This window comes from Papaver somniferum, unplaced genomic scaffold, assembly GCF_003573695.1.
Source record: "Papaver somniferum cultivar HN1 unplaced genomic scaffold, ASM357369v1 unplaced-scaffold_117, whole genome shotgun sequence".
Lineage (NCBI taxonomy): Eukaryota > Viridiplantae > Streptophyta > Magnoliopsida > Ranunculales > Papaveraceae > Papaver > Papaver somniferum.
In genome coordinates, this window is record NW_020620714.1 from 11,522,522 (window position 1) to 11,594,610 (window position 72,089).

The window sequence follows — 72,089 nt, forward strand, 5'->3', positions numbered from 1 at the left end:
GAGTCCAACTGCAAATGATGATGGGTGTTCACGGTCTACCGACTCCACCAGGAGCAACAGATCATTGCACGATGGTGATAATACACTGTTGGGAAAAACACAAGTACGATAGAGTTATTCAACACAGATACGACACAATACTTCACTACAAACTGTGCTTGTATCTCAACCTCAAGTTTTTCAGCTAGAAACACATGAATGTGAGTCTGGGTGTTATACTACTATTTTCGAAAAGGTTCATCATATTTAATCTAGGGTTTAGGCTGGGTGACGAGAAATATCGGGACCAAAGCCTAAGGGTACACGTGCGAGAAAGCAAAAAATCAGAGCGTTTGACAAAAGTTTAAGCGCTAGATCAAATTATATACAAAAATATGTTAATGAATTTGACAATGATGATAAACGATTTCACCACAATGGGTTCAACTCGCCCCGTTAGTGATGAACATTATAAACTTATTTTTCATTACCATCATTAAAGTTAAGATCATACCTTTCCGCATCATAACTAATATTCATTCGTTCGCGGTTATTCTTTATGTTGTCGTTGCAATAACTTCCGACCTTTCGTACGAACGTTTTCCACTTTGGTCCGGCTAACAACTCTATACTTCTCTTAGTTTTTTACCTCTCTTCAAAAATCCAATTACTCTCTGTGTTATTGGAATATTGATCATCTTCTTCGATTTGTTGTATCATACCATAGTTGCTAGTACATTTTCGATTGGACACGATAAATTTCGAGAACCCAACAACGACATGGACCAAACTTTTCGAAATCATCATCAGTATCTATGTATTCCTTTAAACAGTTTCTACCAACATCTTCAATTCCTTCCTATGTAGCTTGATATTAACTTGAGGCATTTTTTTTCAATTCTCAAACAAATCTATAAACGAAGTAGAAGATAGATTATAATAGAGATTTTATATGTAGAGAAAGAAAAGCATCACATAATATGTGTGAACCCATATTAATATAATCATGAAAAACTTCACCACCACATATCAAGTGTATACTAAATATAGTAAAAAGGAAACAAAAAGAATAGAAATCGTGTGTAACATACATTATGATGTATTTAGTGAAGCACTTTTCTTTCTTTTCTTTTCCTCGGTTGAATGCATGTACATTGAACTCCTTATGTATCCTCTTAGCTTGCTACATTAGGTGCGCAACTCTTGGCCATGAACTGAAAATTTAAACAACTCATGTTGAACCGTTGTTGTTTTTTTTTACAGTTTTGCTTCATTTATATTTGTATGCCTATATGATTGCCAGATTCTTACTTAATCTTGAAATTTGCCGCATGAGAACTTTGTTTCTTCAATTTGAAGGATCTCATGGTCTTGTAAAAAGAGTAGGACAATGATAATGTAAAGCAGTATCCAAGAAAATGATACAGACACTCTTCATTTCCGCACTCAATCAGGTGCTGCAATTCCGTTCCAATTTTATGAAGACTTGGATTCTGTGCAGGACAGTGTCGAGAGAAAACCTATGAATCTTATTTAAGGCTTGTGACGTATGGATACAAACTTATAAAACACGAAATAACGGCGATAAAACTAAAATTGTAAGCTTGAATTTTCTTAGCCAAAAATGAATATATAAACTATTAAAAGTCATTACTGACCACAAATGACAGTTTTATCCGGTTTAGTATCCTTCAGGTACAATCACCTATGGTAATTAATAAAAAAGGAAAAAAAAATGACAGAAAGAGTACTTTGCATTCCATTGATCAGGATTTAATACAATAGCCTAGACTGCAACCTTATTTTCCACCCATCTCTATTTTATTTTTGTATTTATCCGAACATATTAATCAACCAATCTTGCGGGATTACATGAATGTTTATGACGCAAGAGCTAAGAGTTCGTTTGTTTATTCACGCGATAAAATGATACAACGCGATAAAATGATACAACGTTAAGCTCTTCGGGCTTTCAGATTTCAAACAGTTTCCACCAACATCCCAACAAGAGCGGCTTGATGTCTGATACATGACTTTGTTTAATTCTCAAATTTATCTCTAAGTCGAAGCTAAAGCTAAAATAGATTCTAACAGAAGATTACATATACTTTCTTGTCTCGGAGAAGAAGAACTGAACAAAATAGCGGAATTTGTATGAACCTAATTACTAGTCATGAAAACTCCACTTCAACGTACCAAGTGTGTGTGCGCCATAATTCCCAAAAATAAAAAGTGTGCATAATCTAATTTTCATTACCTAAATATCTCGCTAAGTAAAGGGGGATTTGAATAAGGGCATGAATGAATCATTTGCAGAAAGCACGACTTGCATGACAAAGGTAATAAACGTAATGACAACCAAAAATAGTGCAAGTAAAACCCTATGGTACCAGACTCAATCAATCTGATTCCTGATCTGACAGAACAATATTGATTGCTAAAACCATTTTGCTATTTTGAATTTACCTTGTGAGACCATTCCCATGTAACTAGTGACATTCATGTAGTTTACTGCTAGTTAAACTTTTTAAATGAAATATCGGTTATGTTTTGTTTTTTTCGTGTAGTTTTAGTACGATCCTGTGGTGCAACAGTGTCCAACAAGGTTAGTTACCTACCCAGTACCACTGTCCACTACTAGATTTTTCTGATAATGTATAGTGGTGTCCCGGAATCAGCAGCGGGTCCGTCCCACAGGGTTTTATCTCCCGGTATTTTTTTGGGGAGATTTTTATGGTGTAGATAGAATTATTGTCATTTTTCCGAAAATGATCTAACGGTCAAAGGGATAAACTGTTATTTAACCCACAACATATGACAAGATATCTTAAAAAGAAACCAAAAAAAAAGGAACAACAAATTTCCCAGTGCTTATAGCGCGTTTGGATGTATATTTAGAAGTTGTTTTTTGACTTCTGGAGGTCGAAAAGTCAGAAATAAGTTTGCCAATAATTCTTCAGAACGACAAAATCAATTTTTTGTGAAGCAAAATAGTTCTGCTTCGGACTTCTACTTCGAGAAAAGTAGAAGTTAGAAGCATATTTGTGTCCAAATCGCTTTTAGTATATTGTCAGCCTAGCTTTAGGTTGTTGAGTAATGTTATTAGAGTACTTCCATAAGGTCGTGTTCCTGAACAACCTTTTAATGTCTTACTCCCTTACCCATCTAGTCTTTAGTTTAAGTTTTTCTTACTTAGTTTGTATTTTCAGCACTTAGAACATTGAAGATGTAAGGGGTCAAGGTCTTAAAATAGCATGAAGATCTAAGATCTTTTCGCCCAGTTTTTATCCCAAATACAACTGTCAAGGTTATAGAAAAAGATGACATGGTTAAATGAGGGTAAAGGAGAAAGTCCAAATAAGACTTTCTTCATGACTTTGGGTCTTAAGTCCACATTGCCTTTTGTCTTTGTATTTAAATAAAAAAATGCTAAATAAGACCTTTGGGATTTATTTTAATTTTATCATCTAGTAAATGACCCACAACCAAAAGATGTAAATAAAACCTCCGCATAGGATGACCTTGACCTCTAGCATTATAGATGCTCTTATTTTTTGGGATTTGGTACTTAAGATTTATATCTTGTTTGTTGTTATTTTTAAAATATTGCAAGGGTTCGTTGATTAAAGTGATTTCTGGTCAAAAGGTTGAGATTCTTCATCAATTTCTTATGCAAGTTCTTGTCAGTATTTTTTCAATCCCATAGCACAATCTCTTCCCATCAAAGGAGTCTATGTCAAGTTCAGTAAATTTTCAGTTAGCAACAAAATCACTCAGCAGCAGCATTGAAATCCCCGATGACTCCGGCACCGGTTCACATACAACAACAACAACAAGATACTCAGAAACACGGATACAAGTAGTTACAATGACAACAAAGTTACCAAGATCGATCTCGAAGATGTTCCAGTATCCAGATCTATTCATCCAAATAATAACCGATTTAGATTATACTTGTCACCTGTGCTATTATTACTTTGGGAAAATCATTAACAAATGGATGGATCTTTGGATCCTATTATACCTATGTCACCATCACTATAATTTTTTAAATAAAAAAACTTAAGAAATGATATTATTCCTAACATCTCTATTGTATGTAAATTTGTTATATGTTTTGAGTGTGTTACTTGTGATCCAATTAAAACCGTCTAAGCTTTCCTTGTTATCTTGTAATTACTAATTGGTTAGGAATTGTAGGAATTGTTACCCAGAATAGGAATGAGACTATGATATTAAGTGGTTTGAAGGTTCTTGTTGTCTGTTTGAATTCTATGAAATGTCTGTAATTGTTGAAAATTTCCGAGTAAGTCATGTAATTACTCCAAATTATGAATTAGATGTTATAATCAATATATTTGAGTCTTACTTCTGTTTTGAAAGAAAAAAGAATCTTGTTGACTAATAATTTGACCTAGAATGAGTTATTTATTGATCAAAAGAAATTAAAAGAAAAAGAAGGAAAAAATAAGCACCTAACCTCCCATGAGAAAAAAAAAATATAAAAGACATGAAAAAACTTGTGACAAAACCCATAAACATTTTCCATTTTTCAATTGTGTTCTGCTTTAGCAACTGAACTTGAGGCACTTGTTGTATGTACTCCATCGATGTATTACCATTTTATATTATTCATTCAATGAAAAGTTTCCAGGAATGAGTTTACATGATGAATTTCTTTCTCCAACCACCTAAACGATAATTAGGACAATATCATGATTGTTTTGCTTAAGGATTTTAATTAAACAGTTTCCACCAACATCTGACTACTATAAACTCCCTATAGCTTGAGTTCATATATTGTTTTTAAATTCTGAAAGAAAATCTGTAACTGAAGTTAGATTGTATATAAACTTAGGAAGAAAAACTTTACGTGATGCGTGAAGCTAACTGATAATCATGAAAACTTCACCGCCACATATTTTGTGTGTAACATACATTTTCCAACTAATCTAGCTGAAAGAGCTAGCTAGTTTTTTCTTATGTACAACTTGGCATAACATTTCTTGCATCTATTTTCTTCTTGCATGCATTCCTTAATTCTCAGTGCACTTGTTTAACAAATCGGTCAAGCATGTTTTGTGATGTATTCAGTGCGTGCATGTTGATTCAGTGAACTCCTTCCATGTCCTAGCTTACTTCTTAGGTGTGCATGTCTTGGCCATGCATGAATTGAAAATTTAAAGAACCCATGTCACAGAAATCAAACCTGTGTTGTTTACTTATACAGTTCTACTTTATTTTATATTTGTCAATCTAAATGATCGGCAAACTCTCTGAATCTTAAAATTTGCCCCATGAGAACTTTGCTGCTTAAATTTGAACTCCCATGGTATTGTAAAAAGAGTAGGATGATAGCAAAATTGAAAAGTAGTATCCTGGAAATGAAGAAAGGTACAATTAATACCATTTATTTCCAGACTCGATCTGGTTTTGCGATTTCATTCCAATTCTATAAACGCGTGCATTTTATTTTGAAAATGAAACATACTGTAATATATTTAAAATCAATAGTTTGAGCAGAGTTTTCTAATACGTAACTGAACCGCTTGTATTTGAGTTTTCTAAAACCTACTTTGTTGAGGCCTTTCTACCAAGTTTTATTTCCTTTGCTTCGTCCAAAATCCTCTCCTCTCGTTTTCTTTCCTCCCTCCTATAGAGAAATTTGTTAAGGCTTCCATAAAGAAACCTGTTAAGGCCTTCTCCTAGGCTTCCATATAGAAACCTGTTAAGGCCTTCTCTTTAGCCGATTTTATCCCCAGTAACCATGCTTACCATGCGATATTCCACCATTGGTATTACTAGAGATCCAAGATGCAATGCCATTAACTCTTGATGATTCCCTTAAAGGATTAAATCTGTTTGTTTATTCGCTTAATGAAATGATACTATGTTAAGCTCTTTGGGATTATAGCCTTTAAACAGTTTCCACCATCATCCTAACTTCCGAACAAGACCATCCTATGTTCAATTCAAGACTTTTTTTCTTATTCAATTTAACTGAAGTTCAAATAAATCTTATGTAACACCCCACTTCGAATTCTACGTCGGCCGCCCTAAAAGTCCAAGTGTGGCATACTCATGGACCACTTTACACACTCAAACCGTCAAGCCAACAAATAGAGATCGGGTTATTGTATGGAGCACGATGACAACAAACCATAAATAAATGAATTTTATTTAAATGAAGTTGATAAGGAAAATTGTAAATTAAAATGAATCTTTTAGTAACAAAAATAATCTTCGACTCGCAGGTCGGTCTCCCAAATAAATGTGAAGAATTTATTTAAAAGAAACAAAGTTTGATCTTTAAAAGAATTCAACAAAACATTAATCTAATTAAACACCTTAAAATAATGACAAAGTAGCTTTTCAGAACAAAAACAAAATCTACAAGCTAGGTTGCTCCACGGTCATGGTTTCCTGAAAAAATTGTAAGTTGGGTGAGACACCAACTATAACAGTAGGCTTTCACACCCTTACATTCTTTATGGATAATCTAACAAGTCTGAATATTTCTTGTAAAAAAATATAGCGAAGGACAATTTATGAGCTAAATAATAATTTTTAGAAAATGTAGTACTATCTGCAACTCATAGGTTTAAACAATAAAAGAGAGTCCGTTGTTTAAAACAAAACAAATCAAGACTTCCCCCAAACTGATCTAAACGGCAATGAACAATCGATTTCCCCTCTCTTTACCCCTTTACTCTTAACTGTAGCATGAACCGAAACAACTCCTAATAGTCCAAATAATTCCTCTACCCTGCGTCGGAAAAATTAAATGTTGTCGATCCCAATAAAAGATAATAGATCCATATCTGACGATTCCTCGATCATCGCCTAATAATTCATGGCAGTCGAGCCAACTACAGACGCCAAACCACAAACATCATTCCTCCTACATAATATTCTTATATGTCGACGACACTCGAACATTTTATATCACCAAAAATAGCAGACACCAATAACCACACACGCCGTTAAACTGTTAGACTGAAATATTTAAACCCCATACAGGCACCCCAACTTTCCTACCCATGACTTGGGAGACCAAGCCAGGCCTATCAAACTACAAACGAAAAAATAATTGCAAGTACGGTACACTGTATATCTCTGGCACTCAAAAATAGTGACAAATATTGCAATCATAACAGACATGTCACAACCCACCCACTGCTACAAATATATTCCTACCAATAGGATCCTATTATCACTGGCCAATCGGTAATCTTGTAGGTATTAAATCCATCTTACATCGTGAATTAAATATCCATTTAGATGTGTACAGTTCGTATAGAAAATGAACTTCAATAGTGTCTACCAAATCTCGCACAATGGTCAAAGATAACATCATTTAGGCAAGCGTAATCAAATACAAAGCTATTGGCTACCAACACCTATGTATACCAGCATAGCTAATGGGGAACACTTATGTACACCAGCATCTAAATACACTAGAAGTAACTAAGTCTAGCTATTTAGCTCAACCGATCCTGGATCCAGCAGGATTGAAACATCACCAACATGTTGATTGGTACACAGCAAAAATACTACATCAAAAGTTGCGACTAAAAACTCCTAGCTTTAAATCCTTCTTCTTTCTCTTTTAACAGGGAAGCTAGGGTTCCATAAAACTTTTAGGACTTACTAGACTAGACAAAAAAGAGCATAAGAGTTAGAAAACCTACCTGTTTTGCAGCGGAATCCCCATCTAGTATCAATCTATCGCATCAAACAATCTTCCTTCTTCTTGCAACTCTCTCTTTCACATAGCTAGGGTTCCCAAAAACGGCAGCTATTTTTATTTTAAGCTTAAAGAATAAAAACGAAAACCCTAATCTTTATTTTGTGTCCAAAAAAAATATATGCGTTTCTTTCCAAGTCATACTATACAAAATCACCATTTTGCTAAATTATGGATCCAGCTGCTAAGGAGATGGGATGAATACGCCCAAAAATAGATTGACTACTTATTTACGCTTATTTAGGGTCAGGGGTTTTACATCTTAATAGACAAATATATATATATATATATATACTCCATAATATCGGGTAAGAGCAAGATAACATACTTATGTGAACCTAACTATAAATCATGAAACATCCAATCAAACAAAAATGTGCAATGCATGATCCAATTTTTTTGTTCTTTTACCATCTACTTCCTACTAAGAGCTAAGTAAGGATGTTCAGTCATTCCATAACCGGTAAAATCTGAAGTAACCAAAATTTCCTCACACCCAACAAAATGTGGTATGTGGTTCACGAACACAAACTTAACGTTTGAATACAACTTATATATAATCATATATAAATGTATAAATAATACATGTACAAGACCCAACTAAGCTTCTTTTTATTTTTTTTGAAGCATTAACTAAGCTATTTTACATTGAACTATTTATATTCCATCTTAACATGCTAAGATAACTTGTCCATGTACTGAAGATATGAATACCTCTCATCAGGGGGCGGAGCCAAAAATTGTGGGATGCGGGTGCAAAGTTTGCTATGGGTGCAAAAAAATTTCTTAGGGGCGTGAAAAATGCAAAAATAGGCTCACATGTAATAAAAATGAATTCTAATTGGGCCTAAAATAGGTTTTGGAGCTAGCTGGGCAGGGGTGCAAGTGCACACCCTTACACTGGGCTGGCTCTGCCCATGCCTCTCATTGATCCTTATTTGTTTTCGTATGCCGTTCTACTCCATTTCATGGTTTTCTTTCGTCTTTGTTGGTTTGAAAGATTGCAAATAAGGGTACTCAAGGTGTAACCTTCAAAAAAATATTAGTTGTCAAAGACCAATTGAAAAGAGTTCATTTAATCGCCATTATTAGCTGATTGAAATTTCTTTTCTTGTTGTTATACAGCATGTTATTGCGCTCCCTCTGGATAGTCCGCCGAATTGCAAGCAGCAAAGTTCCCCATATTTTGTGTATCATATTGTTATATTCTTCTTGTTTGACCATTCCAAGATATCATATTTTATGCTTTATGTAATCATCCATATAACTCAAAAACTATCTAAGACATATTACAATATTTCTCTAGCCTCCAAGCAACATAAAAAAAGAATGATCTTGCGTCTCATGTTCAACATTACAAAATAAGCAAAGTACTAGAATTGATCTTACATGTTTTTAGGAGGAAATCTAAAGTTGGAGCTCCTCTGTGACACAAACATCAAACCAGGAGAGATACTTTCACATGTATTTTAGGATTCCAGGTCTGTTTATAAGGAAAAGCCAAGAAGTCATCTGCATCTAGTGAAGCGTAACAGTTAGCCAAATGGAAATTCGTTGCGGGATTCCACTTCCTCGCGTCACCAACCAGTAACAAAACCTTCCAGTAACTGAAGCAAAATAACCACATCACCTATTTCTTGTTCACTTTGATTTCGTTTAAAGTTAAAATCCCAAGCTCCTTGATCGGATATCATATCTTTAACATATGAATTTTTGAAGCTAGACGACTCTAAGTGGATCCAGAGGTACGGTAGTGAGAAGGGTGTTCTATGGAGACAAATCATACATGAGAAATTTGGAGGCAATTTCATTTCCTTTTTCCCAAATAATTTTTCTGAAGTAATTGGTCATAATTTGTGGGATGAAATTCTTAAATCTGGAACTTATTTTAAGGATAATACTTTTATAATCCTAAATAAAGGCACTAATATCCTCTTCTGGCATGACAAATGTGCTTCCTCCCAAGTTAAGGATGAACAAGATAACGGAATTTGTGTGCACCCAACTAACAATCATGGTAACTCCACCTTGATGTATAGAGTGTCTGGCAAATGTGGCATAATTCCTACTCTAATTAGCCTTCATTTATTTATTTTTAATGTTAAAGTAGATTTTGGATTATCAATTTCCACACAAAAAGATAATGGCAAATTTAAAGTATATATTTATCAAAATTTCATGACAAAGGTAATGGCAGATAAAAATAGTGCAAGTACAACCCTCTGGTACAAGACTCGATCAATCTAGTACGTGCACAGAACTATGTTGATTACCAAAATCTTTTTGCCATTTTTTTTTATCTTCCTTTTGTGTGTGAGGCCATTTCCATGTGACTAATGAAATCCGTGTAATTTAGATCTGATTAATTGTTCATAATGGAAATTTTCAGGGATTTGGTGGAACTTTTGTTGTGGGTGTTTGTCTTGAATGCCTCTTACGGTGTGATATTCCATTGCTCGGGAACTAATAAGCCTTTGGTGCAAAAATGATGCTTCCCAACCAAATTTTTCTCATATGTACATACACCTCGTGCAAGAATGATCCGGACTGTCAAACGGATAACTTACTTTCTTACCCACATCATTCAGCGGATGGTCTTCATCTTGCATTGTATTTAAATTGTTGCATTTTTGTTTAAGGCATAATAGCAATAAATTTTGCAGAGCCAAGTAAATTGTGAAACAGTTTTCCTTCCTTGTCGACTAATATAACACAGTGAGTCACTTACTGGTCAACTAAAAATCTCACCAAAAAACAAGGAGGACAAGCACCTGACCTCCGAATAGGAAAAAAAAAATTAAGTAAAAACAAGAAAGATCTTAAAGAAAATTAAGTAAAAACAAGAAAGATTTTATCACCAACTGATCTAGACGGGCTTGTTGTACGTCGAGTTATGTGTTCCCTCGGTATATTACTATTTAGTGTCATCCATACCATTAAAAACGGCCAAGAGATGGTTTACATAATGAATTTCTTCCTCCGACCACCTTTATTAAATTTACGATGATAAAATGATTGTTAAGCTCAAGTATTTTAAACAGTTTCCACCAACATCTCCAAATTCCCTAGGTTAACTTGGCGCATTTTTTTAATTCTCAAAGAAATCCGTAACCGAAGCAGAAGACAGATTATAACAGAGGTTTTATATATGAACTTGGGGAAGAAAAAAAATCGTAGTGTGTGTAAACCTAACTAATGATCATGCAAACTTTATCACCACATATCAATTGTGTGCATAGAAAACAAACACAAAGACTAGGAATTGCGTGTGACGTGCGTGCATTATCCAGTTAAAAGAGCTACTCCTTGTTTGTTGGATCTGACTAGGTGTCTGACTCAAGACTTTAGATTGTTTTCATTTTATGAACCGCCATGGTCTTGCAAAAAGTATAGGATAGTAATATCAATACTGAATAGCAGTATCCAGCAAAATGGATAAAGACACTCTTCATTTTCAGACTCTATCAGTGTTGTAATTCCGTTCCAATTCTGTAAAGGCTTGGACTCTCCATGAGACATAGTCTGAGAGAGAAACCTCTGAATTTTGTTCAAGGCTTGAATTTTCTTAGACAAATGCATGCATAGAGTATTAAAAGTCGCTACCAACTTTTTATCAGGTTTAGTATCCTTCAAACATGTTAGCAGAAAGGAAAAAAAAAAAAAAGAATCTCACGAGCTAGAGTGCTTAGTGGAGCTTGAATGAAGATTCAAATAGGATTAATCTGCATTTTTGGAATTAGAATTCCATTGATCAGGATTTAATACAATACCTCTTTCAACCGCCTTTTTCATTTCTTTGTATTATATTTCTGTATTCTGTATTCATCTGAAGACATTCATCAACCAATCTAGCAAGATCAAGTGAATGTTTAGGACGTAAGAACTGAGAGTTTGTTTCTGTGCTCAATGATATGATACCATGTTAAGCTTTTCGGGCATACAGATCCAAACAGTTTCCACCAACATCCCAACAAGCGCAACTTGATGTTTAACTCTGTCTTTTTTGCATACTCAAATTTGAACCTTTCTTGTTTTCTTCAGCAGTTCTGCTTCATTTCGTGGTTCTCTGTCGATTTTGTTGATCTGAAAAGATTGACAGGTCAAACCTAACTGAACTTGGAAAATTTTACCCTTTGGAAACTTTTGTGTTCAGATTTGAACTCCCATGGTCTTGTAAAATGCATAAGCCAATAGTAACGGAACTGAAAAGCAATATACAGGGAAATGAAGAAATGGGTTCATTTCATAGGCCTTTGACATAGCTCTACAGCTCTGCAAGAAACATCGGATTAAAAAAGTGATGGTTAGCCTAAAGTAAAAGCAATTTTATGTGTTTCTTCATAATCATCAGCATAAATTTGGTGCCACAAATATTTAGTTAATGCTAATTTTATCAAGGAGAGTACACAAGGGGAAGAAAAGACATAAAGCGAAAAAGCAATAGTAAAGATGAGAAGTTTTACCTTCCAATGCTTCCAGCAAATAATCAAGCAAAATATGACCAGAAGTATTCTCACCCAGGTCCTACCGCGGAGCAGCTTCAATCTTTTACCGTTCTGGTAATCATTCTTTACATGTCTCTTTGGCGCTCTAACATAATCATCTTCTTTCTTAGCTGATTGAGACAAGTAATGCTCCCGATATACTGTTCTTTCAGTAGCCAATGCCCATATGACAAAAACAGTGGGGAAAACTACGAAAACCAGATGAGGAATCACAATCACCATAACATCCGGAAAACCAATATGTACTTGTTTATCAACTGTCCAACCTTTGTAGGTCATGGATCCCTTATCCCCATCAACAGTTAAAACTTCTCCAAAAAACCATGGGAAGAACACCAAATAGATCACATAAACCAACATGCTACACCATACAGATGAGATCCTAGAAAACTCTGTTAGAAGCCATAAAAGGCCACTTGCGAATCCTTTCTCTACACTAAAATTCTTAAACGAGTAATTTTTCTTCGAGAATCTCAGGAGAGCTCTTGAAAAAAGAAGTATGGAAAAGAGAGAGAAAAGAATTGACCAAAGAATTGGATAATAAAGGGAAGCCCATTGGCAACCCATCACAAGAAACTCCTTCCACGTCCACCTGATCTTCAAAGTAACTCCATTAATCGAAAATGGTCTTATATCACTAAGAACTGATCTACCCATTGTGTCAACTGCTTCTATCTGCAACCAGTATCGATCAGGAGAATCATCCTCAAAGGCTCTCCAATTCCATGGAACAGCATAGAGATTTCCTGTAGTGGAGTTCTCCTCAAGCTTTCTCATTGTTGCATCCAACACCATATCAAGTTCTCCAGGACTTGAATCATAAATTTTTGCGGTAACTGAAACAATCGCAGATCTTGAGAATACTAAAGCTCTTATGGATTCGTAAAACAACAGATCCTTAGTCTGACAGTAGTAATCGTGGAGAGACGAAGTTGTTAGCATGTAGCGCGAATCAAGAGGAAAAGTAGGAAGTACGATTGTCTTCTCAGATTCTGACTTATTCAACTTGATGTCTACAAATGAGACGAGACCTGAATCAATAGCTAAGATCCGCATGACTCTGCTCTTTCTCCAATCTCCCATTTCCCACTCCCAGAATTCTTTAACAGATGGATCTCCATTAGAACAATTAACATTGTCTGTGTTACTTTCATAAGTATTCTGGTGGACATTTGGTTGAAAATACTTCTCCAGTGATAAAAAATTATGTCCAGATTGATGATGCCGCTTCAAATTACCAAACCTTGTATGAAGATGCCCACATAGGTAGGCTGATAAAGAATGCTTCAGGAATACGTCTTTCAATGTCTTCCCGGAATCTGTGGCAGCTGAGAATGAGAGTGGAAAGTGACCGAAGGAAACTTTAGTAACTGGTGTAGCATGTTGAGAATCCCATTGCGCAAGCTCGCCATCCAAGTCAGTTAGCAGTTTATCAGTTGGATGTCCAAATAGATTTGTTGGGCCACGTAGACCAACGTTCATTGTGGTATCAAGTCCAACAAATAGATGCCTCCGTCCCCCGCTCTACATATTGCAGGACATGCTATCAAGTTGAAGTGAAATAACAATAGTTCTATAAGAGGCAAGCAATTCAAGGAAGCAATCTAATAAGTTAAAGTTACAAACTCTACAAAGAAAAAACACATCTTTATAACCACAGGTGATCTGAAGTATAATTCTAAAGAAGCATCTCAATGAGTTGCATATTTAATCTAACTATAGCCATATTTGGTGTTTAATGTACAAGGTCACTTGCAAAATTCAAAGTATCTCAAGTTCACAATGATTTCTTTTTTAAGACATTTTAATTAGTTTCCTCAAAAACTTTGAGACTCTAGTCTACCATTTTCTCCATCAGAGTTTTACCAAAAACATATCTTAACTCCAAAGAGAAGCGAGCCCATTCAGTTTATAATAGAAATATAAAGTTTCTATGGTTTTCCCGTCAGATTGGAATTTTGTTGAACTTAGATGAAAAATATATTCGAGGGCATCAAAATAACATGATAACTGTGAAATATATTAGAGAAGCTATTCCTTAGATATACCATGATGCAAATGTGACAAACTGCGAACCATTATTGGATTTTAATTGCAATCCAGCTGCACAAATAACTAGTATGCGAAAGGGCTATCGTTATTGTCCACCAGGGCCGCAATTTCAAATGCTCCATAGAAACTATAACCAGTACTCTACCATTACAACCTTAAGCATTCTCTACATATGCTAATATTCACAGTATACTCTAAGGACAACATAACATGCAAATTCAACCAACATTAAGCAATAAGCAGCAGAATGACACTCACCTGTAGTGTAACACTATGAACATGTCCTTTCCTTCCCAATCTCCCATTAATACTATACTTTGAAAAGTAATCCAATTCCCCACCAACTTCTGGCACACCAAAATTATCATGGTTACCTCTTAAATCATAAAACCTTTCCCTGTCAATCCCACTCCTTTTAATAACTTCCTCAGTCACTTGTTCATATTCTTTCCACTCTTCTTCAATTTGATTCATTGTTAGTAAATCTTTGCTCTTCCCATCTATTCAAACAAAAGGGTCAAATTTTCACCAAAAATAGGTAAATTTTGCACCAAAAATCAAAAAAAATCACCAGAAAAATCAATATGACACTGAAATTAGATTGCTATTATTACCTGTGAGATCACCAGTGATGAGAACTAGAGATGGGTGGATGATAGAAAGAGCTGGACCAATTAATTCTTTGAAATCAATAGCTCTTTCAGGATTATGGATACTGAAGTGAAGATCAGATAGCTGAACAACCCAGATTACTGAATCTGCTGCTCCTCCTCCTTTTAAATCAATAAAACTTGTTCTTGAATTGGGTTCTGAGAATACTGTAACAATGGGTATTGAGAATAATAAGATGCAATGGAGAAGGAGATAGAGAAGACCCATTCTGTGTTTGTTTGATTTCTTCGTCATGGAGACATTTTTGGGAGTTTTAGGGAGAGAAATAGAGAGAGGGTTGGTTTAAGACTTTAAAACAAGGCTGAATTGGGGCCATGGAAACTAATGAGGGGCCAGGAGACATTTTATACCACATCAAAAGATATATGGGGTTTCTAAAATGATGGTGAAATAACTATTTTATCCTTCTCTAATAACTTCTTCTTCTCCCATTCTTCTTCTCCTCCGCTCCCTCTCTTCCACTGTTTTCCATTCCATTAACGATTTCTGAGAAAAAAAAAATCACTGATTCATCGTCGTAAGTGAACTAAAAAAAATTAGGTTTTCAACTGCAAAATTGCAGTTACAGTTCCAGGATCGTTAACCACGGTTTTTTATTGCTTAACGATTTTTTATATGCATGTTGAATTGATAAAAAATCGTTAACCATTAGAGTGTAGTAGATAACGACCCTAAACCTGGTATTCTGCCCTAGAATAGTGTCTTCTAGGGATTTCTAAATCGCTAACGACTCTATATGGCTCGCTAGGGTCGTCAGTATATAGGAATGCCTAATTAACGACCCTAAGAGTAACATTTTCAGAGAGTAAAAAGTTTTAGAGTCTTTGGGTTCAAAACATATTAAATTAACGACTCTATATGACCTAACTAGGTGGAATCGTCAATTATATCACACTTGGTTGACGATTTTTCATAACCTGCAAAAGTTGCAGGTTTGAGTCGTCAAAGGTTATGTCAAGTAATTGACGACTCCTTAGAGTCGTTCGTTTATTACCCTCTAAACTTAACGACCCTCACTCTGAGTAGTTGCATAGTGTACATGAATCGACAACTTGGGGCATCATTCATACAATTTGAAGAGTATAGGAAGTTTACCTGATTTTTTTGTGCTTCGGGTTCTTCATTTTGAGGATTGGTTCCTTCATTTTGAGCAATATGATTCCTCTACTGGAATCCCCCCAAAACTCAACTTCTTCCTCTCCACAACACAAAAACACAATTTTTCTTTTATCAAAATTTTATCACTAAATCTGATTTTAGTCTAATTAAACTAATTAACAATTAATTAACTTAATTACCACTAATGATTTGGGGTAGTTTAGCCATTTAAAAAAGTTGGGGATAAGGGATAACTCCCAATTACTATTTCATGATCCTTTTTGTCCTGTAGCTAGAGTCCCCAATTATTTTTCCAGGACCCCCAATTTAGCCTTGCTTTAAAAGTCTCTTTCAATTTGCGTACTCAACTAGTCTTTTGGATTCGTTATAGACCGTCGAACTCATCGACGTGTAGTTAGTTAATCGGACGATGATTGACCAAGGGTTGACCATATACCACCAACCGTTGACCGGTCTCGCTTCTGTAGCCACTAGCCATCGTGCTAAAGGTGAATGAGTATTAATCAATAAGGGGGAAAAAATATTAAAGAGTATAAAGTATAAACTTTATCAAGGAATTTAACTTTGCATCATAAAAAGTTTTCTTATTTCAAAAGGATTGAAGGATAACCAAGATAGATATTAACACATTTGTTTCTTGATTAACGAAGATTTTTTATGATTTTGAAAATAGTTCTTCTCTTAAAAGGAACGAAGAATAAACAAAAAAGATATTAACACATTTATTTTCTGATGAATATTCTTTAATATTTTGAAGAAAAAAATGAAGAGAAAATAGGAGAACTTATGAAATACGCAGACATGTATGATTAATAAACTCATATATTTCGATAAAAGTAATTTTACATTCGATCTTTTAAAAGAGAACAACATAAAAATAATAAATCATAAATGTAATTATAAAAGTATTTTGATTATATGAAAATTCTACATTCAACAATTTCAATTTAATCAATATTCAACATTCAAAAAATAGGATCTTTGTTATCCATTTATTTCATTCCTTAACATACGATAGAGATTTGGACAGGCATAAGTCAAAAACTATAAGCGAAATGGATACTTGGATAGGAGAACTTGATACTGATTAATTAGTGAAATAAAATCGGGAATCAAGTGTTTCTTGCTTCAAATGAACGAAATTGAGACTTGGTTTCTTGCTTCAAATGAACGAAATTGAGACTTGGATAGGAGAAATTGAGACCTGAATACGCTTGCAATATTGTTGGAAAACAGTAATAATCTAAGAAATGTGATATCTTTGAGAAGGGAAATCATTATGTTGTGATTTTCTGAAGATGATGAAAAACAAGAGACAAAGAAAAATATTTGCAGATGATGAAGAACATTTGGGACAAATAAAAATATTGTTACTAAGAATTGAATCAAACCCTACATAAAGCATAGAGATGATGAAGAACAAGATATTTGAGTCAATGTCAACCTCTACATAAATATTATTTGTCATAGCTTGGTTTAGCCTTTCAAGAGATTCTTTCTCATTATGGAGAAACATATCAGCATCAGAAGACAGACTTTCAAGTTTCTTTTCAATTTCAGAAAAGATTTCAACGGATTTTGTACCTTGTGGAGGTATAGATAAAATTTCTTCTACAGATTTTAAAATATCAGACATGGAAGAGAATTCTGAAATCCCTGGATCTGGTGGTGCATTTATTGAGATAGCACTACTGTCCATAGATTCAGATCGCTACAAACACAGACTTGTAAGGTCTTAAACGTGTTTGCCTGCTCTGATACCAATTGAAAAAGCGGGGGTCTAACAACACCACCCAATATTTCGATTAGCAATATGTGTGTACTAACTCCGAAATACTTTCTAGAGAATCAACTAGATAGTCAAACTCAATCTAGGTAAAAGTATCTCAAGGAGTTAATATCTCTCTCTTGTTTTGATTTACTCAAGCTAATAGAAACCAGCGAGTCTTTAATCAAACACAAGGAATAACTTGGACTGTACCAATGGCCAATATCCAAGGATCAATCAATGACAATCAACAACCAAAGGTTGGATTACTCTAATTGATGATCTAACGCACAACCTGTATTATTTCAATTATAAAGATAAAACAATATAATGCGGAAATAAAAATAACACATACACCAGAAATTTTGTTAACGAGGAAACCGCAAATGCAGAAAAACCCCGGGACCTAGTCCATATTGAACACACATTGTATTAAGCCGCTACAGACATTAGCTTACTCCAAGCTAACTTCGGACTGGACTGTAGTTGAACCCCAATCAATCTCCCACTGATCCAAGGTACAGTTATGCTCCTACGCCTCTGATCCCACCAGGATACTACGCACTTGATTCCCTTAGCTGATCTCACCCACAACTAAGAGTTGCTACTACCCAAAATCGCAGGCTTTGACAATAAACAAATCTGTCTCACACAGACAAGTCTATCAAAGGATCAATTTGTCTCCCACAGATTAACCATAAAGGTTTTGTTCTGTCTTTTGATAATAATCAAGGTGAACAGGAACCAATTGATAATCCGGTCTTATATTCCCGAAGAACAGCCTAGAGTTATCAATCACCTCACAACAACCTTAATCGTATGGTAGCGAAACAAGATGTTGCGGAATCACAAACAATGAGACGAAGATGTTTGTGATTACTTTTTATATCTTGCCTATCGGAGATATCAATCTCAATCCAATCAATATGATTGTACTCGTACGATAGGAAGTGCAAGATCAGGTCACACAACTACGATAAAAGTAGTATTGGTCTGGATTCACAATCCCAATGAAGTCTTTAAGTCGTTAACATGGTTTTAGAAGAAGAAAATCAAAGGTTAAAGGAGAATCGACTCTAGCATGCAAACTAGTATCACACCTAAGGTGTGGGGATTAGTTTTGCACAATACTAGATGTCTCCTTTATATAGTCTTTCCAATCAAGGTTTGCAATCAATGTTAGCTTAGTAACAAAGTATTCAATATTAACCGTTAGATGAAAAACTGATTTAGATTCAAGCTAATATTTCTCAACCATTAGATCGAAAACTTAGCTTGTTACACACACTTGACAATGCACGCTTCTAGGTTTGTTAACCGTACCCAAACGTATGAACTTGTTGGTTCAACAATAGTTAACCAAAAGGTTAGCCATATGAGCATTTCATATCAACCATGTTCTTCTTCACGATAACTGGTTCAAATGAACTAGTTAGAGAGTTGTTCAATTACAAGGAAATCTTATGTACTACACAAGACACAATTTAAGCAAAGATGATTTGATTCACTTGAATCGGTTCATGAAATTTTATAGCCACGGTTTGCAAAATGCATTCCTTATTCTTTTTAAATTTAAGTTCAGAAATCATCTTCAGATATATAACCTTCTCAAGTTCGCAGACTAGGTTCGCGGACTTAAGTTACCGGGCAGAGTTTACAAACTCCAGCAAAAATTCTCGGGGATGAGAACTTCGCCGGTTCACGGACTTAGCTTCACGCAAGTAGTTTGTCAACTCCAGCAGAAATTCTTGGGTTTGAGAACTTCGGAAGTTCGCGGACTTGGCTCACGCCATTCTTACGGTTCTCTTGATCAACAAATTTTGCAAACTTTGGTTCAAGGAATAGGACTTATACATAAATGTGTTTCCACAACAATGCTTATGTCCACCATTGGTTATGTAATCTAAACTCTCATTTCAATCATTGAAACATTCTTAGAGGACGTTATACAGTTGTTACACCATTTCTCGTCAAAGCAATTTTCAAGATGATTGAAACATATCATGACTTTCATCACATGGTAAAGATAAACTTGATCGAAGCGAAAAGCTTACCAACGCATATTTCGAGATATAGATAGGCGAGGTATACTCGGCCCGAAATACCAAATGTGTATAATCAAAGTCTATATATATAGCATACGACTTCTTGTCTCAAAGAGTAGGAGATAAAGTAGATAGACTTTTGAGTGACAGATAAGTTCAAGTCTTCACATACCTTTTTGTCGACAAGTTCCACCGGTTCCTTGAGTAGTTCTTCTACTTGTATGATGAATCTCCATGAAGTCCTTGAGCTCAACTACACTTTATATCCTAGTCCGAGACTTAGCTATAATAGACTAGAAATCAAGACTTATAGTTTTGATCACTAACATTGACAAACATGCTTGAGCTATCAACGCATGCGAGTTCGACCGAGCAATGCTTTAACAATCTCCCCCTTTGTCAATTTTAGTGACAAAACTATCAATACATATGGAATACAAAAAAGATAAAGAAACTTTAGTAGCTCCTATTCAACATGTCTAATCTTCAACATTCCTCGAAATCTTTGTCACTTCCAAGTACTCCAATGATCCCAAAGGTTGTAAGTTTAGCATCACTGTTGTTGAAGATCCGTAGCTATAACAATGATAAAGCATCGGTCTCGATCATTGTTATACAGTGTCATAGTATTATTACACAACCTCAAAGTTCAATTGTATCACAACTTCAACAATAATACTATGGTGATATGTATCAATCCCCCTTAGTCAATACTCCATCTCACATGGAAACCACTCCCCCTTACATAGTGATCCGAAAACCATATGTATTTGTAGTATGAACTATATATTAATTCTCCCCCTTTTTGTCAATAAAATTGGCAAAGGTACGAGAACGGGATCATAGTGAAATTTTCGAGAGGGAAATTTCATGACAAAAAATACATACCAACTAATTTAGATGCAATCATAAATCGGAAGCTAAATGTATTCGTCAAGGAGTTTAAAGATACAAGATAACCCCTCTAAAATTCCACAGCCTCACACCCCTCAAGATATGACCATTAAGCACAAGTTCAAAAGAACTCTCCCACATTTGATGTCATTCCCGAAAGAACAACAAGAGCGACCTTAATTTTAAAAGAAAAGAAGGATTTTATTGGACACCAAAAACCCTGAGAACGATTTTCTATATCCAAAGAACTCAATCAAATTAATCACAAGTAAACCCATGGTTAATTTAATCGGAATACACAATCAAATTAAACCCAAGAGGTGATCAATTCAATTGATTATGCTCAACACAAGAGAACTTATGGAGACACGAAAATACTTAACTAGATTAATTACAAGAGAACCCATAATTAATCTAATTGGAATACACAACCAAACTAACCACAAAAGTAATCAATTTAATTGTCATTTGTTTTGCTCGATATAAGAAACTTACGGATCAATAACTAAATAACCAAACAAGATGATTAATTTAGTTCAATATGCTCGACATATCTCACGGAACACCAACGAAGCTAATAAATCAACTTGGTTGTATAGTGCACAACATAAGATGCATTGCGGAGCCTCACAGTAATACATAAAATATGGATCAAGGATGATCAATACTGCGGAATACACAAGGATTCATTATATCTTCAATTACTATTTGCATAACGACAATTAATAGACATAATCCTTGAAACCAAAATATTATAACCTATCTTCCATCAAAAGTTTGACAATATAGGCTTAACTTTTGTATTTGTCGTCAAGAGTTCATCGATCTTGTATCAATATTTGCATATCGATAAGTGAAAAAGTTAACATTAGACAACATATGGGAATTTTATGTAGCAAGTTTTAATTTGAAAGATAAACATTCAAAAGCTAAACATAAGAGTTATTACAACCCATAAAGTATAAGGATAAGTTCAAACCGACGAGAGAAGAGAACAAACAGTAAATATCATAATAAGTTCAGGTACTAATCACTCAAACCATAGTGATCTCTTTCAATCTCATAAATTTTTTTCCAAGAGTTCTGGAACAGCATCTCCAGTATATTCAACTTTTTCCCTGAGAACATCATTTTCTTCTCTTTCTTGGGCAAGTTCTTCTTAGAGAAGAGCAAATTCTGCAGCTGAGACAGATGAATTTCTTGGAACGTTTCTGACTGTAGATGGCCTCATATTTTCAATACTAGATATTTTTATCACAGCTGGTGCTCCAAGATTGGACCCATCATCTGAAGATTGGAGTTAGCACAGATCCTTGAAATGAGGCAAGGTAACCCAGGTTTCATGTCACTGTGTCTGACACTAATCATAGAGTTAATGATAATTCCACAAAAGTCAAGTTGCCTCCTCTCAACAATAAGGTAAATAAACTCAGTAAAGATCCATGGTCCAACGATTGCTATCACAGGTACTTGGCATCATATTTGCCACAATGAGTTTTGCAGCAACTTTGAGATGTAGACTGGCCCCTTTTACAAAAACCTTACCATCATTTCGAACAAGGTTTTGAGCAAACAAGATATTTGACATATTTTCTAATGACAGTCTCTCATACTCAGGTGGAGAAAACCTAGCACCTCCAATGGGTACATCTAGAAAGCATGAGATGGTTGACATGTTCACGATAATAACAGTACCTCCTACCATAGTTTTGAAGGAGTAGTCATCAGTATTTTCCTCGTGAATGTTTGCATAAAACTGAGCAACTGTTTCAGCATGAACAGTACCTAAGGGTATGTGAATGATTCCCCAATGATGGTGATTAAAGAAGTCGTCCAAATGAGGAACTCTAATTTTAGATGGATCAAAGAAGCGTTCACGAATGGGTGTTTTGTTCATGAATTCTAAGTACAGTTCACGAGCTCGGGGATTAATAAAACTAGCACCTATACTTGGATAAAAAAATGATTCATCTCTTGGTTGTTGGCTTGATCTACCTACATGTCTAGTTCTTCTATGTTCCATGGCAGTAAGACTCCAAGAGAAGGTAGAAAAACTTACTTGGTTCGCGGACTGATGCTAATGGTGAACCACGAATAGGAACTTGAAACCACAAACCGTTTTCGACCCAATATGCAGCGTCCTCTTCCGATTTCAAAGATGTAAACACTTTGTAAGATGATTGAGAAATCAAGTAAGAAGGAAGAAGAGGTATGCGAACTGTTGGTGTTTCTCTCAAGTTCTTGAACTGTGAAATAAGAAGATGAAAATAACGAGGAAGAGAGTCTTTTCCCTTTTTGGTGTTAAACAAAACTCTTGCCACGTTCGCGCACTGGACTCGTTCGTGAGACGGTTCCTGAACCAACACGTGCGAACCGCTCGTGTGACCTACAAGGACGTGATTGGTATAAGGAGGACCTTAGTCTAACAGTGATTGAACACCATAACACCATGAGAGAGCTTCTTTCCAACAACTCTTAAATCTCGAAGACCTGAGATGATTCCAGCACAGAATTATCATATGCTAGGTACCAAACGTTAAATAACTCTACTTTTTAATATTTTGAGACGGATCCCGTTTAAAGTGAATTATGAGTATAAAAGATATCAAGGCATATTCGAGAGTTTTTCTAGAATATTTAAGGTGGACATAATTTTAAAACTGACGAACATGGAATAAAGGACAGAAGATGCAAATCTTATCCCGTGACAGAGAGAGTATGAAGCAAAAGCACAAAAAAAAAATATTATTAGTTAGAATATGTATTAATTAAACGAGTTTGCAGAGCCGGTTGATAAGTAGAGATTTTATGCCCAAAAAATATATAAGTCGGTACACATAGTTTCATGTAATTATGAAAGCTCTAAAATTAAGATCTGGTTATCATTTTTAGGATTGAGATTTGAGATATGCTTTTAATTGTGAAGAAAGCTTGGTATGCAATAAAATACTTATGACAACCCGCAGAGAGACTACAAGGGGTACCGTAAAACCCCTGAAAAATGGAAAGGGTTCATTTCTCCTCTAGAAAATAGTATACCTCTCACCAAGTCATCGATCCCCTTCTTTGTGTCTCAGCATCTTTCTACTATGATTGAGATGTGTCTTTGAGGTATAACTAATACCAAAACGACATCCTTTGTTTATCAAGGCAGTTTGACCATTTGACTAAACCTCTTTGACTTATTCAAATCCTTTACAATGACGTGTAATTCCAGCGCTTTATGCTATTTTAGTGCACTATGACTAGACTCATGGGTATAATTACTATTGTACCCTTCTCATGATTTTGGGATATCTACAGGTTCCTTCTTACTTGAGTTACATCATTACAATTCTTTGCTTGACAGCTCGATCTCAAGTGATATTGCTTTCCTGCGGTGTCTAGACAGAAAAATCCCAATAGTCGATTTTATGGAACAAATATAGCTACTCCTTAGATTGAATGTCATCTCTAAATTCCAAATTTTTATATTAATCATTTTCTTATAATTTATAAAAATGTGAATCAACGCAAATAGGTCTAAGACATCAGTGCAACATACGTTTCATGGAAATTTAACCTGGCAAAAGTTAAAAAAAAAAAACAATGAGAAAATTTACATTTTACCTAATCTGAGACCAAACGCCTGGTTTGACAAAAGAACAGACAATTTGAGCATGGGACAATGGGGAAAAAAGAAAATATATAGCTGTCTATAGGAGAATGCAAACACTGGCAGGGCCAGCTAAAGCCGAAAGGAAAGGCCACGAGAGCATATGTAGCTGAGCACGCAGCAATCCGCTCTAGACCGGTGTTTTGGATGCTCAATCCTCCATTATTCTTAATGCAAATATTGAACCCCTTGTGTCATGGCAAATTCTCTACGTAATAACAAAGTTTTTTCGAACGCTCTCATTCACCGGAGCTCCTGGTTGATTCTCGCTTTTGGTTGATTCTCGTTTCTGGTTAATTCTGGCCCCACTAATTTTTCCTAATTTATTTATCTGGCCCCACGAGATTTATTTTATTGGAAAACAAATATTTTATTAACTAAAACAATTGTCTACAAAAATACAATGTTGCCAAAAATAAATTAATACAAAACTCAAACACACAATTTCATCGTAAAAACAAAAATTAAATCAATCATGTATCATCATAAATCAGTCGCATAATTAATATATAAAAAAATATTCAATGTCCAATGTCCGGTTACATTTCTCAGAATCATTTTTTCCTAATTACAACACCATTCTATCGGTTAAAACTAAATAAGATTACATTTTCAATGAGAACTAGAAAAAATAAAATTGATCAAACAAATGAAATAAAATTGAAAAATTAAATTGATCGTGGGTACTAACCTTTGAATCTGACATTGAATCTTTTTTGCAAACAAAATTTTTATCGACCCTGTCCAAAAGTAGAGAATTACAAAATTGATTAAAAAAATGAAGCAATCATTAAAATCTAAAGCAAACAAATATTAAAACGAACAGACAAAATTCAATCGAAAACAAAATAGTAAACCTATTTTCACATTATAATAAGAAAAATATATTTGTTAAAACTTATACAAAGCCTTTAGTTGGTAACCTAGCAACAAGCTGGGCTCCAACACCTCTTTGAATAGCAATGCCTAATCTATGAAAAATAAAATTACGAAAACCACTACTAGCATCGTTATTAACAATACAATTCTTCATGCGCTTGAAAAAACACAAAGTATCTTCACCAAGTTCCCCAAGAGTAGAAAACGCTAAGACACCCAAACCATATCCAAGTGAAGCACACTTTTCCAAATATTTAGCTTGCTTACGGGAAACCGCCTTAGAAATAGCTTTACCTGGGACAAAAGAACGAATGCCTTCACCGGTGAAGGGAGAGACACCTGTGACATCCATGCAAACATCTTGACCATTCTCCAAGTTGAGAACAAGGATATCGGCAGGCTTCAAGTCCTTGCCATCATCTGACACCATACCAAGAGAGACTTCCTTGCTCAGGCACGTTAGCTTTGTAACAAATATCAACTACAACATCTCGAACAAGATCATGTCGAAACTTACTTCCAACATCTTTAGCACAATGAAGCGCATGGTCCCCAAAAATGTCCATAGATTTGTTACAACTAGAGCATAATCCATTCTCAACAAAAAGTGGGATGCCAAGGCGATAGCAAATTACAGCTCTGAACTGTCTAGACCCGAAGCACTAATTAAGCCAACTAATGGGGACAACCAATAGATAATCCTGAGCATGCTTAACACGGTTACACTACCACAAAATGTAATCTCTTGCAGACATAAAAAATTGGTCTGGAATTTTCTTCTTGACTGCATCAAAATAAGTGACTACCAGGGAGTGCATGGAAGGGGGGAAGTATCACATTATTTTTCTTAATTTTTTTCATACCATAACTAAAAACAAAATAAGTCTACTAAATAAAATATATACTACAATAAAGCCGATTTCTAAAAGTGTTAAATATTTTTCTTAATATCGTAGTGCATAAAAATAAAAATAAAATAATCTATATTCCTAAAAATATTTTAAAGAATAAATATGGCAACCAAAAATAATCGTGGTTGCTCAATATTATTAAAAATGCATAAATTTAAGACTCGAATTTAATATTATTTCCAAAATATCTTCTTCTATTTATGGAGTCATCCACAAAAATATTTTAAAAAATTTATATTTATGGAATCATTTATAAAAATATTTTAAAAAATATATATTGGTACCAAAAATAACTGTAATTGCCCAAAATTATAAAAAAAAATCATAAATTTGAGACTGAGATTTGATATTATTTCCAAAATATGATATTTTATTATGGAATCATCTTCTATATATGGAGAATCTGGGCATTGTAAAACTCTATATAAATCACTCGGCAAACTCTCATCGTTTCCACAGTTGTTGGTTTTTCTTCTTCCATGCTTTTATTATTTTCTTTGTATTTTTCGTTGATTAGTTTTTTTTTGTTGTTGATTTTGTTTTGAAGTTGTTAATGATATGTCCCTGCAGTTGATGATGAAACAATGAAATGGGTCCTCGCAATTGATGATGAAACAATGAAATGGGATCTTTGGGTTCACTTTTAAGGTGATGAATTTTTTTTTTCCTTCTATATTTTCTGTTTGTTTTGATCATGCCTCGCAATGAATAATGAAGCCATGAAATTGAACCTAACGTTTAGTTTGGTATTCTTTTTTTAAACCAAATATAAGCGATCAATCTATTAATTTCGCAGCATAGAGAAACCTGAGGAATCTAAAAGATCAAATACCAATGAATGTTGTGTCATTTTTGTGTAGGTTAAAATCTCTCATCAACACACAACTATTAACCTCTGATTTAGTTTATATGTTGTAGACACAGGTACGAGTATCATTTGGGAAATCAGCAAATAGTGGAGAAACACAGCATCACCGGCCACAAACGCCATCCAAATCGAAAGCAAACATCGGGGAAAAAAATAAAAAAAAGGAAAAAGCAAACAAATCACTTTAAGATGGAGATGGGAACTGATTAGAGGTGGGAAAAAATGATGCTTCAACTGAATTTCTATTAGACCAAAAAGCTAAACTCGAATTTAGTACAGAAAACTAATTATTTGCCTATCATATTTTTGCAGTTTTTTAGAGGCAAACTGTTTTTAAAAGCACATTGTTAAGACTATTTAGTCTTTGGTATAATCAAATTGATTGTGCTATCAATTTTTAAAGCTTATTATACCAAAATTTTAGCACGTTTTTTCCTTGGTAACATCTGCTATCCATTTCTCAATTGTTTTGGGACATGAGGGTTAAATTTTACTTGCCGCGCTTGAAATGCGCAAGACACCAGACTCCGGTCAAATAGAATTGGCGGAATTTAGAAACGAATTTGGTTAGCCTTAGTCATATGTTTTGATTTTTAAAATATGCTTGATCCATGCATGATTAATGCGATGACGACTATTGCGTGCATTGATCAAACCTGGAAGTCTTTTTTATTTTTATTAGCTTACGCTTAGTTCGGCCTCTAAAATCCTACCAACCGCTAGAATAAAAAACAACTTAGTGAGTCTATCGTAGAGTAAAAAAAAATATGTAGATGTTATTTTCATATTAAGAATCTTTTAATAAAAATAGATACAATTAATGGTAAAAGAGAGAAATCTGAGACATAATATGTCATGACGGTATAAAATAAGTATAAAATAAATTAATATTAGCAATTACAAATTTTTTAGGTATAATATATATATCAAATTAAGTAGCAAATTTGTATAGAAATAAAGTAAACGAAAAACAGTCTTTATATATCAAATTAGGTATGATATATAATTTTATTTTTTTGAAAGAGGGTATAATGTATATATATCAAATTGAGTAGAATTAGTGTAGAATTAGCTTTATTTAAGAGGGGAAATGATAAAAATCGGATTTATTTATTTATTCGAAGCAAAATAAGATTGGTTTTATTTAAGAAAAAATCAAAATAGGTAGCATATATTTACAAAAAGAATATATTATAGAGAAAATTAAATGTAATATTAAATAAGGAAATCGTATCCAAAATTTACCTATAGATTCCTTTTTGAATTAAATGTAATATCAAATAAGTACTTTTGTTAAGAAAATTTTCCTACAAGATGACTAATATATAAAATTAACCATATATTACCACTGTTGGAAAAATCTATCTACTACCTATACAAGAATACTGAATATCATTGCATTATCTAGACTCTAAGAACACTAATACAACATGGAGAACCCTCAAATTAATCCATTTTTGACGGATATGGTGAATGCAGCAAGTATAACTTCAATGAAGGTCAGAATAGTAGACAGGACATAGGCAACAAAAACATTGAACGAAAAATGATATTTCCCATTCAATACGATTTTGCTTCACAAAAACAGAAGTGGTTGCTACTATGTGTTTTTAAAATATAGTTCCTTCAAAAATAACTAACCAATATGAACACTGAACGAGGAGAACAAATACATACAATATGAAAATCACAAAGAAAAGTTTCATGAGAAATATATCAACACATCCTTGGTTACTGGAGATGTTAAAAATATCCCACTACATTGATTTTAATTTTACGCAGCTAGATGATATTTCAAAACTTTATTCCATTAATTAATTTCTTATGATCTTTGTATTTTGTTCTCGCTTTTGTATCATATGATTTATTATTTTTGTGCATTTTTATTCTAATTTATTATAAAATTATTTTAAGGTGGGGAAAAAGATTAATGAAAAAGGACCGCTAAGCTACCACAGGAAAACCAACGCTACATTCCCATTTTATCTTAACAAAATAGCAACGTATCCTACGGCATCATTGAAATGAAAGAATTTGTAAAGAATCAAGTTGTTGAACGATATTTTTTCAGAGATATGATGTGTCCCGATTTCGATAACTAGGAGATGCAAAAGTATTTAAGATAACAAGAATATGAGCTCTAAAAGTTTATTTAAGACAATCAATTTATGGAGCTTCAATGAGTATTATACACTTTAAATATGTTGCACTATAAGAGTATGAACTCTTTATTATTTTCTCAATAGGATTGGTTCTCGGTAGGATTGGTTTATTATTAGGTATTTGTGTTGGTTAATTATCAATCTTTAGATAACATTATTTGCTTAATTAGTTTGGAATTTATTTTGTCTGAGTTTCATGACTATGTATTTTGAATTAATGAGCAAGATTATTATTAGCACTTTTGGTTTATCTATTATTGAACATATACGAAGTGTTGGCCTCAATTTTCCATGTAGCTTTCATTGTTTATCAAGGCCTTTAGTGTTGAGCATGGTACATTTAATCATAGACAATTTTCATAAATGATGATTCCAAGTGCATATGCTCCCAATACAGTAGTCTTAATGTATGAAAAAAGGATTTTCATAAATGATCACATCGGCTGCCATTACAGAGCAGAATATTCCTATTTCCATCTAGAGTAACATTTGAAAATCCTTTTCTATACCAAAAAAAAAAGAACTAATATGCCAAGACTTGGTCAGTTTTGGTACTCTTAGTGTAAGATGATATTATTAAGATAGCTTTGTATTGGCTGGTCCTAATGTTTTGATACTTCTTATACGTCGTGTGTGTTGTATTATCTCTTTACTGGTGCTAATCATATGTAATTGCTTCGATAATGTGTGGTTCCGTTGTATCAATTTGGAGGCGCAATGACATGCTACAATGGGTGCTATGCAATTATTCAGTTACGTGAATGCAAGAGTTGATGTAAATAGGATACTGACATGACTAATGGGTCAGCAGTGAATGACAAATATGATAAAAATTATATTCATTTTGTTAGACACATTTTTTCTTTACCAAGACAAAGAAGAAACAAAAGAATGCTTTATATACAAGACAGTGGTCGTTCCAGAAATAGACAGAGATAACATTTTTACTGAAAGAACAAAGAATATGTGGAGGAATGCTAAGATATATTCCTTTTGATTACAATGTTTCCCTTCGAATTTATTTGTCCCTTTTTGTTTCATTTTATTTTTTTTGCACACCAACTAAGATATTAGCTTATTGGTTAGTAAAGTAAGAAGAAGAAAATTCTAATATTATTTATAAGAGAAGATTCTAATCACTCCTTCAAAACGAAGGAAGAACTACCAATTAGATCTAATTTGATCATACTATTGAGGTCTTTCAACACTCCTTCGCCCCAAAATCTTTCATACATTCAGTTTGCCATGTGAAAAAGAAGGTTGAATGGCAAACAATTATCTTCTGACACAAAGTTTAGAATTTCTTAATAAATTCTAAGCTTAAAATCCCTCCTTTGGTTTTTTTTTTCTTTCATTTTTTTATTATAGGTAAATACAATTTGGTTTACTTTTACAAGAGTACACAGCGGTAGTAGGCAGTCGGGCTATAAGCTGGGCACCAACACCTTTTTGAATAATGATCCCTAGTCTATGAAAAAGAGAACCACCTATTTTCTGATTGACATTTTGACTGGTCAGACAGTTTCTTAATCTCTTCAGAAATGTAATTGTATCCTCGCCTAGTTCCCCTAAAGAAGTGAAAGCTAGAACCCCAAACTCATAACCATGTGTGGTACAAATGTCAAGATATTTTTGACATTTCCGCTTGATTTCCATAGTGATGGCGTGACCCGGCGTAAAGTTGCGTGTGCATGCATTTGTGAAGGGCGAAACCCCAGTGACTCCAAACATATATATCTCCCATTGATCCAATTGAGAACAAGGATATCCACTGGCTTTAGTTCTTTGACAGTGGTTGAAAGTCCAAGAGACGCTTCTTTCCTGGGCGGCTTAGTTTGTTTATTATTATTATTATTGTTTAACACATATCGAACAAGATATCCCGAACAAGATCGTGTCGCTTAGTTTGTTTATTATTATTATTATTTAATTTCATTTTTTCGGTAAACGGCTCATTTGCCATCAAGTGTAGCTTTTACATTTTGCCCATAGTAGTGTGTCTCCTTCATATGACTACCCAGAAGAATACTCTAACAAGCCTCCAATATTCCGTAAGCAAGAAACTGATCCGTGCAGGAAACTAGTTTGAGTTACGGCAACAATGATAGGCGGACGGCCGGTTTACCGTGGAAAACTAGGATTAACGGGAGTTCGAATTTTCCGGAAAACTAAGCTAAACAAAATAATCAATAACACAAAAACATAACATCTAAAAAATTTCAATGAATTAAAATTAATGAACACTAATTAAATGTAAATACCAAGAAATTAAAAACAATCAAATCAATTTAATTATCAAACAGACCCATAATTAAAAAAATTAAGATTAAAAGGGAATAAAAAAAATTGCATTTTCCACTCCTCTTCCAAACCTTAATTTTCTCTCCTCCTCCTCCTCCCTCCCCTCATGAAATGATTTCACTCATTTTCTTTCCCTCCAAAATTATTTACATTTCCTACAAACCCATTAATTTGTTGTTTTGGTTGATGATCAACTCAAAGCAGCAAATCCACCACCTCTCATCATCTGCTTAAACTCTTTATAATTAACCATACCATCACCATCCACATCAACTTTCTTTATCATCCTCCTACAATCTTCAACAGTCCTTCCCTGTTTAAGTCCCAACGACGACAACACCGAACGTAATTCCTCCACGGTTATAAAACCGTCACCGTTCTGATCAAAAACATTAAACGCTTCTCTCATATCCTCTTCTTCATCCCTCTCGTCCATAATCGTTTGATATAAGGCGCCGAACTCATCGATATCAACACACCCGTCGCCGTTTATATCGATCTTTTCGATCATCTGAGTTAAATCTTTGTCTGGTATGAATATACCGAGATTCTCTAAGGAATCGTTTAGTTCTTTTTTAGTGATTCTTCCGTCTCCGTTGCGGTCGAACATTTGGAATACCCGTTTTAGTTCAACGGGATCCATTGCTACGTCTTTCTCAATCGTGAATGAGTTGGAAGACACTGCCAAAGGCGACGGTTCCGAATCCGAAGAACAGGAAGATGAATGAACAATGGTTGTAGGAAATGCAGCACTAATGGGTTGTTGTTCTTGATGTGCAGAATTCGTAATATTAGGACAAGAAAACAAAGAGGAGGAGAGAAATGATTTGAGCTTGTTGGGGAAAAAATAGAGAAGATATGAATTAAGAAGGTTGAAGAAAATAAAAAAATCTCAAGAAAACCGTTGGCATTGGAAGGTGAATATCGAGGATTTTGTTGTTTGGTTGAGAAATTCTTGGGTTACTCTTCTCTGATTATACAGGACATTCTTTTTTAGGGAATACCCTGCTAAATTTGTAAGAGTACCGTTGGCAATTATGATGAAATTCTGCCGTTTATATACTTTTTTAAGTGCTTTTTATCTTTTTCTTTGTGCTTTTCTAAAAATAAACGCGTTTATGATTACGGCCAACGCGGTTGTTTTTGTTTATTAATTTATTTTTACGTGTGAATCACTAATATTAGTACCTAATCTTATGTGCTTACCAGTTCTTCTTATGTTGTATGTGATGATTTTTTCTTTTTTTGAATATTTCAGACGTTAGTGTCATTAGGTTAAACAGAAACGTTTTGATAACGGATCTGATGGAAAGAGACGTTGGAACGTAATCAAGATTCGGGGAAAAAGACAAAGACGGTCGGATTAGGTGACCTTTTATCCCCTCAACGGCTATCACGTTGTCGGATGATGTTAAGATCTAGAAATGAAGTCTGGCAAGTTATTTACCAATTGTCGGTCATGGGCCGGCCGGTTACCCAATTGGACGGCTTTAAATAATTGTTCAAGCATGCCTGGAGCATACAACACACACGAGGAGGTATCATTGTGTGCAAGATGATGCTGGAGCAACTTAATCTGTGGTCATTTCTCTTACATTTTCATAGTTTTACCGCACCATATTGGCTTCACCCGACATTATTATAAGGCATGGGGACTGTTTTTCTTGGCAGTAATCCATAGGACCTCCGTTTATCTCTTAACATTTTCTTCTTTCAGCTTAATCCGTTTGTTACCTATATTACGTGACATACGCACTTATTACGTTTTTAGAGTTAGGATATGAGTTTTGGTGAATGACTTCCACACCAGAACCGTGGAGTCGATGTATTATTTATACAAGATCTCAAAAATGATGTTATAACAGTTTTTATCTATTCAAAAGTAATGAATGTTATTCTTAAGCTAACTGAAAGACTCTAAGACTTATCTGATACTACCCAGTCTTTCCTAGACTTATGGTATTCAACCTGGTCAGTTGAGACTTGTGAGCCGGTGAGACTCGTATGGTTAACATTCCCCCTCAAGTTGTGCTGAGTTTACGAATGTGCAACTTGCTACGTAATATCTGAAATCTTGGTGTTGGTAGACCTTTGGTAAAAATGTCAGCTATTTGATCCCGTGAACTGATGAACTGCACCTTCAAGTGATTGCTAGCCCCCCTTTCCCTTACAAAATGGTAATCTATCTCGATATGCTTCGTGCGAGCATGAAAAACTGGATTAGTTATAAGGTATGTTGCGCCCAAGTTATCACACCACAGCACTGGGGCAGAGATAGTAATTCCAAGTTCACGAAGCAATGACTCAATCCAAATAATCTCAGAGGTTGCAATGGCAACGCCTCGATATTCTGCCTCAGTGCTAGATTTGCTGACTGTCTTCTGTTTTCTAGCACTCCACGATATCAGATTACCACCGAAGTATATACCATAACCACTAGTGGATCTATGATCATCTAGGCAACCAGCCCAATCAGCATCTGAGTAACCATGCAAAGAAAAGTCTCGTGAAGGATGTATATGAAGGCCATAATCCACTGTGTTCTTTAGATATCGAAGAATATGTTTCACTTGTTCCCAATGTTCAACATAAGGATTGTGCATATACTGGCACACCTTATTAACAGCTACAGAAATGTCTGGCCTCGTGAGATGTAGGTATTGAATAGCACCAACGGTGCTGCGATATAAGGTACAGTCTTCAAATCTTTCACTGCCTGTCTACCTTAACTTCAAGCTGGAAGACATTGGACTCGACACGGGTTTTACACCATCTAGTCTAGTGCGTTTGAGAAGATCTGCTATATACTTGCGCTGAGTGAGAATTAGACCACCAGTTTGCCTTATAACTTCTATACCCAGAAAGAAATGAAGGTCCCCCATGTCTTTTATCGCAAACTCTCTACCCAGTTCTTGAATGAGTCGAGCTACCTGCGAAGAGTCTGACCCTGTGACAATTATGTCTTCCACATAAATCAACACATAAGTAACTGATTGTTTGGTTTTGTAGACAAACAAGGATGTGTCTGCAACTGAACCTTTGAAGCCAAGTGTGATTAGATAGTTACTGAGCCGTGAAAACCATGCACGCGGAGCCTGCTTTAGCCCATATAACGACTTATGCAGTTTACACACATGAGTTGGATGATTAGCATCTACATACCCTGCCGGTTGCTTCATATAGAATTCCTCTTCCAGAGTTCCATGGAGGAAAGCGTTTTCAACATCTAGTTGCTTCAATGGCCATTTGTTCATGACAGCAATAGCCAGAACCAGACGTATAGTACATGGTTTTATAACTGGACTAAAGGTCTCTCCATAATCAACCCCTTCCTGTTGATTAAAACCTTTCGCCACCAATCGAGCCTTACGTTTATCAATGGTTCCGTTAGAGTTTTGTTTTACTCGATAAACCCACTTGGAGCCAACAACATTCATGCCTGGTTGAAAATGAACTATCGAATATGTGCCATTTCTGATGAGAGAATTTATTTGATTATCCATAGATGCACGCCATTCTGGAAGTTTGCATGCTTCTGAGTAACATGTTGGTTCCATGAATTCTGAATCATTGAGGGGATGTTTAGTTGCAGACAAACACATTTTTTGAACAGGCTTGTTAATTCCAGATTTTTCCCTTGTTTGCATAGGATTAGTAGAGGATACTACATGATAAGTATTTACTTCAGAGCTGTCTTGAAGTGGCATGCTTGTGACGGAATCAGCAGCAGAGATAGTTTGATTATTCAGTTGTAATGTAGATGTTGTAGGAGAGGCCTGGGATGGTTCCAATCTTGCCATATCATTGCCTATGCTCTGTAGCAGTTCTGTAGATGGAGATACAACATTCTGTTGCGTAGGGAGATAATGTCTACGCCTAAAAGGAGGAGAGTGTAGAAATGAAGTATCTGAAGGAACATTACCTGGACTGTGCAATGGTACATACTGCTGCTTTGGACTGAATGGAAACGACTGTTCTTCAAACCTTACATTGCGTGTGATATAAATCCTACCAGTCTCTCTATGTAAGCAGATATAACCCTTATGAGAACTACTGTATCCTATAAAGACACATGGGAGTGATCTAGGTTCTTGCTTGTTTGAGTTATAAGATCTGAGGCAAGGATAAGCAAGACAACCAAAAACCTTTAAAAACTTGTAATCTGGTTCTTTATGAGAAAGGAGTTATAGAGGAGTTTTGACTTCACTGGATGATTTAGGCAGACGATTAATTAAGTAACAGGCAGTGACAAACGCATCATCCCAAAATGATGAGGGCATATGTGCTTGAAATAAAAGTGCTAGGCCAGATTCAGTGACATGGCGAATACGTCTCTCTGCTATTCCATTTTGTGGTGATGTATGAGGACAAGAGAATCGGTGTTGAATACCATATTGATTCAAATACTTTGTGAACTTCTTATACTCTAAGGCATTGTCAGACTGAAAAGTCTTAATCCTATGATCTGTAAGATTTTCAATTTGTTTTCAAAAATTTATAAAAATGGTCAGAGCATCAGAACGTTGTACTAAAGGAAACACCCAAGTGAAATGAGAATAAACATCCATTAGGAGCATGTAATATCGAAAACCAGAACTGGATAGTTTAGGGGAGACCCAGATATCAGAAACAACCAAAGACAGTGGTTTATCATAAGATGTAGTGCTGAGAGAAAAGGGAAGTTTTCTGCTCTTACTAACATGACAAGAGTTGCAGAAATTAAACAATTTATTCGAAACTGGAAGTGAAAACCTATTGCAAATGCTAGACACGGTACGTAGCATCGGATGACCCAGACGTTGATGCCATGTCGGCATGGAAGATGCAACATTAGCTTGAGAAGACCCTTGTTTGCTGATTTGTGTAAGGCCTTCAAGAATGTACAGTCCATTCCTATTCAGTCCGCGCAACAGCAGCTTTCCCCTTGTCTTGTCCTTTACAAAGAAATGAGATGTGTGAAACTCAAAGAAAACACCATTATCTTTGCAGAATTGAGAACTGATAACAAGTTTGTCTTTATACTGGGTACATGAAAAATGTTATTCAAACAGAATATTCTTGAGTTATGTGTGAAAGATGCATTACCAGTATGTGTGATGTTTAGTGAATTACCATTACCCACATACACTTGTTCTGTGCCTGTATATTCATGAGGGATTCTTAAGTTGTTCATATCTGCGGTTAGATGATTGGTAGCATTAGAATCAGTTACCCATTGGTTTCCATATGATGCTTCAGGAAATGCAATATACGCAGCTTGTGGTTTTGGTTGATTGGTGCTTGGTTTGTAACGGAACCAGCATTTGTCACCAAGGTGACCTTTCTTCTTGCAGATTTGACACTTCTCAGCAGTGTTGTTTCTTTGCAGAGGAGACTGGAAACGATGTTGTGACTGATTTTGTTGATAATGAAAAGATCGTTGATTTTGATTGTGGTTGTTGTTTTGAGGAGTTTTTCGTCCTGATGTAGATGAAGCTGCAATATGTGCAATGGGTTGTTGTATTTCCTCAAGCTAACGTGTGATGCGCATATCAAAGTTGAGAAGATGTGAGTAAAACAGATCCATGCTCAGGTTCTCCATTGTGCTTAAGGTGGAGACAATCGAATCATATGCTTGGTTCAACCCATTGCTGATGGATTGCTTCTTTTCATCATCACTGACTGTATATCCGGATGCTGCAAGCTGTGCAAATAGTTCTTTAGCCTCATTTAAAAAGACTCTTAAAGATTTGTTACCTTTGCTTAAGTTGTATAGCTGCTTTTTGAGATTCGTCTGGTGAAACTTTGTCTTTGGAGCATATTCTGCCTCCAATGCATCCCATACCTCCTTAGATGTATTAAGATCACGTACAACCCCAAGACACTCTAGAGTAAGAGTTGAGTTCAGCCATCGAACCAAAAGAGAGTCTTGTTTGTTTTGAAGTGTTTTGGAAGCGTAGCTTGGATCAAGGCTGATACCAAGTTAGGATATGAGTTTTGGTGAATGACTTCCACACCTGAACTGTGGAGTCGATGTATTATTTATACAAGATCTCAAAGATGATGTTACAACAGTTTTTACCTATTCAAAAGTAATGAATGCTATTCTTAAGCTAATTGAAAGACTCTAAGACTTATCCGATACTACCCAGTCTTTCTTAGACTTACGGTATTCAACCTGGTCAGTTGATACTTGTGAGCCGGTGAGACTCGTATGGTTAACATTTAGAAGTCATCATCAAATTTATACTAATGCTCATGAGTGTAAACTCCCAAATTTAGTCGACTATTGCCGGTAAGTTAAAAAGAAGCTTACGGATATCTCAACTACCCTCAGAGTTGGCGTCACCTAATGACGAATTATTAGTGACAAGGTAGACTAGTAGGTGTGTACTGGAAATCAGAGACTATTATCATTCAACAATTTTGACCAAGAAGTCCAAAAAAAAAAAAAATCATGACAGGGGTTTACCAAATTCCATGAAACTATCAAATTCGTGGCTTACCAATTTTGATCAAGAAGTCCAAAAAAGCTTTTTCATGCTTCCACTGCAGCATGTTTTACACTCCGATCACACCCAAAGGGTCTTGGGTTCATATGTTTTCTTAAACATGCTAAATTGGGGGCATATAGGGATTAGTTTGGGCCTATCACTACGTGACAAAAAAGAGACATTTTGAAGTAAAGTGAAAAACCCTTAACCAACTATTCTTTTAATGGCTAATTTACCCCTGATTAATTAGTGTTAATTCGGGTGATTAGTGGTAAAAGATCGTGTTAGATGTGAAATTAACTTGTGTAAATGAATCATCTGAACATGAAAAAATTTGAAAATTTGAAACTTTTTGAAGAACACCAACTCAGAATCGGTATATGTTGTCATTGGTATCAACCGATTGTAAGCTCAAAAACATACTGATATTTTTTGAAACTTGCTTCTACCCATAATCGGTTTATATGGAACATAAACCGATTGTGGGTAAAAAAATTTTCTTTTTTATTTGTGAATTGTGTGTTGTTAACATCAAATAAAATTAAAATTCATTCTATACCCGACTTAAGAATGAGTACGTCTTCATACTCAATCTCAGATCGCTTAAGATGTTATACTCGTTTACAATTCGAGTATAAAGTTATACTCGTTTTCAAATTGGGTAAAATCATACGGGACTATTTTAGTTTTCATTTGTAATCGAAATGAAATCGAGTATGATTTCATACTCATTTTATGATCGAGTATTAACTGCAAAAGAAAATGGGTTAACCAGAATCGGTTTACACGATACATCTATAAAAATGCTCATGTATCAGATTCTAACAACAACAAAAAAACACAGAAAAATAATTATCTCTTCCATGCTAGAATCGGGCTACGTGGGCATTAATGTAAACCGATTCTGGTTCAATTTCCTCCAACCGGAATGCCCATCCAGGACAATCGGTCTTTGTGGGCATAAACAACAACCGTTTCTAAACGAAATCGAATGCATTGACGTAGACAGATTGTTATAAACCCAAAAAACTTTGATTTAAAAAAATTGGATTGTTTGAGTGATTACATGTTATTGAAACCTACTCTAGGGGATTGGGTTAATTAAAAAATACCTGATACGAGCTAAAACAAAAAAATTACCTATTTTAAAGAATTTGGTGATTATCAGTTACGTTTTCGTTTGATTTTGAACTCTCAATTTCGATCGAAATGGAAATGGAAACGATTTTGATTTGATTTATTTTTTTTTTTTTATATTATTAAGATTCAATGAGAATAAATTGGTAGTTCCATCAAACTTAGATACCCCTTATCATTCTTTATTTTCTATGGGGCGGACGAAGAAATTCTTAGGCCCCCGTGAATCACCATATGCCCAATTTAGCCAGGTTTTTTAAGCCATGTGGAGAGTTTTTCTTAGACCATATGCAAAGACTAAATTGGCAGTCAAAGCAAAGACTAAATTGGCAGTCAAACAAAGCCTTATCTTTTCTTCTAATTCGTTGAAATCATCTTTAGCAGTCATCAAATATTTATACTTTTTTAGCTCGCAGGAGTCAATCCCAAGGCTCACGAGCTGAAATTTAATAAGCTACAAAGTAGTTTAAGAAATCCCCGCGATGCTCAAATTACAGTGAGACAGTAAGAAAATGTATCTAGTTTTTGCACTACAGTGAGACGGTAAGAAAATGTATCTCCGACATTGAGATAGCAATGAATCTCTTGATTTCTCTCCTTTCTTTTACCGGAAAGCAATTTTATTACTCATTATACAAGCTGGAACTACATATTTCTCATCCATAATTCATCCTTGTCTGATTTACCTGAATTAAAGAATTCTAAAATTCTTTAATTGGTTAGGCTCAGCAACCAATATGTACAAGTGATAGCAGGGCAATGAAGAAAATCCAACTTTGCAGGGTGTTCAAATTTAAAGTGAGAGTAACTATATAATATGAAACCCAACTGCCAACCTCCTGCCCACAACAAGCTGAACTCCAAGTTAAATTTAACACCCTACGACTCCCACTAGGCATCAGTGAACATTTTTGGTAATGTTCAGGAAAAATTGAGGGATCTCCAGTAAACTGTTGAGCTGCAAAAGAAAACCACATTCTAATGGCACTATAATTTAAGGATGTATGTGGAGTTTCCCGGATAACATGGTACTGAAAACCCATGAATCAGAATGGCCACAGATTAGATATCGCAACCCAAGCCATTATCTCAAGAAGAACCAATGTCAATCTTCCCGAATTGGTAATGGGTGCAGTTTTTCACAATTAAACAAAACTTCATGAAAATAGTAGTGCTCAGACAGCCAAGGGTGTGTCATCAAATTAGGGTGAAGAGCCCCAATCAGAAACTCTAGTCCACAATAGTGTCATCACTGCAAGCCATCATCTCAAGAAGAACAATGTTGATCTACCTGATAACCCGTGCAATTTTTTATAATTAATGAAAACAGGTAAAATACTCTCCAAGAAATTGCAAAAACAAAGATTTATGGAGCAAAAAAGCTCAGACAGTCAAGGGTTTGTCGTCAAACTAGGGTGAAGAACCCCAATCAGAAACTCTAGTCCACAATAGTGTCATCACTGCAAGCCATCATCTCAAGAAGAACAATGTTGATCTACCTGATAACCCGTGCAATTTTTTATAATTAATGAAAACAGGTAAAATACTCTCCAAGAAATTGCAAAAACAAAGATTTACGGAGCAAAAAAGCTCAGACAGCCAAGGGTTTGTCGTCAAACTAGGGTGAAGAACCCCAATCAGAAACTCTAGTCCACAATAGTGTCATCACCGCTTTGAAAACCAAAATCAGTATGGAAGTAGAAACAATTAGAATGGATTCAACAAAAACTTTGCTCAGAGAGTAGCATTGGTTTAATCAAAGACAAAAATCTCAGATGTCCAGACATAGTTATAAAGGAGCTTACTTCATCATTGCAAAATGCTTAAATCAAAGAATCTTAGAAAAAACAACTAAATTGAGAACAATCGATTTCAGAATCATGTTGTAGATTAAAAAACCCTCAGAAAAATTCCACAAGTGGAGATTACAGACATGTCAACATGGCATCATTTCAGACCGCCCGTCTGCTTTTTCTCATCATAGAGATTTATTAATCCATTAAAGATTCAAGCTTCAAATTCAATCATCAATTCCAATAATAATACAAAAATTAAAGAAATCAAGGCTACTAGAGTGGATTACAAAACAACACACTAAAACCCACCCATGAAATAGGACAATCCCTTGTAGCAAAACAAATCATAAAAAGTTGAGTACATAAAACTGTTAAAATTCTGAAACTTTGATTTACTTTTAAGGCATCAGAAAGTAAGTTTGAGATGTTTGTATTCAACACAATTGAAATTCAGTGTGTAGGATAAGAATTATTCATCACTTGCCCTTTCTAAAGATCTTAACAAAGCACAATTATCAGAAAAACGGGATCAATATATCTACTTATCGAAAAAATCATGATTTCTGCTAAACATAACACATGAAATTGAATCAATGGCATCAGATAATAAGCGGAGATTGAGTCCACATAATATTTCAGGGTTAAGCATAAAACTGTGTTTACATCATTTGCCATTCTCAAATCTCAAAAAACAAGGAAACAATATGATGGGAAAATATAATGAAATTTAAGTCGGACCATTTGACTCTGGAAGCAAATATAAATAGTTTCTGCAGCGAGCTGGTAAGCCAACCTATATTTATGCATCAGTTATATCTTCTAAATGCCATGAATATAACATTAGAAGTAGGTAAACAGATGCAATACTTCCTTAATAATAAGAAAAAAGAACAAAATTTCAAAGTTAATTCGATTTGTCTAACTCAAAAAACCAATACCTTAATAATAAGAAAAAAGAACAAAATTTCAAAGTTAAATCGATTTGTCTAACTCAAAAACCAATATCATGTGTGAGCTCAACTCTTCTAACCTGCTAGAAAACTCCTCTAGAGGAAAAAATGCAATGCTCACATGAAAGGATGTACAAGTTAGTTAGATCAAAGATTTATTAACATGGTCAGAAGTACTCAGCTAGGAGATAATAGTTGGGTAAGAAATCTTAAATTAGGAATTCATCCAGGAAAAATAAAGATTAGCCACATGAAAAGTATGACATAGCTGTAAGAGAGATCAGATGGTACTGCATGTTAAATAGTCATCATTCTTATACAGAATAGATGGGTAACAAATCTTCATTTCTCTCAAAACCATAACACAGCATCAATTATGTGTGTAACAAAAATATGTGAGACAAAATATAAAAAAATGTAAAATATATTCAAAAGGACAAGTAGTTTAATTTGAATCAGACAAGATTGTAGTCAATCACCATCTAGCATCATTGATGCATGTAAGACTGGGGCGACAATACCTATCATCATATTCAAGTCAAAGTTGATTAGGATAACATCCCTAGATCATACATAACAAATCAAAATCAACTAAACAAGATCATGATACCATATTTAATTCACTGTAACATACATATGTTTTCACTAAGAGCAATCAGAGAACTTTGAAGACCATTAGGTTTGTAGATGATTCAACATAAATTTCAGATACATAATCTCATCATTTTGCTCGGCTTTAAAAGGCAGAATTGGAAGATGCAAAAGGTCTGGAGACTAGAGCACTATAGTCTTCATAACCAAACTTAACGCAGTAAGAAACAAAAACTAAATACATTAGTGAATAGTGTTATAATGTAAGCAGGGATTAAGTAACAAGTGGACGACAATTTCTGAATCTCCTGTGTCGCAAGACCTGTTTAATCGTTCTCAATTTTTGCCATCAAAACGAGACACTCAGCTATAATTAGTCAAAGCATCAGATACCTCAGGCAATAACTAAAAGCATAGAAACAGAATAAAAAAGTGTAGGGTACATATGTACAGGTGATAGCAGTGGATATGAACTTCACCCTCCAACGGAAGAGTACACTGCTATATACTAGACTTGTAACCGTGTCAAACACCATATTAAGTTTAAACACTTGACTAAGCCTAGAATAACCAAACAAAATGTGAGAGTCCACGGTCAATTGGTTAATGAATATCTAAATTCAGTGTTCAAAAAAAAAATTCAGAGAAAAACAAATTGCAAAGACTAAATTAAGGAATACATAAGAGTACATAAGAGTAGAGCAACAAATAATGAGCATCAGTTTTAAAAAGCTCGAATATGTTATAACTTCATAATAATCAGAACTAATAATATTTCTTTCATCATCTGCTCATCAATCAAACCCTAAATCTTAGAAAAAAAAAACAAATTCTATCACTATGAATCGCAATTATGTTTTCCAAACATGTAATCAATGAGATTACAAAATCTCACAGAATAATCAAACACGAATAGGAATTTCGTTTAGCAAACGTAGAAATTGCCTCATAACATTCGGATAAAATCAGATTTTATACCGGTTTTGGGACAGAGTGCGTTTGCAACATTAAAATTCAACCACAGAAAACCAAACCCTAAAAATTTAATGACAAATCAAGATATTTTATGTTTATGAGATGTATCAGTATTTAAAGGGCCTGAAGAATCAGATAAAAGAATCAAAATAGGCGAGTGATACTGAAAGATTCAATATTGCAAGTTCCTGTAAAAGGTATAATCGATTGAATCGTAGATTTCTTTCAAGATCCAAACAAGAAGCTGACTTGCACACACAATCCATTATAATTAAACACACAACAAACAGAGAAAAGAAGCATAAATCCTAAGAAACAACTGAAATCCTAAACTAAGATGTAAATTACAAAAGAAAATGATAGCTAGGGTTTACAGAGATACCGCTGAGAACACCCAGAGCAGAAGGCAGTGATGAACAAGGAGGAGTAGATTTTTGCTTTATAGGGTCTCAGATTAGGTCTGAGGATGCTAGTGGTTGAAAATGGGCCTTGTAATTCGCACAATTTGGGCCCAAATCTAGTCGATGAGGACTTTGCCTCGGGTGATGATTCATGACATGTGGACATGTCATCATGCTTACTTGACTGATTGCACAACCATTGTTGAGGTGATCCGTGACAACTTGATGGATTAGGCTAAGGTGATCCGTGACAACCACGGTTACTGCTCAGACGATTCATGATGCCTTATGGATTGTCGGTAGGGGTGCACATACCCTACCCATACCCGTCAATCCTACCCTATCCGCCAATGTTTTAACCGTATCCTACCCTACCCACTATTTGGCGGGTAGGGTGACGGTTAAAAGATTTTTTATCCGCCGTAAAATGGGTAGGATGAATGGTAAAGCTCGAAATTATTCTACCCTACCCGTCTATCCGCATGATATATTGAAAAGACCAAGTAACTCTTCCATTGTTTTTTCTCCTGCACATTTTTTCGTTGTTTTTAAAGATATCAGGGGTAAAATATAAACACACTTTTGTTCATCTTTTCTTCAGAGAACTCAACCCCAAATCGAACCATTTACTCTCTCTTTTTTTTGTCGTCTGAAAATGAAAAGTGAAAACCCCATTCAAAATTCTCCATTGAAGAAGAAGATCAAAAAAGTCTAATCTCCATATAAGTAATTTGGTTCTAAGTGGTTTCACATTTCTCTAACCCCATCTTCAGGTACTATTCAAACTCCTCAAAAACTGAAATTTCAGATCGGAAATCGATTTATTGATGTTGTTGTTTTTACCTCCGAAATCAAGTAATTCTTGGCATGTTAAAACTAGTGTTTGATGACTTCGTAGTGTTTTTAACTAGAGTTTACAACGATTGCCAAGAGCTTTCCTCTACTTTCTTCATATGAGTAATCAGTTGAGTAATATGATTTAGGAATTAGTTGAGAAATTAACATGCATGTTAACTGACTGATGAATTGCTCATAGAAATTTAGTTTGTTCCACATGGAGGACGAGTTTCAATAGGATTCTGTTAGGGATGGGAGCAAAAAGGCAATTGAATGGGATTTAAAAACTCAGGTCATATGTTAACTGATTGATAAATTGTCTCTTCATGGTTGTATAGATTTTCATTAATTCATGACTTCTAGCTAAAACCCATGTCTTTAAATGTAAAAAGTTTTAATGTTTCGAACAATTTCAGTGAGATGTTACTTAAATACAACAAGCATTGGGGTGAGCATAAGAACATGAATCCTTTATTGTTTATTGTTGTGCTTCTTGACCCAAGAGAAAAAGAACGTGGACTGCAAGTAATACTAGAAGACCTGATTGTGCATGATATTCCTTGGATGAAACAAAGATTGGTAAACAATTGGTTAGATGAAGTGAAAAAGGATTTTAATGAATTATTCACAGCTTATAAGGAAGAATATATAGGTGTAGGAAGTGTGTTAGCCTCGTCGGAGTCCGTAGGTGATACTGGTGGTAGTCCTAGTCAAGAGAGTTGTAGTTCTAGTTCTACGTCACATAGAAAGAGAAGACATAAGGCTCATAGAGAAGAACGTAAAACCCAGTTATCTATAACGGAGGATGTTGACAAATCAGAGGTGGAAAGATACTTATCGGAACAGATTTACTCACCAACAAAAGACAACAAAAATGGTTCGAAGTTTGATATACTCACTTGGTGGAAAAGCAATGCTGCAAGATTTGATATTCTATCACTTATAGCAAGAGATATACTTGCTATTCCCGTCTCTTCAGTTGCAAGTGAATCTGCTTTCAGTACTGGAAAGCGAATACTTGGTCATTTCCGAAGTTCTTTAAAACCCCGAACTGTGGAAGCATTGATTCTCCTACAAAACTGGTTAAGGACACCGATTGATATGGATTCATCTACATTTGGAGATGAAGAGAAGGAGGATGACGTCTTAGAGTCAGGTATACAACTTTCCTACGTTGATTCTCCTACATTTGTCAAGTCTCTGCTGTTTTCAGTTTCTTACAATATAGTATAACCATATGTATATTCCTGAATCTAAATCTTAGAATCTAAAGAGACGAGCATAAGCATAAGGATGTCAGACCAACAAGTGATGAGTTCCTTCAAAAGAAAAAAATTTGAAGCATATGAGTTCCTTAAATGAAATGAACAGAAACCAGTTTGAGACTGTCCACTGTTGTTTTTTTTTACCCATAAGATGGTGCTTGGAGCTACATGGAAGAAGAATTGTGCTGCTACCAATTGTTCTATGGTGAAGCTAATTGGGTTGAAGAATTAGGTAGCTGATATGGTGGGAAAATGTTGTTGCAGGAGGTGATGTCTTATGGAAGTCAGATCAGGTGGTAGATAAGGCATTGTTGACTGGAATGCAAAGGGCCTGGGGTGTTGAGTGTGACTGCTGAAATGGAATGGAGATATTCTGATGCTGAGAAACTCACAGAGCTATGCTGAGCTGTAGTGGTTGAGCTGAGTATTACCTAGGTTTGCTACATATTTTTTTGCTTTGGGGTCTGTGGTAATTGAATGCCAGACTGCAGTGAGGAAGTTTGTTTTGTGCAGATGAATGGAATTGAATTGTAACTGGAATGAAGGAATCTATGAATTTGTGTCAGTTGAGAAACTACAGGGTATGAAGAGGTGGTGCAGTTGCTGATGAACTGGAATTGGAGGTTGTGTTGGTGGTAGTAAACGGTTATACCCGCCACCCTACCCTACCCGACCCGCCAGAGAATGGGTTGGGTAGGATCTTACCCGTTTAATGGCGGGTAGGGTGGCGGGTAAAATTTTTCTTAACCGCCAGTAAACGGGTAGGGTGGAGGGTATAGGCCACATCCTACCCACCCTACCCGTTGTGCAGCCCTAATTGTCGGTACCCTATGGGAAAATTAGGCTAAGGTCCCATCCATGGGTTACCCATAATATCAAGCCCTTAATTAAAAGAAGTTTAAATTTAGGCACCGAATTATTAAAAGACGCCCATACCCTTATGCATATTATCAAGTTCCTAATTAAATAAAATTTAAATTTAAACCCAAAATTACTAAAAAAATATTTTCAAAATTATTAAATTGCAATAATCTCTTAACATGTGTAATTAGGAGTTACACACACATTTGTCTCGTGTAAATGAAAGTTACATATGCATTTATCTAGTGTAATTGTGAGTTACACATGCAGTTGACTTGTATAATCAGCGTCAACTCTAGTATGAAGTTATCGGCATAAGAAATTAGCTTTTATGAGGTTATCGGCAACCTGAAATATAACAACAAACAATCAGTTTTTATAAGATTGAATGAACAGTACATGCAACAATGTATATTCAGTTTCACATACATCTGGCTAGTATAACTATCAGTTACACATGTATCCGACTAGTGTAACTAGAAGTTACACATTCATATTGGAATTCAGCACCAAAAACCACCACTACTTCTGGTTCTAGTTCTATTTCTTCTTTCTTTTTAACAAGAGTCGCATTCGATTTCACATTGAATCTAGAAAAATCATCAACATCTTCCTAGTGTAATTGGTAGTTACACATGCATTTTCCTAGGGTAACTAAGAGTTCACGTGCATTTTCCTCATGTAACCAAGAGTTACAGATATTCACAGAATGTTGAGAATTGAGAGATAAATCAAAGTTCTTGGAGTTTAGTTTTTACCTCCCAGAGTTGTGCTGCAGTATCTTGAACAACCTTGCGTTCCTATTTGCTTTACCAATTTTAGCACGAAAAGTTACCTGAAAAACAAAATTAAACAACAAAAAGGCTTAGCTGAAGTATAAGAACTTAAACCTATAATTGAACCTCATTGTTATTTTTGAACTTAACTCTATAACTGAATAACCTCATTGTTATTTTTGAGCATCAAAAAAGTTACCTGAAAAACAAAATTAAACAACAAAAAGGCTTAGCTGAAGTATAAGAACTCAAACCTATAACTGAACAACCTCAGAATGGTGGTTTGCTATTAAACAACAAATAGGCTCACATGAAGGTGACAAAGAATCAACAGAGATCTTAGTGTCACTGGAGACACTCAAACCTACTACCTATCCAACCATTCTGTAATCTGAAAACACTCAAAGCTACTACCTATCCAACCATCATAAGATCACATACGAAAGTTTTTGCTGCTGCCTCCATAACAACACTATGAAAACAACCCAACTAGAAGACCACTTGTATTTCAAGGACAACCATGGTACTGAATATATTTCCTTGTTATTACCGATCTTCAGACACCATATAACTCCATGTAACATCATGACTAATATAATATATCATCTACACAGAGCAAAGAGAAAAAGCCTGAGTTATACCGAAGATTTGTAATTACAATACATGAAAACCAAGGACTATGAATAAAATAAATGACTAGTAGCGGCATCAGCAGATGATTATGATTATAGAGTACATACAATGGCTTGTATAATAAGAAGTTACACATCCATATGGCTTGTGTAATATGCAGTTACACATCCATATAACTCATACTTCTATTATACAAAGAGATTGAATGCAAGGGGGGGTTATCATACAAAGAGATTAAATGCAAGGGGGGTTGGTAAACTTATAAGGTCATATCCCTTATAATAGGCATACATGCGAATTTTGTAAAGTCATCTTACCATTCGGAGAATAGATACTGAGTTGAATTGAAACGGTGGAGATAGCTTTGGAGCGCCTTGTCACTCTATCTGTGTCATCCTTGATCTCCTGTCTCAGAGAAGCTACATAAATATAACAGATAAGCATGTTAGATTAAATTTATCAAATTGGGACAGTTGTACAAATTATATTTAAATTCTATAGAATCAAATGCTTAACGAGGAAACTTTTGCATGCCAAACAGCAGAATTAGTTACAATGATGACCAGAAAATAATTAAAATCATAAAGACTGAAAAACAATAGTTACCGACATCGGTATATTTATTTCTTTGAAGGTGGAGGAATTCTCCGTACTCTTTTCTTCATCAATATGATGTAGTCGTAAGAAAAGCGAACGCCGAATCATAATGCCTGCACATACGTGGAACACATGATTAGGAAGATAAATGTTTCTTCTATAATTTTTACTTCATCCATCTCCGCTAATCATAATCCTTTCACTAATTTTACTTCCTTGCAAGAAATAATACTAGGAAGATAGATGTGTAATCAGACGTTACACATGCATATGACATATGTATCTGGAAGTTACACATGCATATGACATATGTATCTGGAAGTTACACATGCATGTGACATGTTTACGCCGAAGTTACACGTTCATGCAGGATAGAGGGACACTATTTTAAATGTAACCAATATGTAAAATACAGGTAACTGGCCTGGCAGACAAATTACTAGTTGGTGTATCTCCTTATATGTCTAACAAAATATAAAAAAAAATACGCTTCATATACCATAGCTTGTCACTAATTTAGTATTTTGTATAAACCTAAACATTAATTCAATATTCAGAAAACTATAGTTTTTTAAATGAGAGTAATTTAAATGAAACTACATCTTTCATTGCCTGAAAAATGAAACTTTTGATTACTACAACAAGGTTAAGATACGAACCTTGTGCTAGCACATCAATATTGCAAAAAGAACACCTGATTCTTGTCAAATAGTTCATGCATCTTGCCTTTTACGGTAAGTAAAAGGAAGGCAAGTAGCCTAAAACCCTGCAAGCTTGTGCTCATCTTCATACCTTCAAGCATGGTACCCATGTAATGAGGTTGTACGATTCATTTTGTGCGATACATTTTGATCATTTGCAGTGTAAATAATCATACCCAAATAAAAAAAAAATTTAAGAAAGTAAGTTAAACTTACCATTAAAAATATGATCTCAGAACCAAAGTGCCTCTTTTATTCCTTCTCTACTTTCTTAAGAAGCATTCATACCAAAATCAGGATTACCACCAACACCAAGACCACTAGTTAGCTCCTGACGAATTTGCAATCTGTTATTTGGAAACACATTTAACAAAAGATATTAGAACACCATGGATTCCAACACCACAAAACATATAAAGTTGTATACCTGACATGTGTAATTGTTTGGGGTAAGGTCTATTAATCTTAGCATGTGTAACTAAGAATTACAAATGCATCTAGCTTGTATAACTACGAATCACACATGTATCTGGCTTGTGTAATTAGAATTTACACATGCATGTAGTATGTGTATTTAAGAGTTACACATGGCAGGCGACTACGGATGAGCCGAATGTTTCATTTTATACTATAGGAAATATATGGATCAGATGTGTAGCTAAGAATTCTAATAATAATAACTAGTATACTCTAATTATACTTTGTGCAAGAGTTTATTATTATAATAGCATAATGTTGTTCAATTGATTAACATAATAGGATGAAAAGCAACCATACCTTGCATGCAAGCTTCTCCAACTTCTCTTTCTCAATGTCCTGAAGCATTGAATTGCAATTACATTAGTACAATAGAGATAACATGAAATAAGCAAACAAACCACAAATTGCAGCACAACATCATTAACTAGTGTATAGTTGATAAACGATTCATGACATAAGATCTTTAAGTGAAAATGATAGGTGCAAACAAACAGTTGATCAATTAATCTATAAAAAAAATAGAGAATAAGATAACTCTTAGAGATACAAATTTGACTTCAGTATTTCAACGAATCACCCTATCTCCAACTCCCATATCATAATCAGCACCAGAACCACCACAAACTCCAAAAATACTCATCTGAAACCTGTACCTACACCACCATTGCGACATATGAATCAGAGGAAATACTTCGTATTAAGAATTTCACTAAGACAAACATAAAACGATTCATACACTTGACGCATGAATTCTGAGTTTCTAACTAACCATACACATCAATACGGCACCAAATAAGATATCATATATGTGTAGGCAGAGTACATCTATTTTACAAAAAAATGCTCAAAAGTAAAGCAAATAAAGTGATGTTAAAATCAGAAAGCATGAATCAACTCACTTCCGGAAAATCATCTTACTTGGTTGTATTCTTACCCAAATATATATCAAACAAATAGTCCCTCCACAAACCTCAAAAACCAAATGAGGTATAGATTATGTAACATAGAGAAGTCTGAGTTAAATACTGAATCTGATAATTTCTCCATAGAGAATAAAATTTGATATAACTTGAAATTGAAAACACCACCATTGGCTCCAAATCCTCATCTATAACATGCACCTCCTCTACCACCACCTCCTAGAACAGTTGAAACACTCTGCAATTTCACCACTGCTGCTGAATACACTAGTGGAAAATGCAAAAAAAAAAAGTCCGCCAATAAAGCACTTAAAACCATGAAACAGGACTGCTTACGGGAGCCCTAACATTGTAGTCTTATTTCCCAAAACGGCTGCGCCTGGGAGCCTTAGAATCTTTTGAATTATGTCTTCCTTCTAACAATAATACTGGTAGAAGCAGTCATTTTACTGGATCATATTTTATAAAAAAAAATAATCGATTCAGCTGAATCCAGAACTGATTCACCTGAATCTTAAACTGGAATCAAAATATATTTGCAGCGAAAAAAAATCTAAAATTGAATTTTCATTCAAATAAATTCAAATACAACCTGAATTCTTAATTTGAAAACATTTTAGCATTCCATTAAAATTTGAACCCATTATTTGTATTTGGACAACACACGAAGCATAGCTGATTTCAATAGACACTTAGGTTCAGAGTCACCAAAAACATTTATACAAAACCTTAATTAACACCAATACATGTTCTAAGTTTTCTTAAAGATAAGTGCAACTGAAGATGAACTGATCCGCCTAACTCAGAACCGCATGCATACCTGCAGCAGAATAAGCTAGGGAATTAATTTACAAACTAATTTCAACGTGATACGAAAGGACTATTCAAAGATGATATAAAAAGCAATGTGCAATTCATTCACCAAACATAACTTGACCTACACAAGTGTGGTATACACAACAATACCTGCTTATGTTGTTATTCAATAAGCTCCTAAATAAAAGAAGGAAGCAAGCAAGTGAACATATATGGTGTAACAATATGTCTTGGAATTCCACAAGAACATGCAACGACAAGATCAGCTTGAACCCGTAGCAATGCATTTAAGCACTTATTAGTAATCATCCCCAAAGGAATTAGTCACTGCTTATAAACTCTTAAGACTGATATAAGGATTGTGTAAGACTAATACAAGAGATGCTAGGTTATGCTAAGGGATTACTCTTTTAAGTATTCTGAACAACTTGATTCATTCCACGGTTTCAACTAGAAGTGTGTAAAAGTAAAATACCCACCAATCATTGATTCATTCTACATTTTCAACTACTCGAAGATCCTTTATGTAGAGAAATAACAAGTGCATGTTCTTAAACAAACGTAAGAAAATAAATGGAGCTAATGTACGTATACTCAACCATGAACTTAGACAAACATCTTGGGTTAATTACTATGCGTGGATTACGTAAATATAAACTTTGACAGTCTATGGTTGAGACAGAGTTTGACAAAACAAATGCAATTTCCTATACTAACTTGAAAAAAAAATTAAACTATGTTGTTTCAAATCTCCAGACAATCCCCACACAAACTCACCTTGTTAAGGGACAGGGTTTCCAACAATACTGTGAAGGGTATTATTGCAAGTTTTGTCATCTGCTCAGAAAAGTCATTTCATTCGGATTAAATTTTCAATACTGAAACCAAACTAAACTAATCAGATTTTCTCAAAAATGATCATAATATAAATCAAAATAGTTAACCTGGTAGAATCCAATGTAATTGAACCCAAGAAGTCCAATAGACACGCCATTTTGGATACCGAATAGCATTACAGTTTCAGTGTCAACTTCCTTGGGATCAAAAACATTGAATCTTTGAGCCACATGATTAGATGCCAACTAATTGATGCTGCATCTGCAAATAAAGGAGAAGGTTGAAGTTAAAAGAGTGAATCAGAAGATTTCATGACACAAATAATTTCTAAATGTAAATCAATAATACATTTGAAAATAATCGGGCCTGTGAGATTGAAAAACCTAATCCCTGTCATCATCAGAATCACACACCAGAGCTAGCACGCATTCTACAGATCAATAAATATAATTTTTTTGAAGGCACTAAAAAAAGAGATAGGTTTGCCACACTTTATTACAAGTAACACTATGATCTAGCATACATACGACTTATCTGTGCTCCCACCAGTTTCGACATCAAAAAATTGTTGCCCAACCATCAAAGAAGTATTAAAGTTAAGCTAACGCAAGTGGAGAAATAGCTGAGCTGAACTGGTAAAACTAAAGCAAGTGAGCCGAAGTATCAAAATGAGCAACAAAGTGCGATAAATGGCATAGACTCAATATCCCCTGCATTGAAGAATAATTTTCTCAGTCAAATTAAAGTCAATGTCTGCTTTTTGTGGCTAAGGAATAAACTTAGTAATTGTGAAGTTTAATTGTACTAATGAAACTAAAGCCACCTCCATCCCTCCAAACAGAAGAATTGGATGTAGCTCTCCATATAGTGCTCTTTCACCAATTTCTGGAAAGGTGGTATTCAAATCTATGGGATCAAAAATCCCCAATTAAGTACCAAATAACAAGCCATATAATACCAAGATCGACAAAGTGTCCTGTTTATAACAAATTACATGGGAAGTAGGAACCAATGAATATTTCTTTCAATTGCTAAATACTAGGAACTGATACAAAGGTCCTAATAGGCTAATTGATATCAATGCATCATTGGAGTCTTGAAATTAGCTACACTGGCATGGCAACATAACTAGGAAAAGCATCCCCGGAACAACGCTAAAGGTGATACGATGTATCATGTATCTAATGAATAGTCCATGCTAATCACTCAAATTGCACGTGAGTTAGAACAAAGTGGCTGCAAATATAATTAAGTGCCGAATGCAATTGCATCAAATAACACGTGAATGTAATAGTTGTAATTTTTCTATACAGTGATTAGTGTTGATGGATATTTGCTAGAAACACAACAAGCATGCAACAAAGTATATATTAGAGTAGCCTTATCCTCCATTACAACATTACCCATCACAACAAAAGATTCTACAGCAGCAAGTTATCACTACTTCAGCTCAGAAATAACATAACCAAAAAACAGTAAATAATCAAGGAACCCAAGGTCTGAGAAATTACAATGACTCATTGAATGTCGCCTCCTACTGTAACTTGAAGGTCCCTTTACCTCGGTCCTCAATAAACTTCTTACCAATGATAGACACATTTTTGTGACCGAATTGTCCTCAATTTTCAGTATTGTTGGTACTCGATTTTCTACTTATTATGGTGTTTTATGTGTTTGTAGGTATTTTTGGAAAATAAACATTTTTGGAAAATTCGGCTCGAAAAGTTGGTATATGCACCCGAAGGACACATGTTATTCGGACTCTCAGTTTTGGATAAGGGGCACCTAACTGACAAGGGGCACCCCAAGGAGCCAACTGCTAATCGCACCCCATTACTGGTTAAGGGGGCTCCATATTGTTTCTTGATTTGAAAAGAAAAATTGGCGGGAAATTTGGTTTCAACGGTAAAGGATTTATTATCTTTAAGATAAGAAATCTTCTTGCCATACAAACATGAAGTTTTGAAGAAAAAGGAAGTTATCTTGTATTAAACAAGAAAGATATCCTTAGAAGATTTTATCTTGGATTTTATTCTGCGAATTAAAGAAGATATGGGTTTAGTAAAGACATATACAGAATAAAGAGAAGGAAAAATTCTTGAAGATATTTTTAATTAAAAAGAAGAAGATTTTGGAGTTATGGAAGAATATACTTGAGTGATGTGTATTTGTGTGTATAAATAGAGAGCTAGAGAGCACATTTGGGGGGGTTTTGGAGAGAAAAGAAAATCACTGCTTTAATAATTTTCTCACATTTTCATCATTTGTAAACCACTTTTTGGGCCATGAATAAATATTTTAAGTGTGTTTTCGACGTGATGAGCTAATCCCCAACACTGCGACGACGGAGGAAGACGAATTTCATACATAGGTAAAATTATTTAATTCTTTTAAGACTTTTGCATTAATTTTAATTGAAATATGATTTGAATTAATTGGTTGTCATTTAATTTGATGAGGTATGCTTAGCTTAAATGTTTTGATACATCATGCTTAAGATTTACAACTAATCTTTTGAGAATCTACCTTGGAAAAATCAGAGTCCATGTTAATTTTATTTATTGAGCTTTAATTGTTGAGAATAAATAAATCGAACCCTATGTTATGAATTCGACGAAATCCTAGTCCAGTAACTCTCTTCATCTTGTGACAATATTTTGTATATATTTTTCTTTTATTTTAGTTTATTAATTCTTAAAGTCAATCTCATCAAGTCCGAGTGAACGACAACTCTATTTACCACTATATAAAATTCGATAAATTTTTGGCGCCGCCGTCGCGGACTTGTGTATAGATTTGCTTTTAGTTTTTTTTTTTTTTTTTTTTGTTCTTTTTTACGCCTTTTGGTATTTCTTGTTTGTTTTCAGATTTGGAGTTGAGCTAAAGAAAAAGGGAGAAAGTGCTGAAAACAAAAGCGAAGCCAAAGAAGGAAAGAAAAGAGGAATCCAAAAGGAGTGAAGAAGAAGATTTTTGTACATAGATATTTTATTTTATTTTTAGAAACTGTAATTAGGATTTTATTGCTGTATTTTTTTTTCTTCTTTTTTTTCGACATTTTTTGGACTTTATATTTGGACACTGGACATTATTATTTTTAAAAACCCTAAGGAATGGTTCATTTAAATAAAACTGTTGCAGGGAAGTACGACGGTTACAATACCGTCTCGGCCCCTCGGGTTCGTACACTGACATTGGATTCGGTGGCCTGAGTCGACTTCGACGGTTCATCGCCCGTCTGGTACGGGAGGTAAGGCTCTATCCACCGACGAATTCCCTGTCAGTGGGTTTATTTGTGTTGAGAATGTCGAACTTGTATTACAATAGCCAATACAACGAATATCCGACTGATTTTCAAAATGGACATTACTTTGACCATAGTGTGAATAATGGTTGGGAATGCCAACCTTTTGAAGATTATGGCTCATACCATGGTGAGCCCAATTACTATTCACATGAATACCGGTCATACGAGCAAAATTCCTATAATTCATCTTCTCTAGATGAGGCACGTAAGATACTTGAGTCAACACGTAAGTTACATGAGTCGACACATAAGTAAGCGGACACAGATGACTTAGTTATAGACGAAAGAACTGTAACAATGAGTGAACCTTCTTTAGAAGATAACCTCAGGAAGTTAGATGAGTCAACATGTAAGTTAACTGAGTCAACACGTGAGTTTACTGAGTCAACACGTAGGCTTGAGTTAGAGACGGAAGAAAGAATTGCTCGAATTACACTGAATTGCCAATACATTGCTTCAAAAATCAACCTTGAAAGTGAGGAAAATTTTTATTTACATAATCAAGATGACAAGGATAGAATTGGTTCAACCATTTTCATGTTATTATGATTATGATGAGGATAGTCCTGATGAAGAATCTGAAATATTTAGGCATAGTGATCAGGAATTTGTTACTCCAACTGAGCTTTATAATGATAATATTATTTCTAGTTCAAATCCAAATAATTTTAATAATTATTCACCTATTCAAAAGGACGAGGATTTGACTAAAGATAAGACTTCCTTAGATGATGTAGTATTTCTTTTTGACTACGAAGGCGATGATAGTTTAGAGGAGCGGGTTTATTCTGAGAATATTTTTTTCGAGTCTAGCGATTTAGAAACATTAGTCTTAGAAAAACAAAATGAAATCGTAGAGATGAGTGAGGATGTACCTGACTTAGAAGAATCAATTGACTATTTTCAGGAATCCGATGACTTTGAAACTAGGGAAGTTGTGACTAGTCTTTATAGAGACACTGAAAACTCTAAGTTTGGGGGTGATTTTTATTCTCCATGTGCTTTAACTCTTACAAAGGTCCCTCACTTGGAATTTACATATATTCCTCAACCATTTTATAAGATTATCTTCATACACGTTTTCCTGAATCTAATGATGTCCAGAAAGAAGTTCAATTGTTAGAAACCCATCCTCTGGTTGATGTGGTTAACCCAGGCTACGATACCTCGATTGACTTTGTTTTCCCACCAAAAACTTTTTCTCCAATTGTAGGAACTTATGAAATTTAAATGTGTCAGATATTAAGTTTCCAGACTAAACCTAATTACTTTAGTAGATTATGGTCGACATATTTGTTTAAAGAAGACCACCACTCTCTTTGTGGTCAGTTGTGTAAGTCAAACTTGATTGACTTTAAGGATCCGCAATTATTTAGGTTATTATTATGTGCTTCTAAGTTTTTATTTGAGTTTTTCAATACTCTAGAACCTGAACATTCGGATCTAACTTTTGAGGAAATGCAACCCAGGAAAATATGTTATCTAGACCCAGTTATAGAACCTGAACCTGAACCACAGCTAGATGTAGTTGTCTTAAACAGGAAACTAGACAAGGGTGTGCTTTATTTGTTAACTTTCTTGGCATGATGCATATTCCTTTTACTTGTGATAGCTCTATTTGGTTTTGGTGATCCGCAGTTATTCCGGCTATTACTTTATGATTCTATAAGGTGACTAATCCTTTCTTAGTCTGGCTGAAGACTTTAAACTTAGCAATTCTTGGGAGGTAACCCAATCTCATACAATACGGTAATATCTTTCCTTAACTCTTTTGCTTCAAATGGTAACAGTTTCTCCTTGTTCATATGGTTTTAATTTTATCTTTAGAACATTGAGGACAATGTTATATTTAAGTTGGGGGTACGGGAGAAACTTTTTCGTTGCAATAAATAAACTCCAGAGCCTAGAAATTTATGTTTATTAAGGATGACACTAACCAATCTAAGTGGATGGAAGCATCTTGGTTATAGGAGTTGAGGAACCAATTTGATTAGATGGAAACATCTAAAGAGTCTATTTATAAAAGCACAGAGCTCAGGTGTTAGAATTTAAAAAAAAAACATGGTAGAATAGAGTGATTGAGATAAAAAAAAAAAAAAAAAAAAAAAAAAAAAAAAAGAAGAAGAGAGACCAGACCATCAGACCAAACGGAATAAATTCAATAAAGTCGACCATTGAAGCCCTTGTATATGCCAGTTGTGTAGACCTAGAGTTAGGATTATCACCCGCTGGTTCCTTTGTATATGCCAGCTGTGTTGATATTAGTCAGACCGGTATCTCAGTCCATTAGGATAGGTTCACCTTAGTCAACATCAAAACCATCTATGTTTTTCTCTACATCCATCTTCTTAATCTTTCCATGTGATTGGTTGACTCCGGTAATGATGTACAGAAACTATCTGAGTAGAGCTCTGTCACTTATATGAATTTTAGTATGCTTGAGTGCAAACTCGTGTACTGATGAGTGCCAAATATTGTATATATTTATCCCTTTTTGTTGGCATTTAACTCATCTTTTGTGCATTAATTCTACATTTTATCCCATATTCTGCATTTTCATTGTTTTCAAGAATAAATATTTTTATTAATTAATTTTGTATTTTTAGGTAATAAATAAAGTTTGGATGACTTGAGCAGAAAAGTGATGAAAAGCCGGGAAGAATTACACAAGGAAACCGCGAAGAATATTGTGTGCAAGACCAAAGGCTAGAAAGTGGGCTTAATAAGGAAGAGATTTGTTCTTAAAGAAGAAGTGGGCTCAACATATCCCAAGCCCAAACTTATTTCCCAAAACTAAACCCATTTTCCAAGCCCAGAACTCCAAAACCCAAACCCATTCTTTTGTAGCCGTCAGATTGGATCCATCTCATCATCCAATGGTCGCTTCATCATCGTGCATCGAAGTCTGAAGCTCCTGCTAAACACTAAAGCACCTAACTCCATCTGGAGCCGTCATCTTAGTTGTATCTCGCAATCCAACGGTCTCTCCAAGCTTCATCCCATCGCGTCGTTCATTTAAATCCAAATCTGGTCATCCGATGACTTCCCTCTCGCTGTGCATCAAACTCGCTACACTTGCCGCACACCCTAGCACGAAGCACCTATACCCAACCAAATACTCCCTACATCCCAAAACACTCGAGTCTTCTCCTCCCTCTCAACCTCTCTGTCTGCAACTCCCTCTTCGCCTGCTCTCACTGCCACCACCACCATACCCTGCCGCACCACCACCCTGCCATCGCCACTTCCTCCACTGTCACCAAACACCACCTACACGCCGTAGCTACCTCCCCTACCTCTATAGCCATCTAACTCATTGATTTTTCACCACTGAAACCCTAGGTGATAAATCAATAAATTAGGTGAGGCTATAAGACGCAATTGAAGACATGGAGAGGAGCAGAGAAGAGAGAATAGGCATGGGTCGACATCAATTCAGGGATTAGGTGAGTGGACTTTTCAATTCAAAAATTAGGGTTGCAAGTTAGGGTTTCGAAATTTGGGGGTATTTTGTAAAACTATAAAAGGCAACTGATGTGTAGAGAGAAGGGTGTTCTTGGACTAGCCAAGTTACCAATTAGGTTTAATTTTAGTTTGTAAAATTCTAATTTCAATTTCATAAACAGTTAGGGTTCTGTTAATTTAGGGTTCTTCATTTGCTGCCACTGTCCAAATTTCAATTCCATACTTTATTGTTTAATTCCATGTTTAGGTTAGTTTTAATTTCAAATTCAGTTAATTTCAATTTTCAATTTTATTCTTAGTGTTTGCTGTTAATTGTCTGTGTTACTGTTAATTTTATTTTGTAAATTTTGTTAATGTTTCATTGTTTAATCTATGTTAGGATAGTTTAATTAGAATGTTTCACTGTTTAATTTCACTGTAGATGCTGGAATAGCCAGTGTCCAGAACTTTGATGTTCTGCATATATTCATGTTTTGTTTTGTGTAATGTTGATGTTCTGTTTTGTGTAATGTTCCATGTTGTTAATGTGATGTTCCCTGTTTTTGTGTAATGTTCCCTGTTTTAATATCCTGTTGTTGTTGTTGTTAATGTGATGTTTTGGGAGAACTGGATTAGCCAGTCTCTCCAATTTATGTGTTGTTGTTGTCAGATGAAGCTTTAGTGGATTGTTAGGTAGTGGAATGCTAGGTTAGAGCCTTAGTGCAGTGTTTTGCTTGTGCAATGGGAAGAAATTAGTGCTCTGGTATGCCTGTGATTGACTGTGCTGTCAAAAGACAGTCAATACTAGGGGCATATCAGTGAGCAAGCTGATTTTCCTCCCATTCTAGATGTATGCATAGGATTTTCAACTCAACCTAGGATCACATTGTTTGGCTAGGACACAAGGGTGGATTCAAAGCCTTAGTTTAACCCACATTTTGTTTTCACGGTCACTTGCAACTTAACTGTTTTGTTACTTCTTCTCCTCCCTGCCCTTGGCTAACAGCCTTGGTTTATTTTGCTTTGTTTCCTGTTAACTGCCACTGTTACCTTTGTTTCACTGTCACACTTACTTCACTGCCTTGGTCTTTCCCTTTGCTTCATTTCCATTGTCTCATTATTTCACTACCATCTTCATTGCTTTGTAAATATCACAGTTTTACTGCCACTATTTGCTTTTTCTTCTCTTTTGTTTCTCCTGTTCTTGTTACTGCATTCACTTGCCCTTTGCACTGCTGATGCTCTCCCTTTCCCTGCTGAGCATCTGCTGCTGTGCACTGCTGCTGCTGCAACTGAGCTTGGCTCAGCTAAGTTCACTGTTAGCCTAAGGCCCAGCCACAGTTCACTGTTACCAAGTCCAGTTCACATCAAAAGATATTGAGCCCCATTCTCAGTTCACTACACTGAGCCCAAGCCCAAATTCAAAACCAAAGCCTAGTGCACTACAAAACCAACTGAGCCCAAGCTCAGTTCATTTCATTAAGACAATACCCCAATTCATTCCAAAAGTATTCAAAGGCCCAAAGCACAATCATAACCCATTGGTTACCAAAATCCATTGGTACCCAAAGCCCAACAATAGCAATTTTAGAGCCCAAAATAGCTAGAAACTCCAAACACACCCAGTCTCTGTGGATCGACCCGTACTTGCACGAGCTATAACTGACAACCGTGCACTTGCGGTATTACTGTAGGCCCGTTTCATTTCACTTCAATTTTCACGCTTTCCCGGGCCCACCAAGTTTTTGGCGCCGCTGCCGGGGATTGGTGCTGTGTTTTTCTTGTAGTTTTATTAGCTATTTTTGCATTTCACTGCATAGCATTTGCATCTGCATCTGCTTCACTTCATTTGCTGTTGGACCTGCTGTTCTGAACCTGTTTTTCCTCTGCTGGGACGCCACCAAGGAAAAGAACCAAAGCCCAACTGGGTTTTTGCAACAATATCAGAGCAGCTGGGCTGTGCTAAAAAGGTAACCCATTTAAGAGAACCCAACCTGTGGGCTTCCATTTTTAATTGTGGGCTTGTAATATTAAAGCCAATTTTTGGGCTTTTTATTTTCTGTTGGGTTTGTAATTAATTTTTGTGGGCTTGTTTGTTTAATCTGTGGGCTTGTATTTAATTTTTGTGAGCTTGTTTAATTTGGACTTGTATTTTGTATTCTGGGTTTTTAAACCCAGCTGAGCTTGTAACCGATCACGCTAGGTTAACTCGTTAGTGGGCCGAGTACCCAAATTCTAGACCGAGATTTTGGACTCAGTTTCACCAAACGTTTTCAAACCAGCTGAGCCAAAGCAAACACAAAAACAACAGTGGACTTGCTCCCATTCAAAAACCAAATTTTATTTTCTGTTAAAAAAAAAAAAAAAAAAAAAAAAACCAAAAAATCCAAAAAAAACCAAAAAAATGTCTCCCACCAAAACCAAATTTTTCCCAAAAATCCAAACCCATTAAAAACCAAATTTTGGGCTTTGTAACATAGTTACTTAGCTTTTGAGCCAATCATGTCTGGATTTTGGTCTGCTCCTGGGAGTGGAAACAAAACACTTAGAGAACTTGCTTACGGGCCAAATTCACATTGTGATCCTCCCCCATTCCATGATGTCAATAGTTATAGGAATTATAATGGACATTTTCAAAGTCCCGAGCCTCAATACATGAACCCTAATGACTATTCATACATGCATCATTCATCGCAACGTGAAAATGAACATTCTGCTAGAGCCTCACTCACACAATCATCACTTATGGATCAAATAGAAGCTCGAATCACATCTTTAGAAATGCAATCACATGAGGAATCTGTCACATCTAATTTTCTTAGGCAACCTGAAATCTATGCATGTTCCGCATGTGGTAGTTTAGACCACCCTGTTGAGAATTGTCATATTTTGCATAATTTTAGGCAATCTAGAGAAAATCCAAGGTATGAAATGCCCATAAATTGTGAGAATGGTAGTCATTGGGACCATAATCAATCCTTTGAGGGTTGCGATCAATATTTTGTAAACCCTAATGACCATGCACACATGTACCATTCACCACAATTTGAACATGAAGAATTTTGTACTCCCATGAATTTAGACTCCACCACAGAAGCTTTAAGACTCTGCAAGCAAGACTATGATAGATCTACATCACGAATTCATGCATATTTAGATCATATTTTGCTTCACTTACAAAAGGAGGAAATTCATGAGGAAATGTATGTTGTCCATAATGAAGTGTCTAGTCCCATTCATGTAAATAATGTTGAATATGAACCTAATTTAGAGGAACATGAATCGACTAATGACACCACCACTGTTAATGAGGACCAATATGCACGCTACCATGATGATGATTATGATGATATGTTAGAAGAACATGAAAATATTGTGGAACCTGTTGGTTCAAAAACATATGGCTTCTCGCCCTCAACCTTCATGCATGTTGTTCTTTCTAATACTCATTGTAATTCATATGATTTTGATATTGACATGGGATTCGTACAATTATTCTGTGAAGATGAGCATGACATAGGAATAGTTGAATCTTCTGCAGACACTAATATGCATGAAAATATATTTGATGTGTCTGATTCTCTACCTAGGTCACATTGTGATATTTCTCCTGATTTGTCGATGCATGAGAATGAATCTGTTGATGATGTTGATGACTCTGATTGTGATCTTGCCAATTTGTTTGATGATTGTGAGCATGTTGTGACACGTGTGAAAGACTTAGGATATGTTGATGTGATTAATAATGATGTGCCTATCGTCCTACATAAGTCACAATCTGATGGCCTTCCACCCAACCTAAATTTGGTTTGTACCCATATTGTCAAACCGACTTTTCTGAGAGTCCCTAATCTAGGTTTGGAACTGTGTGCTTCCCAAGTCCTCTTGGACTATTTTGCTTCTAAGTATAATACATTTGAGGAACCACAGTTGGAATTAGCATGTTTTCCCGTCCCTAGCACAGTTCATTTCGAGCTAGACCTTGTGCATGATGAACCCCCGAAACTGCGCGATTTTGTTTTCAAATTTATATCTTCTATAAAATCCAGGTTCGGGGGTAGCTCATTTTGTTTCACAGTTTCACTTGCATGCCTATCATATTGTTATTGTGTGAAGCTGTTGAAACCTCTACACTTTGTCTTTTGGGTTGATCCTCAACTCTTTAGATTGTTAGTGTATGGTGAATTTTGGTATATAATCCAGTAGATACAATTTCTTAAAACCCTTTTTGTTCCTTTTGTATATATTTTGCTAATCCAATATGATCTCGGCTGACATATGTTGGATTCTTTCCTTGAATAACGGAGTCTAATCTTGCTTTCGCCGAAATCAGGTATTCTCTTTCCTTTTTCTCTACTCAACATGATCCTCTTCATATGTTGTATTATAATTCATGTTTTGAAACATTGAGGACAATGTTTAGTTTAGGTTTGGGGGTATGAATTGGATACCATGATAATATGCTATAATTGAAAACGAACTCCTTCTTCTTTTGAAAAAATCAAAAAAATTCAAAAAAATTAAAAAATGAAAAATCATAAAAATGGAGCTCATTTACCTTGAAATGTTGACTCTTGTGAAAATATGTAATTATTAGGAGTCTTAGTCTAGATATTTAGGCACCCTGATTCTAGCACAATTCACATAGTGATAAGAAATTTGCACGCGCACGATCTACCAATACATGTATGGCCTCGATCTTCAAGGTGTTTGATAGAAAGTTACGATTGCCAATCACTTTAGAATACTGAACGAAACTTGACTAGCTTGTTCTTTGGTTGGTTGGGATAGAAGGTGGAGGTTACATTAAGAAAGACAACCACCGAATTTAACTGGGTGCATCAAAAAGGGCTACCTCTTGCAAAGTGTCATGTAATCTTTTGTTTCCTTTTGTAAATGTATCAAAAGTGTCTCCTTAAAAAAAAAAAAAAAAAAAAAAAAAAAAAAAAAAAAAAAAAAAAAACGATGTATATATTCAGAAAAAAAAAAAAATATCAGAAAAAAATACAAAAAAAATCAAGTATTTATCAATTCCATTCTCTCTTGTTCCAAAAATAAAAGAGAGTAGTCAATGTAAATAAGAGTCATGTAAATAGTCATCTTTTGTTGTTTCATTGTAATAAGCAAGGAGGGTGTATGCCATTGATGTACAACGCGAGTAATTGTGAAATACCTCCAACTCATTCACAATTCTCGTAAAGTCCGGACAGCTAGCTAGATTTCGACCTTGGTTCTTAGCCTGAGAAACTATCTCTTGGTGATTAGTAGTCATAACTTCAGATCTTTCTTTACACATGTGTAGATACACTTTACACTCTTATCACATGTCTTTTTTTGTTATCAGTGCTAGGATTGTGCCTTTGATAGCTAGATTGACATCTCCATTTTGCTGTGAGCTTAAACTGACTTGCACATGTCACATTTGATGGAATCTGAGCTTATATTTTGACCTAGAACTTTGTAGGTACGTTCTAAGCAAACCTTCACGAGACTTAACTCGTCCACTAGGGACACTTAGTGGTTTAAAAGGCTTAGTGCATACGCTAAATGCATTCGAGAGACCAGCGACAGTGGTATAGTTAGGATTTCCTTAGTTTTGTTTTACTTGAGGACAAGTAAAATTCAGGTTTGGGGGTATTTGATGAGTGCCAAATATTGTATATATTTATCCCTTTTTGTTGGCATTTAACTCATCTTTTGTGCATTAATTCTACATTTTATCCCATATTCTGCATTTTCATTGTTTTCAAGAATAAATATTTTATTAATTAATTTTGTATTTTTAGGTAATAAATAAAGTTTGGATGACTTGAGCAGAAAATGGTGAAAAGCCAGGAAGAATTACGCAAGGAAACCGCGAAGAATATTGTGTGCAAGACCAAAGGCTAGAAAGTGGGCTTAATAAGGAAGAGATTTGTTATTAAAGAAGAAGTGGGCTCAACATATCCCAAGCCCAAACTTATTTCCCAAAACTAAACCCATTTTCCAAGCTCAGAACTCCAAAACCCAAACCCATTCTTTTGTAGCCGTCAGATTGGATCCATCTCATCATCCAATGGTCGCTTCATCATCGTGCATCGAAGTCTGAAGCTCCTGCTAAACACTACAGCACCTAACTCCATCTGGAGCCGTCAGCTTAGTTGTATCTCGCAATCCAACGGTCTCTCCAAGCTTCATCCCATCGCGCCGTTCATTTAAATCCAAATCTGGTCATCCGATGATTTCCCTCTCGCTGTGCATCAAACTCGCTACACTTTCCTCACACCCTAGCACGAAGCACCTATACCCAACCAAACACTCCCTACATCCCAAAACACTCGAGTCTTCTCCTCCCTCTCAACCTCTCTGTCTGCAACTCCCTCTCCGCCTGCTCTCACTGCCACCACCACCATACCCTGTCGCACCACCACCCTGCCATCGCCACTTCCTCCACTGTCACCAAACACCACCTACACGCCGTAGCTACCTCCCCTACCTCTATAGCCATCTAACTCATTGATTTTTCACCACTGAAACCCTAGGTGATAAATCAATAAATTAGGTGAGGCTATAAGACGCAATTGAAGACATGGAGAGGAGCAGAGAAGAGAGAATAGGCATGGGTCGACATCAATTCAGGGATTAGGTGAGTGGACTTTTCAATTCAAAAATTAGGGTTTGCAAGTTAGGGTTTCGAAATTTGGGGATATTTTGTAAAGCTATAAAAGGCAACTGATGTGTAGAGAGAAGGGTGTTCTTGGACTAGCCAAGTTACCAATTACGTTTAATTTTAGTTTGTAAAATTCTAATTTCAATTTCATAAACAGTTAGGGTTCTGTTAATTTAGGGTTCTTCATTTGCTGCCACTGTCCAAATTTCAATTCCATACTTTATTGTTTAATTCCATGTTTAGGTTAGTTTTAATTTCAAATTCAGTTAATTTCAATTTTCAATTTTATTCTTAGTGTTTGCTGTTAATTGTTTGTGTTACTGTTAATTTTATTTTGTAAATTTTGTTAATGTTTCATTGTTTAATCTATGTTAGGATAGTTTAATTAGAATGTTTCACTGTTTAATTTCACTGTAGATGCTGGAATAGCCAGTGTCCAGAACTTTGATGTTCTGCATATATTCATGTTTTGTTTTGTGTAATGTTGATGTTCTGTTTTGTGTAATGTTCCCTGTTGTTAATGTGATGTTCCCTGTTTTTGTGTAATGTTCCCTGTTTTAATATCCTGTTGTTGTTGTTGTTAATGTGATGTTTTGGGAGAACTGGATTAGCCAGTCTCTCCAATTTATGTGTTGTTCCATCTGTTTTCTCATGTTCTGAGTTCACTGCTGAGGCTCAGATAAAGCTTTAGTGTACTGTTAAGTAGTGGAATGCTAGGTTAGAGCCTTAGTGCAGTGTTTTGCTTGTGCAATGGGAAGAAATTAGTGCTCTGGTATGCCTGTGATTGACTGTGCTGTCAAAAGACAGTTAATACTAGGGGCATATCAGTGAGCAAGCTGATTTTCCTCCCATTCTAGATGTATGCATAGGATTTTCAACTCAACCTAGGATCACATTGTTTGGCTAGGACACAAGGATGGATTCAAAGCCTTAGTTTAACCCACATTTTGTTTTCACAGTCACTTGCAACTTAACTGTTTTGTTACTTCTTCTCCTCCCTGCCCTTGGCTAACAGCCTTGGTTTATTTTGCTTTGTTTCCTGTTAACTGCCACTGTTACCTTTGTTTCACTGTCACACTTACTTCACTGCCTTGGTCTTTCCCTTTGCTTCATTTCCATTGTCTCATTATTTCACTACCATCTTCATTGCTTTGTAAATATCACAGTTTCACTGCCACTATTTGCTTTTTCTTCTCTTTTGTTTCTCCTGTTCTTGTTACTGCATTCACTTGCCCTTTGCACTGCTGTTGCTCTCCCTTTCCCTGCTGAGCATCTGCTGCTGTGCACTGCTGCTGCTGCAACTGAGCTTGGCTCAGCTAAGTTCACTGTTAGCCTAAGGCCCAGCCACAGTTCACTGTTACCAAGTCCAGTTCACATCAAAAGATATTGAGCCTCATTCTCAGTTCACTACACTGAGCCCAAGCCCAAATTCAAAACCAAAGCCTAGTGCACTACAAAACCAACTGAGCCCAAGCTCAGTTCATTTCATTAAGACAACACCCCAATTCATTCCAAGAGTATTCAAAGGCCCAAAGCACAATCATAACCCATTGGTTACCAAAATCCATTGGTACCCAAAGCCCAACAATAGCAATTTTAGAGCCCAAAATAGCTAGAAACTCCAAACACACCCAGTCTCTGTGGATCGACCCGTACTTGCACGAGCTATAACTGACAACCGTGCACTTGCGGTATTACTGTAGGCCCGTTTCATTTCACTTCAATTTTCACGCTTTCCCGGGCCCACCATGTACATCAATCGGAATTTTGCATCAGGGTACTTCCTCCTGTAGTCAATGAGAGTATGCCAACCAATCAGATTCTTTAGTTCCTTCCAAGGTTTTGCATAGATAGCTAGGGTCCGGATTAAAGGTTTTGTGAGTACACCTCTGGTAAACCCTCCGGAGATAACACTCCGCCGCTAGGGCCACCTAGCGGTTTAATGGCTTGCTGCACGTGCTAAGTGTAGTCATTTTTATTTTTTTAGATTAGATTTGCTCGATGACTAGAAAATAATAAGTTTGGGGGTATTTGATAGACACATTTTTGTGACCGAATTGTCCTCAATTTTCAGTATTGTTGGTACTCGATTTTCTACTTATTATGGTGTTTTATGTGTTTGTAGGTATTTTTGGAAAATAAACATTTTTGGAAAATTCGGCTCGAAAAGTTGGTATAGGCACCCGGAGGACACATTTTATTCGGACTCTCAGTTTTGGATAAGGGGCACCTAACTGACAAGGGGCACCCCAGGGAGCTAACTGCTAATCGCACCCCATTACTGGTTAAGGGGGCTCCATCTTCTTTCTTGATTTGAAAAGAAAAATTGGCGGGAAATTTGGTTTCAACGGTAAAGGATTTATTATCTTTAAGATAAGAATATCTTCTTGCCTTACAAACATGAAGTTTTGAAGAAAAAGGAAGTTATCTTGTATTAAACAAGAAAGATATCCTTAGAAGATTTTATCTTGGATTTTATTCTGCCAATTAAAGAAGATATGTGTCTAGTAAGAGCAACTGCAATGGGCGACCAAACCCAATTTTTTGGTCCAGACACGTGACGCAGTCGAACAGAATAAAGATCAAAAATCAGACTATACCCAAATTTCATACCATATTTGGTCTGGACCAGAGACCAAAACCAAATTTGGTCGAGCGAAGTTATAAACTTCGCCCGTTAACGGGCGTTTATATAATGCACGCTTCGGATGAAGCGTTTGTATAAGTTTCGTCCCCTGGTCAAACGGTTGTATAATGTACGCCCTAGTCAGGCGAGCGAAGTGAAATGTCCGCCCGACCAGGCGGTTGTTTAAAGTTCGCCCGATGACAGGCGTTTGTAAAGTCACCACCCCATTTAGTAAGTTTCTTTTAAGGGGATGTTCTTCTGAATATGCTAATTAGAAAAATCATCATCGTTAACAACATTTGAAGGTGATACTTTGAAACTTAATGTGAAGGAATTGCCATTTGAGTCTCTAATAGTTAAGTGGGAAAACCTAAGCATTAGAACTCATGGCTCATGTAATGGTGTGATTTTAATGACTGGCCATACTCGGGATGGAGATGACATTAATGTTTACCTTTGGAACCCGACTACAAAAGAATACAAGAAAATATTAAAGGATAAAACATACTATGTATCACCGTGGAATGAAGATTCAACGCCAATCCAGTACACATATGCGCTTGGTTATAACTGCGATACTGAGGATTTCAAAATTGTTAAAGCTAATCCTGTTTATGGTTATACTGGTTACGATCCTAATACAGTGGGGCGGTGATTATATGCACGCCCTTCTCCGGTAAATATAAACGCCCCATTGGGCGTACATTATATTACCGTCCCATGTCACGGCATAAACTATATGGCCGCCCCACATCCGGCGTTTATTATATCAACGTCCCATGACGAGCGTTAACTTTATGGCCGTCCCAATTGGGCGAACTTAATAGCTACGCTCCACTATCAGGCGTTGATTATACGTCCGCTCGAATAAATATACTCGTTACCTTAGAGCAACTGCAATTGGCGACCAAACCCAATTTTTTGGTCCAGACACGTGACGCAGTCGAACAAAATAAAGATCAAAAATCAGACTATACCCAAATTTCAGATCATATTTGGTCTGGACCAGAGACCAAAACCAAATTTGGTCGAGCGAAGTTATAAACTTCGCCGTTAACGGGCGTTTATATAATGCACGCTTCGGATGAAGCGTTTGTATAAGTTTCGTCCCCTGGTCAAACGGTTGTATAATGTACGCCCTAGTCAGGCGAAGCTGAAATGTCCGCCCGACCAGGCGGTTGTTTAAAGTTCGCCCGATGACAGGAGTTTGTAAAGTCACCACCCCATTTAGTAAGTTTCTTTTAAGGGGATGTTCTTCTGAATATGCTAATTAGAAAAATCATCATCATTAACAACATTTGAAGGTGATTACTTTGAAACTTTTAATGTGAAGGAATTGCCATTTGAGTCTCTAATAGTTAAGTGGGAAAACCTAAGCATTAGAACTCATGGCTCATGTAATGGTGTGATTTTAATGACTGGCCATACTCGGGATGGAGATGACATTAATGTTTACCTTTGGAACCCAACTACAAAAGAATACAAGAAAATATTAAAGGATAAAACATACTATGTATCACCGTGGAATGAAGATTCAACGCCAATCCAGTACACATATGCGCTTGGTTATAACTGCGATACTGAGGATTTCAAAATTGTTAAAGCTAATCCTGTTTATGGTTATACTGGTTACGATCCTAATACAGTGGGGCGGTGATTATATGCACGCCCTTCTCCGGACGGAAATTATATAAACGCCCCATTGGGCGTACATTATATTACCGTCCCATGTCACGGCGTAAACTATATGGCCGCCCCACATCCGGCGTTTATTATATCAACGTCCCATGACGAGCGTTAACTTTATGGCCGTCCCAATTGGGCGAACTTAATAGCTACGCTCCACTATCAGGCGTTGATTATACGTCCGCTCGAATAAATATACTCGTTACCTTAGCGTCATACCACGGACTAAAGTCAAATTTGGTCGTGATTTTTGGTCTTTGATCTTTGGTTTTGATCGCACCATTGTGGATGCCCTAAAGACATATATAAAATAAAGAGAAGGAAAAATTCTTGAAGATATTTTTAATTAAAAAGAAGAAGATTTTGGAGTTATGGAAGAATATATTTGATTGATGTGTATTTGTCTGTATAAATAGAGAGCTAGAGAGCACATTTGGGGGGGTTTTGGAGAGAAAAGAAAATCACTGCTTTAATAATTTTCTCACATTTTCATCATTTGTAAACCACTTTTTGATCCATGAATAAATATTTTAAGTGTGTTTTCGACGTGATGAGCTAATCTCCAATATTGGGACGACGGAGGAAGACGAATTTCATACATGGGTAAAATTATTTAATTCTTTTAGGACTTTTGCATTAATTTTAATTGAAATATGATTTGAATTAATTGGCTGTCATTTAATTTGATGAGCTATGTTTAGCTTAAATGTTTTGACATATCATGCTTAGGATTTACAACTAATCTTTTGAGAATCTATCTTGCCAAAATCAGAGTCCATGTTAATTTAATTTATTGAGCTTTAATTGTTGAGAATAAATAAATCGAACACTATGCTATGAATTCGACGAAATCCGAGTCCTAGTAACTCTCTTCATCTTGTGAGAATATTTTGTATATATTTTTCTTTTATTTTAGTTTATTAATTCTTAAAGTCAATCTCATCAAGTTTGAGTGAACGGCAACTATATTTACCACTATATAAAATTCGATCAACCAACCACCTACAATTTGGAAAATTTAGCATTATAAAATTGATGAAGGAACATAAAAAAACAAAACAAATAAATTAAGTAATCAGTTCTGTAACTCAGCAGGGGCCTTCCGTTAGGCATGGTTCATTATTTGTCTTCTCCTGTAAAAATAGTCCTGGCTCAACAGGGTAAATATTCTCAATACACAAGCTTCACAAGGTATAAATATAAGGTCAATCTGGGCTAGCATTCTTCCCATTTTTGCATTAAAAATCATCATACATACAAACACATATTTTCTGAAGATGATCATCATCTATTCTTCAGTGATAGCTATTAGGATAATCGACCTTATAGTCAAAGTTGGATTTAACCAATATATCCAGAATTCTTAAATACATCAAGCTTCAACCCTTCCATATTTCATCATGTGTTTAACTCATGATCTACAACCCAACCCAACATAAAAAGAAATAAACAATGAATTCCATTAAAAAAAACATTTAGAATATAATTTTTGTCACCCAAAATCCTAATCTACCCATTCAACTAAAACCCATAACTGAAAAGGAGATAAAAAATGAAAAAACAAACAAAAATTGAATGATTACTATAAACAATTAAAATCTATCAAACCCAGATCCATATATTAATGAAGGAATTAAAATTAGATGAAGTAAGAATCTGTGATACCTTCAATCATTTTAATTGTTACGACGTAACCACCGGAATCACCTCCAATAATATCAACATAATTCACATCACCACACGACCAATTGAAGATAAGTAGTTCACGGCAAAACCC

At 35.4% G+C, this 72,089-nt stretch overlaps 2 protein-coding genes and 10 non-coding genes across 12 annotated transcripts; all 12 read right to left on the reverse strand.

The window, feature by feature from the left end:
* Positions 1 to 11,308: 11,308 nt before the first annotated feature.
* On the reverse strand, positions 11,309 to 15,257 carry LOC113330033 (putative metallophosphoesterase At3g03305). Its single transcript, XM_026576886.1, has 4 exons — positions 14,898 to 15,257; positions 14,542 to 14,783; positions 12,190 to 13,755; positions 11,309 to 11,998 (listed from the first exon to the last, which is right to left on the reverse strand). The coding sequence occupies exons 1-4, from the start codon at positions 15,187 to 15,189 to the stop codon at positions 11,876 to 11,878; spliced, it is 2,223 nt and encodes a 740-aa protein (XP_026432671.1). The 5' UTR covers positions 15,190 to 15,257; the 3' UTR covers positions 11,309 to 11,875.
* Positions 15,258 to 31,503: 16,246 nt separating this feature from the next.
* LOC113330059 (calmodulin-like protein 3) lies at positions 31,504 to 32,588 on the reverse strand. The gene has a single exon (XM_026576924.1). The coding sequence runs from the start codon at positions 32,198 to 32,200 to the stop codon at positions 31,748 to 31,750; it is 453 nt and encodes a 150-aa protein (XP_026432709.1). The 5' UTR covers positions 32,201 to 32,588; the 3' UTR covers positions 31,504 to 31,747.
* A 7,577-nt stretch (positions 32,589 to 40,165) lies between these two features.
* On the reverse strand, positions 40,166 to 40,291 carry LOC113330287. The gene has a single exon (XR_003350156.1). It is a non-coding gene; the product is annotated as a small nucleolar RNA snoR80 (small nucleolar RNA).
* Positions 40,292 to 40,334: 43 nt separating this feature from the next.
* Positions 40,335 to 40,429, reverse strand: LOC113330283. Its single transcript, XR_003350152.1, has one exon. It is a non-coding gene; the product is annotated as a small nucleolar RNA Z157/R69/R10 (small nucleolar RNA).
* A 113-nt stretch (positions 40,430 to 40,542) lies between these two features.
* On the reverse strand, positions 40,543 to 40,637 carry LOC113330284. Its single transcript, XR_003350153.1, has one exon. It is a non-coding gene; the product is annotated as a small nucleolar RNA Z157/R69/R10 (small nucleolar RNA).
* Positions 40,638 to 40,750: 113 nt separating this feature from the next.
* Positions 40,751 to 40,845, reverse strand: LOC113330281. Its single transcript, XR_003350150.1, has one exon. It is a non-coding gene; the product is annotated as a small nucleolar RNA Z157/R69/R10 (small nucleolar RNA).
* Positions 40,846 to 41,362: 517 nt separating this feature from the next.
* On the reverse strand, positions 41,363 to 41,451 carry LOC113330280. The gene has a single exon (XR_003350149.1). It is a non-coding gene; the product is annotated as a small nucleolar RNA R16 (small nucleolar RNA).
* A 104-nt stretch (positions 41,452 to 41,555) lies between these two features.
* LOC113330279 lies at positions 41,556 to 41,639 on the reverse strand. The gene has a single exon (XR_003350148.1). It is a non-coding gene; the product is annotated as a small nucleolar RNA R16 (small nucleolar RNA).
* Positions 41,640 to 42,187: 548 nt separating this feature from the next.
* LOC113330274 lies at positions 42,188 to 42,266 on the reverse strand. Its single transcript, XR_003350144.1, has one exon. It is a non-coding gene; the product is annotated as a small nucleolar RNA Z195/SNORD33/SNORD32 family (small nucleolar RNA).
* Positions 42,267 to 42,365: 99 nt separating this feature from the next.
* On the reverse strand, positions 42,366 to 42,448 carry LOC113330288. Its single transcript, XR_003350157.1, has one exon. It is a non-coding gene; the product is annotated as a small nucleolar RNA U31b (small nucleolar RNA).
* Positions 42,449 to 42,563: 115 nt separating this feature from the next.
* LOC113330277 lies at positions 42,564 to 42,644 on the reverse strand. The gene has a single exon (XR_003350146.1). It is a non-coding gene; the product is annotated as a small nucleolar RNA R160 (small nucleolar RNA).
* A 572-nt stretch (positions 42,645 to 43,216) lies between these two features.
* LOC113330294 lies at positions 43,217 to 43,297 on the reverse strand. The gene has a single exon (XR_003350160.1). It is a non-coding gene; the product is annotated as a small nucleolar RNA SNORD36 (small nucleolar RNA).
* Between the last annotated feature and the right edge of the window lie 28,792 nt (positions 43,298 to 72,089).

What these genes read in the sequence shown, in the direction of transcription:
- LOC113330033 (XM_026576886.1), bottom strand. Translation starts at nt 15,189, where the DNA reads ATGACGAAGAAATCAAACAAACACAGAATGGGTCTTCTCTATCTCCTT. An exon ending in TTCATAGTGTTACACTACAG is followed by an intron (nt 13,756 to 14,541) that starts GTGAGTGTCATT and finishes TGCAATATGTAG; the next exon opens with AGCGGGGGACGGAGGCATCT. An exon ending in TTTGCTGGAAGCATTGGAAG is followed by an intron (nt 11,999 to 12,189) that starts GTAAAACTTCTC and finishes TGTTTCTTGCAG; the next exon opens with AGCTGTAGAGCTATGTCAAA.
- LOC113330059 (XM_026576924.1), bottom strand. Translation starts at nt 32,200, where the DNA reads ATGGATCCCGTTGAACTAAAACGGGTATTCCAAATGTTCGACCGCAAC.